Source organism: Emys orbicularis, chromosome 4 (genome assembly GCF_028017835.1).
Source record: "Emys orbicularis isolate rEmyOrb1 chromosome 4, rEmyOrb1.hap1, whole genome shotgun sequence".
NCBI classification, from domain to species: Eukaryota; Metazoa; Chordata; order Testudines; family Emydidae; genus Emys; species Emys orbicularis.
The window spans coordinates 148,335,903-148,405,800 of NC_088686.1; the positions used below are offsets into that span (position 1 = coordinate 148,335,903).

Below are 69,898 nucleotides of genomic sequence, written 5' to 3' on the forward strand. Positions count from 1 at the left end.
GTGAGTCCCTGCAGAGAACATTGCCCCAGCCTGGGCTCTGGGCTGAGCCCTGCCAAGCCCTTGCTCTCGCCCTGGGACTTTCTCAGAGTCTCATTCACTCTGCCTTGAAGAGGAGGCCCCTGAGCTCTCCCCCGCCCTTTGCAGCTGCTGCTAGAGGGGCTGGCTCCCAGGACCTGGGGGAGAAAGCCGGGTGCCGGCCCAGTGCTGTTCCCACCCCCAGCCCAGGCAGGGGCCTGGCTCCAGGATGCACACAGCCTCTTTCACTTTCGTTTCTGCCTGCTGAGAGTTTGCTATCATCCTCCCTCTTTGATAAGCACTTTGCTGGCAGATTTCACAAGCAGAGGCACTGGGCAGGAGCTGCTGAGCCAGGCCGCCCCACAGGACAGGAGAAGGTCTGGGGGCGAGCAGCGGAGCCAGAGGAGATGCCCAAGTTCAACTTTCGGGAGAGGAGGGAGTTTGGGGATCAGTTTGTGCAGCTCCTAAAAGACACAGGCAGAGAAGCAGTGAGCAGCCGGGAGGCACTGAGGACCATCTACAATGTGGAGTTCAGGACCAGGTAACAGGCAGCCCTACAGGGAGGGAGCGGGGTGCGGATGGCTGATCCCTCACCCCAAGAGCGCCCCATTGCCCAGGCCTGTTGCTAAGGAGAGCACCTTTCCTCGGCCACATTACCTGAGTCTGGGAGTAGCTGCAAGCCCCGATTTCTGCTTGGCACCCTGCGCGCAGGGGCTGGGGACAGCTGCAAGCCCCCCTGTATGGAGCATGGCCAGGGTGGGATGGGGCCGGCAGGGCTGTGGGAGGAAGTTTAACTTCAGGGCTGTGGCTGTCAGGAAGCCATCAAACTCCCAAGCAGGGAGAGGAGAGTCTGTGTCACCCCAGACCAGGAAGGAAACTCACCTAGATGTTGGGTGGATTCCTTCCCCACCCTGCTGGGGCTTGCCATTCTGTTAAGATCAAATCCAGGGCACCCCGCCTCTCCCCTGGCTGATGGGGTGCAGCTGGGGCACTGGCGCAGACCCCGACCCAAATCACTCGCTAAGTCAGGCCGGAGAGGTCAGCGCCTCCATCCTGGCTGGGTGGCAGGAAGCGGCGTTGGCCTGGGAAGCCGGGCTTCTAGGCTGGGTTTCTGCGCAGGCCCATGGCTGAACGGCTCCCTGCGTCCCGGGGTGAGATACTGGGCCATATCCTCACCTGGGGTAGATCAGCCCAGTGCTGCTGGCTTCGGCGCAGCTCCAGCCATTCACACAGGTGAGGCTCTGGCCCATGGCTGCACAGCTGACCCGCCAGCATCCCCTTTCGCAGGGCTGGCCAAGAGGGGCCCCCTGCTTTGGAGTGTTCCCCTGCCAGCACGACTAAGTCTGGCCCTGGGCACGTGACAGCCCCTGTTAATCATTGGCAGGGGCCAGTCTGCCAAATGGTCAGAAGGCAGCTAAAAATACATACCCGTAAATGAAATACCACCCTGACTTCCCCATCCCGAGCACTTGGGGAGCTGGGAGAGGATGTTTTCCTGAGAGATGGGCTCTATTCCAGCAGGAATGAACTCAGAGCTGTTCCTTGGCCGGTGTTCTACAGGTGCCAGAACAGATGTTCACCCCAGGCCCATCTGGCCTTGGATCTAGGACTCCAGGTCCTGGGGCTAAGTGCTGTGGGACGGCCCTGTCCTTGGGCCTTGGCTGGGAATGAAAGGAGCCCCTGCCAGCTCTCCTCTGCCTCCTCCCCTGCAAGCAGGCTGAGACACGCAGTGCTGGGGGCCCGGCTCCATTCGGATTCAGCGCCGGTTTCGACCCATCGCAGTAGTAGAGATGGGCCTTGGAACGGGACGGGGTGGGGCGGACACACAAACACCTCCCAGCCCCCAGGGCTTTGGGGTGAGCGTGGGCCTGTCCAGTGGGACTAGCACTAGCATTTGCGGTGACAAAGGGATGCCTCCGGCATCAGGGCACAGGCCTCTTGTGCCGTGGGCGGGCAGCAGGCTCAGGAGAGCTCATGGCTGTTGTGCAGCGACAGCCCTGCGCTGTCCAGGGCAGAGGGGCGTCTGCGGCAGGGCAGCAGAGTCTGGTGCACACCAAGGCCAGGCGGAGGCAGGCCCCAGGGTGCTCAGGCAGGAGCAGGTTGAAGTGTGGTTGCTGTCCCCGGCAAACACTCCCCTGCTCCCTCCAGGTAAGTGTTGGGCCTGCTGCCGGGGAGCTCTGCTCGGGCACCATCCCCGGCACGCCCAGGGCAGCAGGGCGCCTCTGTGGCCCTCATGTACTGGCCGGCAGCCTTTGCTCCAGCCCTTCAGACCCGACTTTGCAAACACTGAGCAAAGCTGCCAGGCCAGCAGCCTCATGGTCCCCTACCCAGGCCTGCGCACTATGGCAATTGGGGGCCCCCACCTTCCCTGTCCCCAGAGTGGGGTCCTGCCCCTGGGGGTTGGGTGTGGGGGGGTCGGTCTGTTGAGACTGAGTTCACCCCTCAGGGGAACCTATCCAACGGGGCTGGCCCAGCTCCCTGCTCCAGCCCATTGGTTCTCTCCACAACGTGTGGGCAGCAGGGCCCTACCCCTGCGACCCCCGCCACCATCCTGGCTGGAAAGTGTGTGCACACGCGCATGTGTACACGTGTCCCGCCCACTGGTCGGGGACCCCCTGAGATCCCCCCGTGCAAATGCACCTAGTGCACGTTGACGGTCCAGCCTGACCCCATCCCCCGGGCAGGGATTATGCCCTTTGCCCATGGTCACGGAGTGAATCGGTGTCATTGCTGGGGAGAGACCCCCCCAGGCTTTGCTCTAACCTCTAGCCAGGCTAAGGCACAGTCTGCCCCAAGTGCTGCCAGGCTCACCCGGCCACAGCACATTGAGGCTACCGCAGTCCCGCAGCACCAGCCCTGACCCCCAGGCCCTGGGCTTGTTTCCCACTGGAGTTCCTTGTGTGCAGCTGGCTTCATTGGCCAGCCCATCGCTGCATGAGCAGGGCCTGCTCCCAGGCGCGGCTGGATTTGCAGCTGCTACTAACTCCCGGCACTGTGAGCCCAGCCTGGGTTGCAATTGCTGGGGACAGTCGCCCCCCAGGGAAGATGGCAGAGCTTGGGGTGCCCATGCTGCATTCGAGCAATGCCTTGGGGCTCCTCGTGAGTTGCCCATGTGGCAGGCGGCGGCACAGGATTTGGTTGGAGACGATGAAGAGACCCCCCCACTCGCTGCAGCCGGGGCCCCTCTCCCCAGAGCAGAGCACTGCCCTGCTGCTTCCCGGGTGGCAGTGGTACAGAGCCAGGGCTCTCCCTAGCCCATTGCTCTCCTAACACAGGAGCAGGGGGAATGCCCCTCGCCCCAAACACTGGCATCGCCCTGCCCCTGCTCCTTTCCCCTCTGCGTCCTGTCAGCTCAGTCACTCCCTGGAGACGCGCCCCGGGCCCTGCGCCCAGGCTCTGGGCATCCCGCAGTCACAGACTCTCCCGCTCTGTCGTTTCTGCAGGAATGATACAAAGACGCCCAGCTTCTCCTCCATCCTGTTCACACTGGGCCAGAGCGGCCGGGCCGAGGTGCGGGGAGACTTTGTGCGCTTCGGGAAGGTAGGTGCTGCCCACGCGGCCCCCAGCTGCCTCTCGGCTCCCCGGGCAGACGAGGGCCTGGCTGCCCAGGTCTGTTCCCAACATCCCTGTGCCCTCGGGGAGCCCTGGGGCTCCTGTCTCCCTCGCTACGGGCAGGATTGTTCCCTGCAGGCCAGGCTCCAGGGCTGGGCTGGCTTGAAGTGGCTCAAGCAGTGGTGCTCCCTGTCCCTGGGCAGGCCGATGCATCTACAGCTCTCACTGCTGGAAAGGGGGGGTCCCAGACGCACTCTATTCCGGTTCAGCCCGTGGTCCCCTACTTCGTCCCACCCTGAGCCGGGCCTGGCTGCAAGGTGAATACGGGGGTGCGAGCTGCCGAGCCCGCCGCCATCAGCTGGTCCAGGGGGGTGGGGGGTGCTCCAGTGGGGCTGGTCCGACTGAGCCCAGGGACTTTGTGAGTCCTCCCTGCCCCAGCTTCTTAGGGGCTGGAAGCCCCCGCTCCCCTGCCTGCTACCACCCACCCGGACAATCGCTCTCCTTCCCCAGGTGAAAAAGAAAGTGAAGTTTAGAGATCAGTACTGGACACCCAGGCCAGAGGAGCCCCCCACGGACAACCAGCAGACGGGCACCGATCAGCCTCCCCGCAGAGGACGCGCCAAGGAGAGGTACCAAAGCCCAGCGGAGTGCAGCCTGGAGCCCCCCTCGCTGTAATAGGGGATGACGAGCTCCCGGACCGGGGTCGCCCAGAACATTGGCAGCTCACAGGCTATTCCTGGGCTCCCCTCCCAGTGGGACGGGGCAGCTGGGTGGGCGGGAAGGAAGCAGGAGTGCCTGCTCCACCAGCGCTCGGCCCGCTCTGCGGGCCTGAGCCAAATGCCTCTGAAAATGGACAGGAGTCTTTGCATCGAGGGCATTGGCCCAGCCCCAGAGCCCCGGCAGGGTCGGGACCCTGAGGGACTCCTGCCCAGATTCTCTGTTGTAACAAGGGGGAAGTGGCTCCTAGGGCAGCCCCGGCCGGCAGAGACGCGGGCCAGCTGGGACTGTACGCGCACATCCAACCCGCACCCTCTGCCCTCAGAGCGGAGTTCATCGGTGGGAAACATGGGGTGGAGATTCTCTCTGAGCACGACCGGGGGAACGGGCGCATCCGCTTCCCCGTCACGCCCAACGAGCCTGCAACAGTCAGCATTTGGGTTCAGAACAACGGCACAGAGGAAGTGACGCTGCTAGGGTACAGGGCGCTTCGGAAGCAGCGCGAGTTAACCTTCCACGATGAGAGCAAGGTGACCAGACAGCAGCCCCGGGTGTTGCAGCCAGGTAAGAGGGTCCAGCTTCCCCCAGGAGCAGAATTCTCCTTCACATCTGGTCCCACACTGACCTTCAGCAAAGCTGTGTGACTGGGAAACAGCTGCCGCTTTCAAGCCCAGAGGTGGCTGCATCACAATAGTGGGCAGTGTGTGGTCCGCCCTCTGTACCCCTTTCTCTGCACCGTCCTGGCTCCCCCATCTGGTGCACGCAGCTTTGGGGAAGCAAGCACGGCAGGTGTAGTTGCCAAGCCATCTGGGTATGTGGGCAAGGGTGGAGCGTAGGGGTGCGGAAGGAGGAACTGCAGGCCCTGCTCACATTCTGCCCTGCCAGCGAACACGGCAGCTATTCTCCCATTCCAGCCCCACATTCACAGACACTCACGGACAGGCGCCTTCCTGGGCATCTGAGTTAGTGCCAGAGACTTGGCAGAACGTTGCCATGGGGTGAAATGCCCAGGGCCCCCTGGGAGGGCGGGGAAGCATGTGGGGACCCCGGAAGGGGGAGCTCCCTGTTCACACATCCCCTTTGACTGCAGGAGACTCTTACTCGATCGAGGCGCGGTGCCTGACTCAGCACTATGGTTACTATCCTGTCACTGTGCTGTTCGAGTTCACCAAGGAGCAGGACGGGCCCTTCAGCATCGGGCGGTTCGTGTCGGCCGTAGCCAACAGCCGGCTGGCTGAGGAGCTGGGGCCCACTGCACCATACAGGCCTTACCAGGCCAACCTGAGGAAGACGGTCACATTCATCACAGAGGATGGCGTCCCTCCTGACAGGTACACAGGGGGAGAGTTGGGCCGGGCAGCTTGTGCCCAGCACCATTGGCTGAAGGGACGGATACGGGTGCAAAACTGGTTGGAAAACTGTTCCCAGAGAGTAGTTATCAGTGGTTCACAGTCATGCTGGAAGGGCATAATGAGTGGGGTTCCGCGGGGATCGGTTCTGTGTCCGGTTCTGTTCAATATCTTCATCAATGATTTAGATAATGGCATAGAGAGTACACTTATAACGTTTGTGGATGATACTAAACTGGGAGGGGTTGCAAGTGCTTTGGAGGATAGGATTAAAATTCAAAATTATCTGGATAAACTGGAGAATTGGTCTGAAGTAAATAGGATGAAATTCAATAAGGACAAATGCAAAGTACTCCACTTAGCAAGGAACAATCAGTTGCCCACATACAAAATGGGAAATGACTGCCTAGGAAGGAGTACTGCGAAAAGGGATCTGGGGGTCATAGTGGATCACAAGCTAAATATGAGGCAACAGTGTAAGACTGTTGCAAAAAAAGTGAAGATCTTTCTGGGATGTATTAGCAGGAGTATTGTAAGCAAGACAGGAGAAGTAATTATTCTGCTCTACTCCACGCAGATTAGGCCTCAACTGGAGTATTGTGTCCAGTTCCTGGTGCCACATTTCAGGAAAGATGTGGACAAATTGGAAAAAAGTCCAGAGAAAAGCAACAAAAATGATGAAAGGTTTAGAAAACATGATCTGTGAGGGAAGATTGAAAAAACTGGGTTTGTTTAGTCTGGAGAAGAGAAGATTGAGAGGGGACATGATAACAGTTTTCAAGTACATAAATGGTTGTTACAAGGAGGAGGGAGAAAAATTGTTTTTCTTAACCTCGGAGGATAGGACAAGAAGCAATGGGCTTAAATTGCAGCAAGGGCGGTTTAGGTTGAACATTAGGAAAAACTTCCTAACTGTCAGGGTGGTTAAGCACTGGAATAAATTGCCTAGGGAGGTTGTGGAATCACCGTCACCAGAGATTTTTAAGAGCAGGTTAGACAAAGACCTGTCAGGGAAGGTCTAGATAATACCTAGTCCTGGCTTGAGTGCAGGGGACTGGACTAGATGACCTCTCAAGGTCCCTTCCAGTCCTATGATTCTTTGTGCAGCTGGGATCCAACCCCATTCCCTAGCCAGGGCGAAAGCACCTACTGGGCTTTTATAGAGCCAAAGGGACCGTTGGCTCATCTAGTCTGAGCCCCTGGATAGCACAGGCTTGCCTCTGCCCCAGGACCCCCAGGCTGAGCCCAGTAACTTGTGTTTGGTTAAAGCATCTTCCAGTCAAGAGCTGGAGAATTCACCACGTCCAGTGGCTGATCCCCGGCTGTGTTACCCACTGGTGCCTTGTTTCCAGTTGGAATTTGCTTGGCATCAGCTTCCAGCCATCGGTTCTTGTTCTGTGCTAGATGAACGAGCCCTCTAGTTCCTGGTAGTTCCACCCCGGGGAGGTGACCCAGCCACCTCTCCATCTTCTGGGGGTGGAGACCCAACCACCTGGGTCCTGAGACCCAGTGTCCCCCTGCCTGAGCCCCCATGCTGGAGTCTGTCCCACCGGCTGGGCAGGGCGAGGAGCTCACTCCCGCAGAGCCCTGCAGTAACCCTGCATCTCGTCTGCCTAGCTCCCATCACCCCGAGCTTAAGCAGCTGATCCCGCTGGGCTTCTACAACTACCCGAAGGACCTGCAGGACATGGTCAACGCCGAGCGCAGCAGGCTGCGGTGAGTGCTCGGGGGGTGGGGTGGAGGAGGTTCACTGCACTGGTGGCCTCATTGACCTCCCAAGGAAGGGCGCCTTCTCCCGCGCAGCCATGGGGCCCAGCCCCCCCTTAGCCAGAAGCCCCCACCAGCCCTTAGCTGAGCTGCCCGGAAAGCAGGGCCTCAGGGTTCCTGGCGCTGGGGCCCGGCAGGGGTTTCTCCTCCTAGACACTAAGTCTCAGGGACACACGACAGCCTTTACTGGCCACTGCTCGCCCGGCCCCTTGCCTCTGAGGCCCAGACACGCCGCAGGGCACCTGGAGCTTGCTGCCTCGTCTCTTGTGCTGGCTAGCCCAGCCCCGCTGTGCCCGGCGAGGTCAGGATAACGTCTGGCTGGCACTGGCCCTGCAGGAAGTCCCTGGCGGCCGAGCTTCAGTTTGAGAACTACCAGGAGAAGTTCCAGCTGCTGCTGCACCTGGAGGAGCTCCAGATGGAGGTGGACATCCGGCGCTATGATATGCAGGACGTCCCGATGGTGAAGGACACTCAGAACAAGAGGCTGCTCATCCTGGAGGTGAGAGCCAAGGCCTGATGGCCGTGCCTGTCCCTTCAGCCCCCTCCTCTCATGTCTGGGCTGCCAGCAGGGAGGGTGGGGCCCGCAGGACAGTTGGCTGCCAGGGGAGCACAGCCAACCACACTCCCCACTGAACTGCCCCTTCTCTGCTCTGTCCCTAGGTCCCCGGCGTGGCAGAGAACCGCCCGTCCGTGCTGAGGGGCGATCACCTGTTTGTCACCCGGAGCGAGCAGCGCACCTTGTCCCAGCTCATCCAGTACAAGGGCTACGTGCACGCCGTGGAGCTGGAGAGGGTCAAGCTGGGCTTTTCCCCCAAGTGCGTCGCGCTCGGGTCCCTGGGGGGCTCGGGCCAGTGCCCGGGGTGGAGGGAGGGGAAGCTGGGCCCTGACTGGTGGCACCGAGGAGTCTGCGTGGAACAAGACTGGAGGGGCTGAGGCCAGGTCCAAGGCAGCTGCCTGATGCAAGCCAAGCAGCTCCTGCTGTTAGCGCTGACGGGTGACTACCTGGGGGAGTGCAGCAGAGGGGGAGGTGCTGTGCTGTGGGGCGCAGGATCGCCAGGCTGAGCAGGGCTGGGGGTGGGAACCACACAGAGTAGGGGGAAGAGTGGGCCTGGGCAGGACGGTGCCTGGGGAGGGGTGCCCAGCGCTCTGTCCAACCCTGTTCGCCCTTTTTCAGCCTGCTGGCGAGCTTCGTGAATAACCTGAAGTTCGATGTGATCTTTACCTTCAACCGGCTGCCGCTGCGGGTGCAGCACCGGGCCGTGGAGCTAGCCAAGAAGAGGAACCTGGGCGATGTCCTCTTCCCGTCCTTCTCGTACAGAGAGTCTCTCCTCCACGAGGGAGGCCGGCTCAAGTGAGTGCCTGGCTTCAGAGGAGAGGCACTCGGGGGGCTGGCTGTGTGGGGAGCGGGGTGGTCACACGCAGCAGGGCCTGGTCTTCCCCTCAGCACCTGCCCGGCTCCATTTCCCCTCAGGCTGTTTGACCGGAACCTGGAGACCAACCAGGAGCAGTACGATGCTGTGCAGCAGATCGTGACAGGGATGTCCAGGCCGGCACCATACATCATCTTCGGGCCGCCAGGGACCGGCAAGACCGTCACCATGGTGGAGGCCATCAAACAGGTGAGGGGTCCCCTGGCATCCCAGTCCAGAGCAATCACCTGGTCCAATTGCCAGAGGGGCCGAGCACTGGCACCCGGGTCTAGGCAGCTGGCCCACAGCCCCTCTCTCCCCTCCGCATCCATTTCCTCCTGCCTGGGCTGCTACGCTCTTCCTCTCCCGCTCAGGTGGTCACGTGCATCAAGGACTCCCATATCTTGGCCTGTGCGCCCTCCAACAGCGCCTCGGACCTGCTCTGCCAGCGCCTGCTGAAACACCTGGACAAGGGCAGCATCTATAGGATCAACGCCAGCAGCAGGGACTATCGCCAGGTGCCGGAGGAGATCAAGGTACGTGTGCACCCCTGGCACCCCAAGAGGCACCCAAAGAGACATCGCCCGTAGAGCTGGGCAGGAATTTCCTGTCTGAAGGATTTTATGAGGGCAGATGCCCTTTAGCACACTTCAAATTTTCCATGGGAAAATTGAAATTGGGGGTGGAAATCAGTTTTCCATTGGGAAAAATAGGACAGCCCGCCTGGAAGACTCCTGTCAGTTTCACTTTCTGCAGACAGGCACAGAGTGAAATTGACGACAGCTTCCCAGGCAGACCTCTCAAGCTGAAAAATGCCAAACGTTTTTTTCAAAACTCTCATTTCCTTATGGGAAGGGACTTCCATGTTCCAGCAGCTGTAGTCACCTCCCCAGGCTGCACGGTCGATAGGCGTCCCTGCCCTCCCTGCAGGACCCTCAGGTCACCCGCCAAGACGCACATGTCATTGCCAGTTGTCTCAGGGCTTCATGGAGGGAGAGGCGTCTGCCCCCAACTTCCCCAAGGGAAACACAGCTCCGATCCCAGACCTTGTCTAAATGCTCTTGGTGTTCGTAGCCCTGCTGTAACTGGGACGATGCCCAGCAGTGCCACGTGTACCCAAGCAAGGAGAAGCTGCAGCACTACCGGGTCATCATCACCACCCTGGTGACAGCAGGACGGTAGGAGGGGCCCGAGGCAAACCGCACCAGGGTGGGTCTGGGGGGCCCAAATCACTTCTGATGAATGCGACTGTGCTGGGGGAGCACAGTAGGGATGTGATTGGGGGGCACGTGGCTGTGCTGGGGGAAGAGAAGGGAATTCTTTGGGCAGGGTTTACCAGGGGAAGGGACGTAACAGAGAAATGTGGGCGGGGGCTGACCGGAGGGCACAGGAGGGGGGCACATCATCAGGTTGGATGTATTGGACACTTTCTGGTGTCTCCATTTGTAAAAGGGGAGGGTCAGCCCCTCAGATTCCGGGGGAGGAGTTCTCTCCCTGCCCAGTCCTGGGCATGGCCATGAAAGCCCCTGCTCAGGGAGGGGAGGGGGGCATCGCCGTGCTCAGGAGGGGGCCAGCGGCATGGGCAGGTCCCGCAGGAGGCCTCTGTGGAGCAGTCTGGCTATGCAGGTGGCAGGGCAGGGAGCCAGCATTGTACAGGCTTGTTCACTGCCTCTCCCTGTCCCCCGCAGGCTGGTAACGGCCCAGTTCCCTGACGGCCATTTCTCCCACGTCTTCATCGACGAGTGCGGCCACGCGGTGGAGCCGGAGTGCCTGGTTGCCATCGCAGGTGAGTAGGAGTCTGGGGATGGGAGCACTGCACCCCCAGGCATCGCCTCATCCACCCTACCCCACATGCCCGGGGCCTCGGACCCGGCTGTCTCACTCCTGCTCAGACAGGTGGCCAGCGCCTGCTCCTGGCGGTGGATTCCGGGCCCTGGATGCAGCCCCTTCTCTGCGCTGTAAGCTCGGGAGGAGCCCCCCCATGCTGCTCGGAGCAGATACAGCCGTGATGGGGCCCTTCGGCCGCTCCTCGCTGTGCAGGGATCAGTCAGTGACCTGCCTGGGCATGGATCTCCTACCCTGCTCAGCCACCTCAGCCGTCTCTCTGCCCCAGGAATTCTGACAACGATGGACCGGGAGACCAACACCAATGGGGGGCAGCTGGTGTTGGCGGGAGATCCCAAGCAGCTGGGTCCGATCCTGAGGTCCCCACTGGCCATCGAACACGGGTTAGGTGAGTGGAACAGAGGGCGAAGGCACCGGGTGGAGAGTGGGGAGTTCTCAGACACGCTGATTTGCCCCCAGCTCTCTGCCCCCCTCGTCTGGGCTCTGGGGCCACCTGGCTTTGCACAGCCACTGCAATAGCCCGTTAGTGACCCTGGGCACCTCTGGAGAGCAGGGAGAGGCCCGCTCCCTGATAAGCGGGTGAAAGTCTCCCCCAGGAGAGTCACTGAAGCTCCTGCCCCCTGCTCAGAGAGGCCCAGGCCAGGGTGTGACAGGCCGGACCCCGTGGGGCTGCTCGTAGGGGGCACGGTCCCAGGCCAGGGGGGTCGCTGGTAACCAGGGCATCACTCTCTCTTGCAGAGGTCTCGCTGCTGGAGAGGCTCATGAAGCACAACTCCCTGTACCAAAAGGGAGCCGAGAGCTACGACCCGCAGTTCGTCACCAAGTTACTGCGGAACTACAGGTGCCATATCCGCCCTGCCGGGACTGATGCTGCGGCGTGGGGGAGCCGTGGGGGCTGTCGGAGCTGGGCTGCCGGCGGCAAAGGCTTCCAGCCCCCGTTCTGCTGGCTCAGCCTGGGATGCTCGTGTCTGTCCATCTGTCTGATACCCACCTGCCTGGCGTGTGGCTCATTTAATAGTCACCCCAGGGCAAGAGGTGTTGGACGGAACAACCCGGATTCCTGGGTTCTGCCCTCCCTGTCCGGAAGCCTGGCCATGGCCGCTCTGTGCCCAGGGCAGAGGTCGCTGGGGCCCCTCCTGTTGCTGGTGAGGTGGGAGGGGGCCTCAGGGAAGCAAGGCTGCTGCAGCGCGGGTGAGTCTGAGGAGCAGCCGAGCACCCCTGGAAATGCTGTCGCTGCTCCTTCCCCAGGTCCCACGCCGCCCTCCTTGAGATCCCCAACCAGGAGTTCTACGACGGGGAGCTGCAGGAGTGTGCTGACCGCCTCATCAGCTATTCCTACTGCACCTGGGAGGAGCTGCCTACACAGGTGAGGACGGGGCGGGGAGCAGGCACCCAGCCTAGCCCCCATCCCGGGCGGGGCAGCACCATGGGGCTAGCTGCAGCCCTGACCGTGGCGCTCTCCCTCCAGGGCTTCCCGATCATCTTCCACGGAGTGTCCGGGGAGGACCAGCGAGAGGGTAACAGCCCCTCGTTCTTCAACACGTTGGAGGTCGAAGCCCTGGTCACCTACCTCAAGAAACTGCTGCAGAGTCAGGGCAAGCGGGGCCGCTCCAGGATCTCCCCCAAGGAGATCGGTATCATCTCCCCCTACAGGAAGCAGGTGAGATGCAGCCCGGCCCCCAGGGCTGCCTTCCCCACGCACCACGAGCCCTGCAGAGAGGCCGGCAGTCCAGCCCTGAGCTCTCCCATCCCAGGCTCCTCAGCCCCACACGCCATCTCCCTGCTGCACCCCATCAAGCCTCACTCTGCTGAGTATCTGGACAGAGTGTGCAGTGCCCCATGTGGGGGAACCCCCTTGGGGCGGGGGCCAGGAGCCCTGGGGAATTGCCCCAGACGGAGGGACCTGCCGGATGGGGCCGGGGAACCCCAGCAGTATTCTCTGGTCAGTCGCATGGGAACGACGCAGAGCAGAAGCCTGCCTGGCACTTGGCTGAGGGCGTTAGCTCAGTGAGATGGCGGAGACCGAACAGGAGGGTTAGGGCAGGACACGGCAGCCATCACAAGGGCCTACAGGCTGTGAGAGGAACGAGCACGGGGCTGGGAGCCAGGAGCTCCTGAGGGCAGCGGGAGTCACATCCACTCCTCCCTCGTCCCTCCCCAGGTAGAGAAGATCAGACAAGCCATCACCAAAAAGGACGGAGACCTGATGAAGCTCCCAGACATCAAGGAGCTGAAGGTAAGTCCCTCCCACCCCCCATCCCTCTGGCCACACCTGGAGTAATGGCTACGGCCCGGCAGCTACGCCAACAGCCACACCCAGCCTGAGGGCAGACTGTCCCTGCTCAGCGGTGGCACTCGCTTGGCGCTGGGCCGGGGGGCAGCTCTCCGCCAGGAGACACCAGGCCAGCCTGGAGCCCTCCATCCCTTGGGCTTGCAGGGCAGAGTGCTCCGGCCATGCGGAGAGGGCACCTGTGGCCTGCATCCCCTGGGGAGAAGAGGGGCCCTGCATCTCCTTTGTGAGCCCTGTAGCCAGAGCACCGGGGCGAGACAGGCTCCATCCAGCTCCCGCATCGGCCAGAGTCGCAAAAGCAGGGGAGGAGGTTGGGGGGACGCTCTGCCCCGCAGGGTCCCTGCACAGCTGGGTGTGCGACCGGCTCTGGGGGAGGCGGGGGTGTGCGAGGGAGGCTGCCGACGGGGGATGGAGATCCCTGCCCTCTGCTCCCTGCTAGGTGGGATCCGTGGAGGAGTTCCAGGGCCAGGAGCGGCGTGTGCTCCTCATCTCCACCGTGCGCAGCTGCACCGAGTACCTCAGCATGGACGAAGATTTCAAACTGGGCTTCCTCAAGAACCCCAAGGTAGGCGCCCGCCCCCGATGCCTCTCTGGCCCCAAGGAGACTGTGGAGCCCTGAGGGAAGTCGCGGGCTCTCAGCCGGGATGCAGAGCTGCCAGCCATCCCCAGTCCATCTCCCTCACTGCCCGCCCCCCACCGCTCCCCCTGGTTTCACAGGCCACGGCTGAGTCATGGTAGAAAATGAGCTCCGAGCTGCTTTGCAGCCGTGGACAGGAAGCGTGGGCTAGTGGGCAGAGCAGGGCCAGGACTCTGGGTCCCATTTCAGGCTCTGCTAGTGACCGGCTGCATGACCTCAGGTAGCAAATCCAAGCCCATAACCTCAAAGCCCTCCAAGGCCCCAGTCACACAGCCCTTCCCCCAGCGCGCAGAGCCTGCCCTGGGGACAGCACCTGGGAGACACGCCTGCCCTTGCTCCAGGGGCCACAGGCCACTAGCCCCAGGACAGGAGGGCAAGTGAGGCTGCGCTCGCAGTAGGGCCCGTTCCCCAGCTCCCGTGCGGCGGTCGGGGGCGCTAGAACCCCACGGCTCCGGCATTCCCCCCCTTGCATCCAAAGCCCGGGGCAGAGCCGGCTCCCACAGGGCCAGGCTGCCTAGCACCCAGGTCAGTCCCGCAGGCCTGGCCTCCCGCACAGACAAACCAGCTTGCTCCGCCGGGGAGCCAGGAATCCTCCCAGCCCACCAAGCTCTCTGCTCACCTTGGGGCAGCTGCAGCTGCTTGTCCAAGGGGCCGAACGTCCGGCAGAGCCTGGAGCACTTGCGCCAGCTGAAGCAGACTGTGCCTGGCCCGGGCAGCGCGCTCTGGCCCAGGACAGGGCAAGCCGTGTGGCTCGTCAGAACCACTCGCTCCAAACCCTCCCTCGCACCTGAGCCTCATCAGCGGTGACGAGCGCTGATCCCAGCAGAGCCCTTCCCCACACCACTTCCTGTGGGGGCGGGGGTGGTCTGTGGAAAGGAACACCCTTTAACTCCTTCCTGTCTGGGCAGGAGGCTGGGCATGTGCGGAGAGCCCTTCTGCCCCTGACACGGTTGTGTGCAGTTGTCTGGCCAAGCGGGAAGCAAAGCCTGTGACCAAACGTAGCAGAGCTGCACGCGGGCCAGGCCCTTCTCAGGACACAGCGTTCCCTGCAGGTGCAGTGCCAGTGGGATAGACAGGGCTCAGACTATCAGATAGCCCTGCTCAGAGCTAGTCTAGTCAGCCACAGTGAAACCCACGCGAGGCCAGCCAGCCATGGAGCTGCACCCTAGGGAATCACAGATCCTAGTCCGGACACTGCCCCACCCCTCCCCATTAGCCCACTGACAGCCAGAAAGTGCTGGGGCTACGGACCGGCACTAGAGCTGTGGGGTGGGGCAGTCTGGGCTGGCTCTCCTGCCATCCTTGGGGGGCGAGGGAGCTGTTTCCTGCAGGGCGAGTGGCCTCATCCTGCTCTCTCTGTTTAGAGGTTCAATGTGGCCATCACCAGAGCCAAGGCTCTGTTAATAATCGTGGGCAACCCGACCGTGCTCAGCAAGGATCCTCACTGGAACACGTAAGTTGCATCCTGCAACCTCCTCCTTCCCTGTCCTCTGCCTCTTCCCAGGGCCCAGTGGGCTCCCCCGTCCTGCAAAGCAAGTGGACCCCTCCTCTGGCCTGCAACGCAGCACCCCGTTCGCAGGGGTTAGCACAGCACCTGCTGTACCATGCCAGGGGCCTTTAGGTGGCTGCTCGGACGCCAGCCTGCAACCAGGCCCCCTGGCGGTGGGAGCTGCTCTGAGTTCACTAGCAGAGAGTAGGGCTTGCACTGGGCTGGGAAGGTTGGTAGATCTGGAGGGGGCGACACACTTCTCTTGGGATCAGGACGGAGCCAGTGACCCAGCAGCATGCTGGGTGGGGGTGGGGGTGGTACCATCTTTTGAATGAGACGTTTAAACCCTGTTCCAAGCCCTTGCCACTTGTGGTCGTTAAAGAGCCCAGGGCACTTTCTGTAAGCGAGGGATGAGTGCTGGGGCCTGGTGAAATCCCAGCCAAGGTGTCACCCTTCTGCCCCTGTAGTTAGGACAGAAAGGGTAGCGTTGCCCTGCACGGCTCAGTCGCTGCAATGCTGCACCCCAGAACTTTGGGACAACAGTGCCTGTGGAAATGCAAGATGCAGCTGGGCCCAGAATTGCAGTGGTCACCGCCTGCAGCACAGAGACAGGTCAGGCCCTTCATTCTCCATCGCTGTGAGCTGACACGCGCTGGCCCCAGGCTTGCTCTGGGCAGGACCTGCTGGCTCTGGCAGGGTGCTCTCAGGAGCGGGTGGATCGTGCCATTGGCGTTTCTCACACAGGGTTGCAAGCTCCCCTCCGAGGCGGTCCATGCCCCGCGCTCTCTCCCTGCGCTGAGGAGGAGGGCCATGCCTAGGGCTAATGGCCCCCTTTGGTTGTACCTGCAGGTTTCTCAGGTACTGTATAGCGAAGGGTGGCTACACGGGGTACCCCTACGCTGAAGAGAGCCCGGAAGAGGATGCTCTTCTGGAGGAGCTTAGCTCCCTTCGCTTGAGCACGCAGTCAGCAGGTGAGAGCAGCACAAGCTTGCACCCAGCCTGGGTCCAACAGGGCAGCCCTCGCCCCAGCTCTGCGGGGGGTGGGATATGGCCTGGCTGCAAGGGCATTTTGAGACCCAGTGGCATGACTTGTAGCTCAGTCATGCCCTCTGCTGGTGTCCCGCTGATAGGCTCAGCCTGTGTGGGGGGAGCAGTGGGGGCTGGGGGGCACAGGTGTACTTTATGCAAAGCAGACAAGCGTTGGCCAGGCGTTCACTTCCCAGAATCCCCCTTTAGCCTGGCACTAGCGCCCCCTTGTGGGCAGCCTCGGGAGAGCGTCCATGCCGCTGCCGCACCTCTTTGGGATCTCTCAGGGTGACTGCAGGCTCCTGCCCCTGCCACCAGCCCTGACCTCCTTCCGGAGAAAGGAGGGAGCTATGGGGGGGCTCTGCTCTCCCCCTCCTGTGCCCTACGCAGACGCTGCCCTGCTCCCCACCCCCAGCCTGCCTGGGCACTGCTCTGGTACCCCTCTCACAGCTGGCCGGCGTCTCTCTGCAGGGAACCAGCTTGGGGAGAGCCACATCCAGCAGCAAGTGGAGCCAGCGTGGAGACACGAGCACTGAGGCATCGCCTGCAGTTCATCCTACTGCCATGTCAGCACCAGCAGGGCATCTCCTCCCTTACTCAGCAACTGCCCTTTGCCCTCTGTCTGGTCCCCTCAGCCACCTCACTCGCTGCCGGGGGCTTTCCAAGCGCACAGGGGTGGGGCAGAGGAGGGGAACGGTGCAGCGACTGAACTGGGAGCATAGCTCCGACTCTACCCACTATCCCAACGCCCACCTCTCACATGGACCCAGCCCCGTCTCCTACCCATTAGCCTGGCACCCACCTCTGCCCTAGTCTGGTCTATGTAGGCTCCTCCCTGTAGGATCTGGGCCCAGCCCTGGGGCCCGCTCGCTAACCTGAGCCAGTGCGATTGTGTAACTCTTGGAAGCACAAGGGCAGCTCGAGACGGAAACTGCTCTGCTTGGCCGTGTGAGGGGTTTGTTTGCACCGTCTCTCCCCGTCCCCTCTCTGGCCACTGTGGGGAATGAGAGCCGCAGCAGGAAGCCCTGCCTGTTTGCCGGCATTGCCACACAATGGTTTAAACGATTTTACATCCAATTTTTGGGAAAAGACTCTTTTTAAAAAAAAAAAAAAAAAATTCCCACTGCGTGGCGAACCTGACCGGCCCAAACCGGCCCTGCAGAAACCAGCGACACTGCGACGGAGAGACAGCCTCCACCTTGGATCACGTTTTCCACACATGGAGACCGGCTTTTGAAAATCAAATCATTGTAATAAAATTCCCAGCTACTGGTCAACCGAACACTCTCCTCCGAACTAGAGCCGTTTCCAGAGCCCAGCGGCAGGGCCTGGAGCCGCTGCCAAGTGGCTGGCTACAGCCCTGCTCAGGTGTTGCTGTGATACTGACTAACTGCTGGTTAGCACATGGGGACCAGCTGGGCTGTAGCTCCCTGGCCAACAGGCCCCGTGCACTGCACTGCCCTGCCCTGCAGGCAAGCTGTTCGATGGTGCTCCAAAATAAAGGGTGAGGAAACCACTGGTGCTTGTCTGTACAGCTCTAAAGCAGTGTCTCAGCTGTCCCCGGGCGGCTGGGCACCGCTTCCAGGGGACGGGGGAGCCAGATTTGCATGTGGAGCACAATGCTGCCGGCAGAAGCCACGGCAGGGGGCAGCGCTGGGCATTGTTTACAGGGGAGGGATAATACGAAGCTGGGGAAGGGTCAAGTTGGGGGCCAGTATGTTCCCCCTTCCTGGAGTCTCAAGAGGCTTAGGAGATAAACCTGGGCTCATGGCAGGGGCAGAGGTAAGGTAGGCAAGAGTCACGTCACCGGGTGTGTTCAACTTTCCCTTCCCGGCCTTGTCTCTGCCTGAGAGAGAATCTCTCTGCCTCCCTCCCGCTCAGCTGCGGTTCATGCTCTGTCTGGGGCTGAGCGCGCTGCTCTTTGTGCCATTCACAGCCCCATAACTCAGCTAGTGAATGATGGGAGCAGCTGGTGCAGTGGTAGCCCGGGGTGCTGAATGAGGCACCACCAGCTGAGCCCAGCCTCTTCCCTTCCTGGTTGATTGCCTGCCAGGCAGACACAAAGTGGGCAGGGGGAGTGTTTTCCTTACGCAGGGCTGGGCTCTGGTGCATCTCCTGGCTTTTCTCATGGGCTGGAGCTATTCGTGTGAGGGAGTTCAGAGTCTGGTCAGGGATTCCCAGGCTGGCTGGCTACATCACTCCTCTGGGGCTCAGCTGGAACCCAAAGTCTTTGTCTCAAAGGGGGGGTTAGGAAGAAGGACTTGAAGAAGTGGCTGTAAGGGGAAGAGGCATGGGTTTTTCCACCTTGTGTGTAATGATGGGCTGGTCACAGCAGTTCCCTGTCTGCAACTAGAGAAGTCCCACTTGTTAAAGGACAAGCATGTTGACTACAGCACCATCTGTCAAGCATCAAGGCTCATCAGCTCTCCAATTCAGTGTCACTCTCATGACTAGCGCCAGTGACTTGTGAAAGGAGAAGGCACCTGAAAGGGGAAGGGCCTGTCTACGCTGCAATCTGGTGTAACTGCAGCACCTTTAGCCATAGCTGAACTAGCAGGGTTCCGACAGTAGGGACTTCAGCAGGGACCATACCAGCCCACCTTGGGTCCTCCCGCTGGCAGCGAGCCCCACTGCAGTGTGCTGTGACTGACTCCAGTTTGGTCACTGCTGCTCTCACAGCTCCAGTTCAGCAGTGTGGGGAGACCCTTGCTCGTAAGAGGCTGTGGCTCATGGGAGGTTTATGTTGAGAGCAGCAGTTATGGAGCACATGGTCTCTTTCCTTCGCTCACGGCCCTAGAGGAGCTGTGCATGGCCTGCCGAAGGCTAGGAAAGTGCTGCTCTGTGGGAACAGGCACCCAAACCAGAGAGGGGTGCGCAATCGGGCATCTCAGACAGTTCACAAATAATTAGCCCCCAAATGGGCAGGGGAGGCTATTTGAGAGTAACCCAGCACTGACAGGGCATTCACCAGTGCAGCAGACACGCAAAGCTATCAGGTTTGCCTTACTAGGCATTTGAATTGCTTTCTATCTCCACTCCTGCTGGCCACAAACAGGACAGGGCAACAGAAAGGGCTGTGCTGTTCCCCAAGGTGTTTTCTGGGCATGCTGCAATGTGGTATTTCTTCATTTCAAACATCCCCCTTCTCTCTGCTCAGAGGGAGGAGAGAGGAGACAAACTCCTAGTGCCCGAAAATCCCATCAAAGATCCCCTACTCTAAACCGAGAAGACAAACTCCTGGTGCCCGAAAATCCTGTCAAAGATCCCCTACTCTAAACCTGACCTCTTCCAAACATTCAGGCTCATGATGAAAGCAGGCGACAGCATCAGGATGCTCCAGGTCTATTTGCACAGCCTGAACGTACATGTGCATTTGCTCCCCCTCCTCAGTGTCGGGGAGCTAGGTAGCATTTCTAGAGTGTGTACAGAACATTCCCAGAGCGGGTTTCAATCAGAAAATGCCATTTCACAAAAACAAAACTGCCTGCGGGAATGCAGCTGCTGGTGAAATTTTATTTAGAAAACGTCAGAATGAAGTGTTGTGATGGTGCCAAAATGTCCCAACTGACATCAACACGGAACTGCTCTTTTTTTTTTTTTTTATAAAATCACTTTTTGAAACAAAGTCAAAATCATAACAAAATGTTTTGACTTTATCAAAATGTTTTTATCAGTCCAAAAGTCGGGTTTGGTTTTGTAGAAAGTTTCGAAGTGCAGAAAAGGGAAGAGATTTCAGTTTCCCTGTCATGTGAGCATTGGGTGAAATTCCACTGCAGAAACCCCTGGAGTACTGAGGGGAGTTCCCAGCGGAGAATCAGCATGAGGTTTTGCAGAAGAGAACTGCTGTTAGCTGTGCAGAACACACACCCACCCCTTCTTAGGGAAGAAAGTTGAGCCACCCCATTTCCTATGGCCAGCTTGGAACAGCATTCACAGGACTCTGACCAAACCACTCCTGACATTTCCTTTTGCCTTTCATCATTGTGGAATTCACCTCCCCAAAGCAGCTCAGTTTCCTTAACGTACCCAAAGTGCTCAACCCCATGCACTGGCAGGGGATGTATAATCCTCACGCATCCCTCCCTGGAAGTGTCACTCCCATCTTAGTTAGAGCTAGGCATCCTCTCCTTGTCCCAACAGGGCAGAGGTGGGGAATCTGCCTTGGTCAGTCAAGCAGGGCGATTAGAACTAGGGCTTGAAAGAAACTGAAAGATGCAATAGGCAGCCTTTGCCCCTCTCCAAGCCTTTTGCAAGGCGCTCAGAGTGTGTTAATGAAGCTTCGCACCATCTTGTGAAGCAAGTAGTTCTGACTCTTATTTTGCCAACAGGTGACCAAGGTAGGAGGCATAGTGCGTAAGGGCCACACAGCAAGTTATGGACAAAACCATGGAATTTCGTCCGCAAGAACCAAGAAGTCCTGACTGGCAACTCCCTGCTCTAGCCCCTCAACCCAGCTGCATGGCATGGGGATAAATGAAGGACATCCCCAGGAAGCTAGTGGAGAGGAGAGCAGGAGACCCGAGAGGTCTGCATGCATGGGGCAGAATAATGGTGCACAGGCGCTAAGTTACAGTTATTAAAATACCAATTTGCATTTATTCTCCCAACTATGCATTTTAATTTATAGGTGGACTCAAACGTCAAGGCAAACATCAGTGTGTAAGAAAAAGACCCAGCCAAGGGTTATTTTACAAGGCCTTACTTTATTGAAAGAGGATAAGAAGACACTACCACAGTGCAGGTCCAAGGTGAAAGCGCAGCAGAAGGCATTTCTGACAGTAGCAGAGCACAGCTCCTTGCAAAGCACTGGTGGAATAGGGCAAGGCCCTGAGTACAGACAGAACAGAGACTGCCTTGGTGAGTCTGTGTACAAAATGCTGGTGGGTGTGCTGTACACCTTAACCAGAGGGAGAATCCAAAACCCCCTGGAGCAGGAGCAGCTGAACATCTTGGCTTGGAGACAAAGCAAGAGTTCAAGAAAACACAACCAGGATGCCAGGACAGGAACACACACCCACAGGCAGACTGTGTCAGAGCTTCCTTATTTTGCTCTAATCGAACAGTATGAAAGTAGAGATTAAATATTGCAGAGAATCTGTACAGAGCTTCAGACAGGAACGGGATGAGGGATTAGTATAAAATGGGACTGAAGTACAACACCGAGAGCTACTCAAATGCACTGTATGGTGTATACAAAACAGAAGTGTCTGCCAAAGATGGTCCAAAGACATTTGGCCCTTCAGAGCCCAGGACCGGCTTAGGAGGACAGTCCACGCATGGCACAGAGAAGCACCACTAGACACCTCCCCATATGTGCTTCAGGTAGTGGGTTTTGGGCAGCGGGGTGCAGGCCACATTATATTCTCTAGACATCAGACCTAACAGCGCTCTTCCCATCCTGTACCCCATTCTCACACACGTGGGGGTGCAGGAAAAGACAGATACAGTACAGATGGCAGTCACATTCTTCACGGGCATTGCTGCTTTACAGGAGTGGGCAGCCTTTACGCTTCTTGTTTTTCCTGACTTGTAAGCCGGCCCGAGTGGCCATCTCAAAGACTTCCCGCACGCCATCCTTCGTCTTGGCGGAGCACTCGAGGTATCCAAAGGCGTTGATTCTGTTAGCCATGTCCCTCCCTTCCTCTGGCTTCACTGGCTCCTAAGAGTCATGAAAGAAAAAGCTTTTAGAACGCTGAGTTAAGCACCAGTGCAGCAGGCCAGACGTGCAGTCAGGGAGGCTCAGCATCTCTAGGTACTGATACAACCATGACTACTCCTATCTGAGTGCCTCCCTCTTCGGAAGAGAAGCTAGGATTGTCTCGGGAAATGCTTTAGTATCCGGCATCTCTCAGGGACTGGGATTCTCTGGAACATTAACAGGAACTGGAGGCAGCAGCAGCAGCCAGTAAACCTCTGCAGGAGTAATTGCACAGCAGGAAAAGGCATCAGCAGGTCAGTCTGGGCTGAGCTGAGGGACTGCCCTGTTACTGCATAGCAGGGATCTCCATTGCCTCGTGCAGAGGAAGCTGCTCTCAATGGGCGACCACCCTCTACCCCTGAATGCAGGAGAGGCTCCAGGGCTCTCTGTAATAGGAAGTTACAAATAGCTGCAGGCCTGACTTATCCCCACAGAACACGCCTGACCCCACGTGCACTGCGGTTGCCATGGGGATACGCAGCACAGCCGGAAGAGCACACGTGTCTGCACAGATGTGTTGCTTTCCTTTAAGGGATGCTGGCATCGCAGCTAGAGGTGATGTAGCCCCCTTACCTGCTTCATCTTTGCTAGCTCCCTCCGGGTGTGCTCATCATTCCGTAGGTCCTTCTTGTTTCCGACCAGGATGATAGGCACGTTGGGGCAGAAGTGTTTCACTTCCGGAGTCCACTTCTCAGGAATGTTCTCTGGGAAAGCCAAGAACAGTTAATGACTTTGCACTGAGCTGACAGGGCTTTTTAGTACACAGCAGCCCCCTTGCAGGCCAGGCTACCACTGCTGCCTTCCTACGATGTTCCCCGGATATTAAAAGAGGCAAATGTTTTAGGTTCTTTCCTGGAGAAATTGTATACCGCTGAGCTGCATAGGACGAAGATACAGTGAGAGCCTTATTTGCATGCCCTGACTGCTGTGTCATTGGCAGAGAGGCTGGGTCCTACACCCCTCCTCAGCTTCAAGTGGACACGGCTCAAAAAAGCATGAAGGAAAATCTCCACCCAAACCCCAGCAGCATTGCTGATGACACCCCTACAAACATGGCAAACAGAAGGGCCTTCAAAGAGCGAGACCATGCCAAGGAGCTGGGGAGAAGGGAACAAACACCCATGAGGTCTGATTGCCAAGGGTGTTGATTCCAGCTGGTAGAGGGACAGTATCATTTGCAATTAGCCACTATTTCCTTGTGAAAAGGAGCATTGTCATCCCTTTCTCCCTGATGGACAGTACTGAAGGGCACTTGAGGAGGATGTGGTACGATCATGCACGGGCCTGCAAGCCAAATGGGGTGGTTTAGCAAGAGCTGTAATCACAGCTGTGACAGACAATTGTTCACTCATGAGCATGGAGGAGGGGACTTCTCTTGCCAATGGCACCAAGGCAGCAAACTCCTCCTCGGTCCAGAGAGTCCCACTGGCAGCCCCCCTCCTCCCTCCCAAGCAACCGATGAGACTCTGTACCAAGCAGAGACCACTCTGGGGAACATCCTCATAACTATCTTCTCTCAAAGCCTCTGCCTAAACCTGCCGAGCACATCAACTCACTGAGATGGTAGCATGAAGATTTGGGCCTTATCTACGCTCATGAACAGCCTTGATCAGCAATGATGCAGGGACACCAGTTGCTGAATTGGAGCCATTCTTGAGTGCAGACAAGGCCTTAGCAGCGATTGAAGTTGACACAAACAAGTTACACAACAGTTTCTTTTTCTTTACTATGAAAAAGTGTCCAAGGAAGAAGATCATCTGCCGTGAAACATCCAGGGTCAGGGAGAGCCACAGCCAGCCAGGAACGGGGGTCAGAACTCCCCTCAACATACCCGCTTTAACGAAGGCATGGCCAGCATGTGAATTACACATTGCAAGTGCAGCAGGTAGGAGAGGAGCAGAATCGTGTCGTCTTCAGCACAGGAGATCATTGCTATGGAAGGAGAGATCCTCTTCAGCATGAACACCAGTTCTCCTAGCTCTCACTGGTTTGGACTAGATCTTTACAGTGTCAAGACAACCAGACTGGATACTCGATTTAGCAACGGAGTTCTGGTTTGCTGGCAAAACTGGGCTCCTGGCTCTGCTTTCCGACGGCCTTCTTGTGGGCTGTGAAAAGACACTACAATCCTGCCGAAAGCCAGGAATTTGTTGGGCAGGGAGGGCCTGAGAACAGAGCGGAAGTGCCACAAGGTATCTGCTCTTCTGCTCATGCAGGTTTCACTCTAATCACATAGGGCAGGCTGCAGAAGGGGCTGGTGGGAGTTCTGGGTTGACTGCAGGCCTCATCTTCTGGGTTCTCTTTCTGGCAGCGTAAGCAAACGCACTATGTATAAGAGCAGGGTAGGTTTTGGCTGAAGCCCAGAGCAGGACAGAGAGCGCATGATACGCCCTTTGGCTACAGGGGAGACCAGGCTGAAACCAAGACCTGACAAGCAACTAGTGCTAGCTCCGACACACTGCTCTCTTCAGGAGCCCCAGCCGTTGTCAAGAACGGCTAAAGCACATTGGCCACCAGGCCCTATCCCCGAAAGCCAGGGCAGCGTATCCGCTGGAATTTGCCCTGACTTTGCCGAACAATACCCGAATCCGTCAACACCTACGTTGTCAAGTGTAAGACTCCTCTCTACCCACTCAGGTTTGCACCAAGGTGCTGCAGAGGGAATGGACGCAGAAAGGGCATGGAGCTATTTTGACAGGGCTCTATTTATTTCCCAGCTGAGGAGGTTGTTGGAGAAGTGCACGAGGAAGGAGTTGACTTACAGAAGCCAGGCAGGAGTGATGCCGTGACATTCTAAGTCTATTGAGTGCTGAGTTTGTTTGCTAACAAGAACTTTTCTGTTCCTCTCAAGGCTATTCTAGGCTTTTGGCCAGACTCATCTCTGCAGACTGCAAGCAGAGTGCTCTCAATCCAAGCCTGTGCTTAACGGTTTTGGAAGAACAAGTTAATAGTCCTGTTTAGAGTGAACTTCACCCCTGTGCAGAGGGCCAGCAGCACAAGGCCCACCCACCTATCAAGTTGCCTTGTGCATAAGGGTGAAGTTCACTCTAGTTCCTAAACCCCACGTCTGTTACCCTGGCCCCAGAGATCCTACCTAGACTGTCTGGGCTGTCGATGGAAAAGCACATGAGGATAACATCCGTGTCTGGGTAGCTGAGGGGCCTCAGCCTGTCATAGTCTTCCTGCCCCGCCGTGTCCCAAAGGGCCAGTTCCACCTAGAGGAGGAGAGATTTAAAGAAGTCAGCAGCATAACAGATGACCCCCTACCCTCCCAAACTGCCTCATGCTATAATGATGGCAATTCTCTCCGGCAGGGAAGCAATTCATTTTTCTCAGTTAAGACAATTACGTTGCTTTGCTAATTCTGGTAGATTTAAAGGTGACCAGGCAACGCCCCCTCCCTAATCCACGTCCCTGGACCCAGTAATTGATAGTGTAGCTATGCAGGATATTTTATGGGGCTGCTGTACCACAATACCTTCAAGAACCCCACTGCGCTATATCACCAGCTGCAAAACGGCTTGGAAAGCCAAGTCTACTCCAAAGGAAGCAATGCTTCTCCATAGCCAGCCTGACTGGGGAGCTACGGGTGTCTGGGTTCGGGCAGGTGGGGAGCATGGTCTCCTTTGGAGGATTCTCCTAATCAGGGAGCAGGTCACTGAGTTCTCTGCTTACAGGTCAGGGGCTCCAGCAATCCCTGAGAGGGACAGGCACCCTGCTGAGCTTGCCACTGCATGCTGGGTTGCAGTTCACAGCAGAGGAGAGCATTGCTGGAAGCAGCCTGTCGGCCTTTGCTTCTCTCTTCCTCCCCCGCTGAAAGGCTTCCTCCTCTCGGAAGTACTGGAGAAAAACGGTCAATAGCCGAGACCTCGAATAGTCTCGACAGCAATGCCTGGCACAGGGCGTGAGGAGCCAGGCTGCCATGGCCAAAGCATCAGGACAGGTGGATGAGTGTAGTCGTTCGACAGACTAGGAAGCAGGGGATGGAGGGGAAGAGCGCACATGACAAACATTCCAGAGGGGGAAGTGAGCAGATCTGCCGAGCACACAGTCCCTCGTGCGGAGATTGTCCATGGCTTGGGAATACAGGCGCTAGACAAGCGCAGGTGGCCTGAGACCCCCAGGAAAGTTACCTGCTTTCCATCTACTTCGATATCAGCGATGTAGTTCTCAAAGACTGTCGGCACGTAGACCTCAGGGAACTGGTCCTTGCTGAACACGATCAGCAGGCAGGTCTTCCCGCAGGCGCCATCTCCCACAATCACCAGCTTCTTTCTGATGGCTGCCATTGCTGCAGAGACGAGAGCAAGGCTGCGGGTGAGCCACGACCCACAGGAAGGCCAACGGTACCACATATATTGCTCATTTTGTGCTGCCCTCTGACGGGCCAAGTGGCCATGGGCATTTAAGTGCAGCACCAAGGCTTGGGCTCCACCCTCAATGCCAGAACTCAGTGTTGGGGCTGGTTTGGGGGAGGAGGGTGCACTGCAGATCCCTTCTCCCCGATGGCACGTGACAGAGGTTACTGTGCCCCACCACTTGCAGAAGTCCTTACGGCACACTTCACTGCCAGTCAGGAGTGAGCCCAGGGGCCTAGCCAAATTCTGGTAGGCAAGTTAGTGCACTATACAGGACACCTGTCACGAGTCTGAGCATTCCCAGCATTGCACGTATCCACGTCGCTGCTTTTTAAACATGCTTTGGATCCTTCTGAGCATCAGTAGGGGTCAGAGTAGCAGGTCTCAAATTTTCAGGGTACAATTATCAGGATAGGCAAAGCAGCTTACTGCTAGTGTCCCATTATGAATTCTGGGTACAGCGTGGATTTTATAGAAATTCACATGAAAGAGCCCAGAGTCTGGGACATTCTATAAATCCGAACAGTCAATAAAAAGAGCAGACAGTGGACTGGTTTTTAAAATGCAGCTTCCTGGCTACATTCCAGCACACACCATCTTTCTGCGTCTTTTCGCAAGGTCAGTAATATAATTAGAGAAAGGGATTAGTGAAGTAATGAGATAAAACCCGACCAGCCTTTAAAACTGGTCTTGATTTAAAAGACCTTCAAGTAAAAGAGTGAAGTTATGAACTACTTCCATTTGCCAGGAGGGTGCAGCAAACGTGAGCTCTACAGGGTAAGGCAGCAAAAGCAGAATACCATTGGTCAATTCCCTGCTGGTGTAACTCCACTGAAATCAACATCAGCATGGCTCTGAATTCCTGTAAGTGAACCTGCTGAGTAGTGCTCAGTAACTACCCGCCTCCCCCATCATGAACAAAGATTCCTATGTGCACAAGAGGCAGGGAACATGAGGATTGGACCAGTTTAGATGGAGTCTCAGATATCACTTCCAATACATAACAGCTGGTTCCTGCTCAATACTGAGGACTCCAAGAATTCCAACTCTTAAAATTAGGTTCAGTGCCTACCCCAGAAGACGGATCAAATGCCTTACTTCAGTCAAGTGGCCAGCAGTAAATAGAGCGCCAAGGAAATGGCAAGTGACTACATCAGCAGTGCAGACAGAGGAAACAGGTCGGCGCTGAGTGATAAAGTGAGGTTTTATTCCTGGAACAGTTTTCCAGCCTCGCCTTTAAACCCAGAATTATCAATCCAGAGACAGCCACTCTAGACAAGGAAGGGCTAAGCAAGAGGCAGAGATAAAGTTCCAGTTTTATTGTCCTCTATTGAGGCCTGGTCTACACTAAAAGTTAGGTCACCCAGGGGTGTGAAGTTTTCACATGGTAGTTAAGCGGAGTTAACGGTGGAGTGAACCTCTCCAGGGGGTGTATTACCCACGCTGTAGCATTTCAAGTGTAGATAAGCTCTGGTGAAAGTAATGCATGAGAAAAGTGCCGCGGTGACACTTCAAGAGACAAACTCTCTTTTTCTTCGCCACAGGTATAACCTGGACAGTGGGACTGAAAGCTCCCCCCACACCACACCTTGCTGGCCTGGAGCACACCTCCCCCTTCCTGTTTTCCAAAGGTGACTGGCAGGGCCGCCCCAAGCAGCCAAAACAAAACAAAACCAAAAAAAGCCGCGATTGCGATCTGCGGCGGCAATTCGGCGGGAGGTCCTTCGCTCCCAGGCGGAGTGAGGGACCGTCCGCCGAATTGCCGCCGAATACCTGGACGTGCCGCCCCTCTCCGGAGCGGCCGCCCCAAGCACCTGCTTGACAAGCTGGTGCCTGGAGCCAGCCCTGGTGACTGGGTAATTCATTCTTTATCTCCATTCAATTCTTGTTGAGTCTACCCAGCTTGCTAGCAAGGGGGACAGCTACGCCACTGTGATGGCGGCCCACAAAGAACTGGACACGGAGCCCTGGGCACAATGAAAGCACGTGGATTATTAAAGTTAGGTGGAAAGAAGAGCACCTTGGAGAAGTCTGTTAGAGATGTACAGATGGCTGCTGCTACTCGAGAGAGCAAGTCAACAGTGCAGAGCTGGGCACCTAATACCACTATTCTGAAGGGAAATACTGTGCAACGTTCCTGCGAGGTGACTTTGCTCTCTGCCTAGACAGCAACCCTTGCATTAGCTGGAGAGGCGAGGCTTGCAGGGGCGGCTAGGAAACCCCTCCTGGAGTTCCGAGGGAGAGGAGGTTCCAATCTGTAGAGCCCATAAGCGTGACTGCTGTTTGCCTTGAAATGCAAAACTGCACCGGGCCATCTATTTTCACCAGCTGCCCCAGTCTGTGGCTAAATTTTGCACACCCTTATCTGGATTTGTATATGACAATGAGCACCCATCCCCAGCTCCGGTTCCTTCCCACAAACTTCACATTTACATAAGGGTACATAAGGATTTATATACGGTTCGTGCCTACCCTTGTAACGGCAATAACCCGGGAAGCTGAAAGCGCTTGCTCTAGTACCCCTGATACTCAGAAGTATACAAAGCATATTACAGGGCAATCTCTCACACCAGTCTGTCTAGAGATACCACTCTAGATCAGGCCCCATTGCAGTACATGTTGTGCCGCCATATTAAAAAAGACAAGATCCCTGCGCCCAAGAGCTCACAGTCTCAGACCTAAGGGCTGGTTTACACCGAGAACTTACATGGGCATCGCTACATCCCTCAGGGGTGTGAAAAATCCACATGTAGTTACGCTGACCTCGCCCCCCCCCCCCCCCCGGTGTAAATCAATGGCAGAATTCTTCTGTCAACCTAGCTACCGATGGAAGAACCCCAGCGTCTCCAGTGCAGCATTACAAAAGTGCTGCTATAGCAGTTTAAGTGTAGACATACCCTTCATAAATTTCGAGGATAGAGGTTTGACCTGGTGCCTTGTTACCTACCCAAAGGGTCTGAAGTGAGGAGAAACAGTATGTTCTGCTCATATTGCGGCATCTGCGTATGCATGTCATGTCAAGTCACTATCACTCAGAGAACCCGTCTGTTTTGCATCTTTTTGCACTCACGAGAACTTGTCACACAAAATGCCTATTATCTGCTGCATAGTGGCAGAAAGGGTTCAACAAGCTGAATCCATTTTAATATGATGAGCAAATTCTCCTCTTCCCCCCCTCTACCAATGAAAAAACAAATTAATGATTAAGGTAATTAACTGCCTTCCATTATGAGATTGTGTTTCTAACCTCCCACTAAAAATTCGCTTGGAACACAAGAATGGGCTGCCTTTCAAAATACATGTGTGATTAGCTAATCACATAAATGTCACCACATCACAGCCTCATCCTTACTAAGCAGTAATTATTTCAGTTACCACAAAATAAGCCTGCAGTGCCATGATGTAATAACTCAGGACGCAACACGAATAAGCATTTACACTTGAGGAATGCCCACCAATCAGCTGTACAAGCTGCCGGAGGGTGGGGGAAGGAGTTAATTCACACAAAAACCAGCTGATATTCCCAGAATTAGCTGAGAATCTCCAGATACAGACACATTTAGGGGTCTAATAAGCTCCTAGAGCAGAGTTTTCAGAGGACACCCAGCCTCGTTTGATGTGTTTCCTGCACCATATTCAGAGTCTGCAGGATGTAGAAAACCCACAGAGCGTGAAAGGAGTGTTACTTACGCAGGGCTGCTTTCAGGCCATCTGTGGACAACAACTGCGATGCTAGCGAGGAACCTACGCTTTAGCTCAATCAATCTAGCCCATTTTAAAGGCTGGAGCCTTGTCTAGACTAAGACTTTTCAAACATGTTACTGTGCTGTCATCATGCCTGAATATCTCTGGGGCCTTATCCAGACTAGGATGTAAACTGCGCTCCCACTCTGGCTGTTTCTGTCATTTCGTGCTTCCTTGTGCATGGAAAAGACCTTACAAACCCATTTCACCAGCCACTACCCTCTTCATTCAAATCCCTCCAGGATTCTTTCACAACACCCACCCACGAAAAAACAACTCGATCCCCTCCAAGTTACACACCCCTTGGGTTTGTTCTTCGGCTGTAAGGTTTTTGGAGCAGAGACTGCATTTTTGGGCCTGTTGCACGGCATATTTGTCAGCACTTAAGATCCATGTGCAAAAGTGTTCAGACAAGAGGAAGCAGAGGTCTGTGTGTGTAAGTGCCAGCTGCACTCCTGGCACAGGGCACCCCACTCAGAGCACATCTGGCATCATTTTACCCAGTGTCCATAACAACGCATCCTTTGCCACACAATCACTGTTTGAGTTAGCCCTGGTATGGAGCGTAGGCAGTGCTGCCAAATTGCACTCAGCGAAGAGCACTGAAATCCCTCGATAAAGTAGCGATTCTATTTTCAGCCTGAACTTAAAAAAGGGACAGGGTTTTTTAAAGGAATTATGCCTTCATGTCCTTGAGTCTCACAATATGGCAATTATAACTTAGCCACAGAGGGCTCAGTGATCAGGCACTGAATGCCTCCTGTGAAACAAGAGCTAGGTAGTTTAAAACTAGGTTGAACAAAGCAACAGAAAATAAATACTGGAGGGAACAAACATGCCTTGGCTGGGAAACGTACTATGACCTAACAGTTCTTTACCATCTCCGATTTACAGGATTCTTTGATCCTAAGAGTCTGACCCATTCTTTTATAATCTGCATAACATATCAAATTCCCTGTGCCCATAGAAGACTTGGGTCAGGACTTCAGTGATAGCTCACTGTCTAATCCCTTATTAATTACAATTCACTACACGGGGTGGGGAGGACGTGTTCTACAGAGCCAAAGCCTTCCAAAGCAGCACCAGCCCTGACCATTCTGAGCACTGTAGCCTGAAGTCAAACACTGACTTGCTGCATACCTGCCGAGATAAGGCTGTCCCCAAGGGATTAACCTACACAAATTTTGTAAGCACAACAGCCACAAGCTTTCTGTGTGGATCCTGCAGGAGGCAGGGTTTTGTTTGTTTTTCTATAAAGTCAGGCACGCCACCTTCACAGCTTAATTTGATTTTTTCCCTGCAAGGTAATAAGACAATTTTTCAAATTGTCTCTTGGAGACAATTCATCATTCCTGGGCTTTCTATCAGCATTTCTACTTTACCAAGTAACAGCTGCCCTGTGCATGGGACTCTTTTTCTCCCTCCTCTCGCAAAGATGTGTTCTGCAGGTCAATAAGAGTGAAGGCAGACTATTTCCTGAACATTTTAATTGTAAGATAGCATGAGGTTTCTCAAGGACAGTCCCATTTAAAGAAGTGCTTCCATATTTTTGCACCTTGTTCAGTGGTGTAAACTACAAGCCATTTTTCCTTTTTAAAGATGATTTTTCCCTGCTTTGGTGAATCAACACACGTGCCCACCCTCCCTCCTTTTAAGCGGCATGGCACAATAGATAGTAAACAATACAAGGCACTTTTCTAGCAGTATAACTATCTCCACACCATGAGGTCATACTGGTATAGCTACAGAAATAGTTATACCAGTACAAGAACGTGTGTCTAGACCAGGCCTTAGACTCATTTTACAGACAGGTTAACAGGAACTGAGAGTAGCTTACCTAAAGCTATACTGGAAATCTTTGTCAGAGCCAGGATTAGAACTTGAGGTTCCTGGCTCCCAGGCTGTGCTCAGACTGTATCCTTCTCCCGGAAGCAAACAGGGAGGGGGAGTACAGTGTATGATGTGGACAGAGGCATGTGGATTTGTCCTTATGCAGGTTCATGGCCCAGTCAAAAGGAAAACTGAGATTCCTTCAACTCACAGGAATAATTTAAGCCAGTCTGGTAAAATGTTCACAAAAGTTTACCAACATAAGTGCAAATGAAGATTTCCCCGACTTTCACCATGCCATGGGAAGAAACAGTAGTGATATTTCACTCACCTCTCTAAGGCTATGTCTACACTTGCAGAGTTTTTGTGCTGTTAGTTTCAATGGTGATAGGGAACCAGTGAAAGAAACACACTGGTTTGCGTTCTCACTTACTTCCACAGGTGTCAGAGAGTGTTCACATTTGCAGAACATCCATCACCGATGAGAGCAGTGCACTGAGGGCAGCTATCCCACAGTGCATCTCTCTGCATTTTGAGGATAGGTCTTGTGGGAAGAGGGGTGTGTGATTGCGGGGCATCCGGGGTCCCTGCACAGCCGCCTCTCCCCAAACACTGATCAGCTCCAGTAGCTCAGCCTTGCTCCAAGCAGGGGATCCTGTGGAGCAGCCATTGTCACCTGGCCAGATAAGTGAGCACTTGCCAAGAAAACAGGAAGAGGAGTTTCAAAGTTCCAGGGGCTTTACAGGGAGAGGCGTGGATGTCTGTTTACCTTGCATCAGAGCAGCTGAGCTGCTGGCCAGAGCGGTCACCTAGGCGCTGTGGGATATCCTGCAGAGGCTAAAAGCTATGTAAACAGGAAGAACGTGTCTTCACTTGCACATCACCGGTAAGAGCTGTACGCCTCTCATGGAGGTGGTTTTCTTTTTGCAGTGAAACTTCTGAGTTTCACCGCAAAAAGTCATTGGCAAGTGTAGACGCTCTTACGGTTTTTTCGCAAAAAAGGGACTTTTCCCACTTTAAATGGCAAGTGTAGACATACCCTAACACAAACAAGTTGGTTGCTCAGCCAGAATTTTGCAGGGTTGGCTTTAAAAACAAACCACGTCAAAGAAAGAGCAATAACTGTCCAGTCCCTTTAAAAATAAGGGCTTGTCTCCACTTACATTTTATAGTGCTCTAACTTGCTGGCTCAGGGGTGTGCAGCAAGTCTGAGCGCTTTAAAGCACTAGTGTAGACAGGCTCCCAGCGCATGGACCTAATCCCCTCGCTCACGGCGACTACACTCGCACTTCAAAGCGCAGCCGTGAGAGCGTTCCCGTGGCAGCGCTTTGAAGTTTCCAGTGTAGACATACCCTAAGAGTCCAAGGCCTAGTCTCCACAGGTTTTGTGCTGAGAGACCATTTCTGTTAGGGGTGTGATTTTTTTTAAAATCCTAAATAGTTATACCAGCACTAACCCGTAGTGTGGAGATAGTTATACCAGCACAAGGGTTTCTTAAACCATTATTCCCATTTTCACACAGGAAGGGAAATATCTATACCAGAATAATTGCAAATACACTCGGAGGGTGTACCACTTTAACTAGACTAGTATAGATCAAGTGATGCAATTTTCTAGTGTAGACAAGGTCCTAGGAGTGGGAAGCTTTTTAAGCAGAGAAAGGAACTAGTTAGTGGTACTGTGCTCTCTAGCACTAATGCAGGAGGACTTTGCTCTCACACTGACCTGCTTAATTTGAATTGGGGACAAAGCACCTTTGATTAGGTCAGCTTTTATGTGCCTGTCCTCAATGATAAAAATGAGTAGAGATCACACTGAGCTAGAGATTTCCATTTCATTTGTCTCTCGCTTAACAGGTTATTGGGCCAAGACAGATTAAAATAGGAATTTCTAAAACTCCAATCTTCTTCAGACAATGACAGGTTGAAAGTGCTCAGAGCCCTCCCAGCCCCCCCCTCAAAGGCCTAAGGCAGTCTAATTTAGATCTGCAAAAATGTAACTTTCCAGACAATTTTTTTGTAAACAGACTGGGCCAGCGTGTGAACGAATAATGCATTGTGCGAGCTCTAACTGTGTTTGTAGGGAACAGTCCCATTCCCAGTGCCTAGCTGTACAAGCAGGGCCTGAACGTGCAGTTGCATTGTGCCCAAATAGCAAAACTTTGTCAAGTCAAACTGAATTCCAGGAGAGGACAAAGAGGAGCAGCATGCAAAGACAAAAGGCGAAGATGTTCCCCCATTCTCCAGAGTGGGCACTGATACCCACACTGAAGAGAACATTGCTAATCTCCTTCCCTCCCCATAAAGCTTCTTAATCTCAGGCAATTTTGTGACAATGATGCACAGAAGGACGGGCAAAGTGGCTGGCTCTCCATACTGCGGATTCTTGCTTTGGCATAGCTACATTGGTGCAGAAAGTCACTCCCCCACTTCTGCTTACCTTTGTGCAAGCCTTGTGCAACATCGGTGCACTATGTCTACGGTAGTGGTCTCAACTGGTCCTCGGGATAGACAGGCTGTCAGGCCCTGCAATTCTAGAAGGCTCATAGCAAGGTGTCCACACAAGCCATTCATCAGTGTCAATTATTTAAAAAGAAAAAAAAAAAAATCTACATCTGACCAGAGAGAAAACTGATTGCAGGAAGTGAAGTCAGGTTTGCCCAGCTGTTTTTAGTCTGTACAGTGAACAGAAGTCAGACAGTTGCTGCAGTAAGTTAATGTTCTTGCTCATTTTGGACCCTCGTTTCCTTGGGCAAGAAGAACAAGAACAGAACATATGAAAATTCCGGGTCACACTAACCCAGGAATTTCACCTAGGAAGGATTCACATTCCCAAATGAGCTCACTAAACCACAAATGCGCAGATTAGCTCACAGTCAGGAGTCCTGGCTGGTAACAAGTATTTTATTTAAACAACACATTCGTATGCGAGGGTTAACAGAATGAAAAGCTACTGTTAGAGAACCCAGTCTGCTCCCAGAATGATTACACATGCATCCAGCTCTTACATTAAAGGAAATAAAGGAGCAAAACACGATTAAGGCTGCATCATAATTAACTGGAAGCAAAGGATTAAGAAATGAAATTCAGAGGCTGACTTGCATTTCAAACGCAAGCTGAAGAGTGTGCTTCTTATCTGCATATTTAGTTCTGCTCTCCCAGATGCTTTGTAGCAGGAGCTAAAGAATTCCATCGCGGAGGCTATCCCAAAGCTGCGCCACTCACAAAGGCGGCAGCCCTGCATTCACTGTACAAGTCACCTCTATAAATCAGGGGCAGTGGTCCAGCTTTTATAGCCTCTGAACAGCACACTAAAATCTGTCTACAAACATTTCTGGTGTGAAGGGGAGTGTGGAGACGTTTTATCAGGGTAAGGCCAAGTCTTGTAGTAGCCCCAGAACTTAACAGCTCAGTAGGCACCGCAGTCCACTAGCATAACATACGGAGCGTTTCCCGCACAATGCCTGTTATTGCCATAGAGCTAGTAATAAAAGCTAACCTGGAATTTACCAGATGGGTAGGATTAGAATGAAGGACTCAATTTAACAAGACCTGACAGCCCTAACCCAGGAGAAATTCAGGACTTTAAAATGAATTTAAATCCAATTAAAAGGAAAGAAGAGGTACAGTAATATTAAAACTGAAGGTAACTCTGCAGTGTAGTTCGTTACTGGTTAACTTTTTAGGACGAGGCCAGTTTTACACAACACACTAAGAGTTTACTTGACTGACCTTAACCCAAGTTGCCTGATACCTTTTGTCAACAATTGTTAGTATAGTCCCCGCAATTGTATTGAAAACAATCCTTTGCACATATGCATTGCCTCTCATCAAAAGGTCTGAAGCTCTTATACACATTAAGCATTACATTAATCCCCTTTAAACACACACATGGGAAGTAGAGAAGTATCAGGAGTTTAAGGCCAGAAGAGACAACCAAATCATCTGTCTGACCTCCTGCACATCACAAGCCACTAAACCCCCGCCAGTTACCCCTGCACTGAGCCCAGTAACCTGGATTCGACTGAAGTGTTACAGCCCACAGGACACTGCATTACTGTGTGCCACAGGTAGATAACAGAGATCGAGGTGCACTAATGACCGAGGCCCCTGCAAGTGACCCGGTGAGATATACCCAGGTGAACCTATCTAGCATGCTGCACGGATTTGTCCAATGGCAGTGCCAGGAATAAAACGACGGAGACTTGGCTTCCAGTCCCCACGAAAACTACATCCCCTTCCACCCCAACAACGTTCCCCGACATGAACAAGCAGCTTTGGTTTCCACAACTAACTTGCACCTCTCCTAATTAACACACTTAAATTGCACTCCATGATCCTTACTACAGAAACACAGACACACACACACACTCAGAAAGGATTCTGGGGGTTTCTTTGTTTGGTGACAGAATCCCAGAGGATTTCAGCCCAAACCTGGAAATAGCTCTTATGAGTGGATCACCACTACTCAGCTAGTAAATCTTTGGCACAAGCTTGCTTTTGTGCAGCTCTACATGAACAGTGGCTTTTTTGTAAGTGGCGTGGTAGATTTAAGATGGAAATATTTAGAAAATTAAAGGCACCCCATGCTAGAACAGCAAGTGGGAAACCTCATCAGGAATTTTGCAAAGGAGTTGCAATATTTTATGTTTTGGGGGAAGACAGTGAGTAGACAGACTTTAGACCCATATAGCCAAACTATGTGGCCACGTTGGGCCATTAACCTAACATGGACCCCCAACAAGCTGACATTAGGTGCAAGGTGACATTCCATGAGGAAAGCTTAAGAACTAAAAATAGCTGCAAGCAATTATCAGCTGAATGATGCAACGTGCAAGGGCAAATCCCCACCCACCCAGGCTTCAGCAGGCTGAGCTCACTTCAAATCACAGCGCTAGTCATCATGAACAGCTGTGGCATCACCGCTTCTGGGTCCAGAGCTTTGCAGGGTTACTTGCCGGGTTTTGAGGCTGCAACATTACTTGGTCAACTCCAAAAAGGGCCCATTGCCTCTGAGTTACTCTAAGGGCTTGGTAGGGTGACCAGACAGCAAATGTGAAAAATTGGGACAGGGGGCGGGGGAGTAATAGGAGCCTATACAAGAAAAAGACCCAAAAATCGGGATTGTCCCTATAAAATCGGGACATCTGGTCACCCTAGGCCTGAGTTTGAAGGGGAAGTCCTCCTAGGCTGGCTTCCTCTTCCTTGGTCTGGGAGCATCTCCCTCCCTTAGCACCATATGCAACAGTACGATGAGGGCCCTCCCCCCTGCCCCAGCTACAGGCCAGCCTGCTCCTGGACTGTGCTGCCAATCCCTCTTGGCTGCACTACTGGGGTGACCCTTCAACAGCAGAGGGAACGGATTCCTAATTGGTGGTCCAGGGACACCAGGGATCCCATATAACCCGCGATTCCTGCCCCACAAGGTACTCATGCCCAGCAGACACCCTCCTTGTTTAGGATTCTGTCCCTGCAGGCATATTACTGACTTACAGAACACCAACCCCAAGGCTGGGCAGACCTGCAGATGGCATCTTTCAGGGCAACGTGTGGTCAAGAGACACCCGTAGGCTGGCTGGGTCAGCTGGCAGGAGCTGTTCCTGGACAGTGACTTGTGAACCTGGGCATGTTCAGGAGTTTCTAACTGCTACAGATCGGGGCTCTCTCTGACAAACTGCTCTGACACCAAGGCTTGTGCAAAGGTGGATAGATCCGGGTCCCAAGTTCAACTCATGAAAATGCAAGATGTTGGCGCTACAGACAAAGTTAAAGGGTACGATCAGCTCTGATGCCCACATCTCTACAGAAAGCTTGTGGGGAACACTCATTCCTTCATCTGCTGGGATACGGTCACCTACATGTTAGTCCATCTTTATCTACCACAAGCAGCAGATCCGCTATGCAGGCATCATGCCATAGCTTCATGAAACAGGACAAGGTAAACCTGGGCCACTTACCGTATTTGCCTTGGGACACAAGAGTTCTTTGCCCACCACTAATCCCACTTTCCGCCTTATCTCTGTTATTCTATATCTGAAAGCCTTTAACTGAAGGGGACAAGGGTTGTGAAGGAGCCCTGATGTTTTTGGGAAGGGCCAGTCTGCAGGGTGATGAAAGGAGGAAGTTCAGGGAGACAAATGGCATGTTCCCAGAAGACAGGAAGAGAAAGGCAAGGAACGCGAGATTAGCCAGCACACAGCCCAGCAGGATTTCTATTAAAGCTGATGTTAAAACTATCTAATACACAGGTTAAAGGGTTTCTATACATCTGGGTAGAATGTTTAAATTATCCAAAAGTACACAGTTTGGTTTAAAAAGTCATAAAGTACAGCCGGTACATAATCTGCAATATCCCAAATTAAGGTTAATAAATTTAACAATACAGTTTAAATATTAGCATCCGAATATTCAGTAAAAGCAAATCCAGCCAGCAGTGTGCAGCTAACGTGGAAGAGCAATGCTAGCCACGATTAGAGCAAGGCAAAGGACTTTTTGGCAAATAATATATTATTTGGGACAGCAAATCTATTTGTGAATCAGGTCAAGTTCAATTAATAGTTTTGGCCACCAAAAAAAAAAAAAAAAAAAAAACCCTTAAAAAATTCAGACATTTCAGAACATTTCAATTAAACATTTTGTTTAGAAAATGTTGTTTTGAAATTAACATTCAAAATGCTGCATTTGACCCGAATGATTTTTTTTTCATTTTAGCAAGAAAAACCTGAAAAATTCAGTTTCAGTTCAAACCAAACAAGAACCAAAAACCTCCCATCGATTCTTCGCTCGTTTCTAGCCATGATACAACTCCATCTCCTTCTCCCCACCACTTCCTTACTCCCCTGGCTAAGCATGAATGCTGCTGGAAATAAGAGAGAGTGTTCTAACCAGATGCATTTAGAAGCGGCCAGGCTCATTGCAGAATAGCCAGGAGCTCACAGATTGTTGCCTTGCACTTTACAGACTGTCCATAAATTACATAACACGATTCTGTGTTACGTAATTTATGAACAGCCCCTTACAATATTCAGAGATGGAGGAATTCAAGATACTCCCAAAATCGTGGGGGTCATCAGGCCAAAAGGCGGCTTCTCCATACCCCGCCCTTGTCCCATTCTTTCTTCCTCTCTCCCCAAATGCTACCACAGAAGCCTTGATCTTACAGAGAAAGACACTACCCTCCCTGACCTGGAGTATCTCCTGCCCCATGTTCTCCATGCAGCTGCCTGAAACCTGCCTGAGGTTGAGCAGTCACAAGACAGATCCATGACTCATCCACCCAATAAACTGTTTTACCCCACCCATAACTTGAATACAGAGTTGAGACTCACATGTATTCACAAGGAAGGGTAGCAGCCAGAAATAGTCCTTCGAGCAGAGATTCCAAGATACTAAATGCAAGCTAGCGTCAGAGAACTTGTGACCAGCTGGATAAAGATCCCGCCCAGCCATTACAATTCCATTAGAAGAAATCCATGTCATGGGTCCATTTCCTCCTGCATCTCTTTATAACAACATCATACATGCAGTTAGTGCAGATATTTTGCTGTCATCCAAATGCAAAATGGCACTGACCATTGCCAGACACTAACTCAATGTTTGCTTTTATGCATCTTCATCTATGTAAAGCCACCAACCCATATCCCTCTAGTTTTGCTCATAACAAGTCAAAAGTTAGAATCTATTTTAACTCAAACAGGCAGGCATGATTAACATCTGATTAAATATTTCTGGTGAAATAAGTTTGAGATATTCACTTGTGCAAAGGCTACATCTCTTTAGGTCTCCCCAAGTGCATAATTCAAATGAAGACACCTACAATAACATTTCTTTTGCCGTCCAATATTTCCCCCTTTAGCTTTACCCTGAGCGCATTCATCTTCTTTTCCAACTTATTTTTGGAAAGTCACAGACACACATCCCTTAGGATCTGCCATCAACATTCATAAAATACCAGCCTGCATTCTTTTCATAAGGAGATTAGCTTATCTTTTCAGGCAGTGTTTGTGTCACTCAAGACTACAATGTCCTTCCTGGGGAGTAGGAGATGCATAATGCAAAAGGCTTTGTTTGTGTTTGAGATAACAGTCCCTAGATCACAAGAAGTTCACAGAGGAAATCATGGAGAAAATTTCAGGAGGTTAGTTTAAAGTTGCCAGCAGAAAATCTGAATGATTAAAGGGCATCAACATCAGACATGGAATGTCTCTACAGCCAATGTTTTCAAGAGGAACTAGCAGATTTTGGGTGTCCAACCTGACATCCTTTAAAGGGGTGTGAAGCTGGGTAATTCAGCTTGTTATGAAAAGCAGACTCCTTTAAGATGCTTCAAGTTGTGACTGGTGATTTCTGAGTCTTCTTTATGGGGGTCTCAGTCATCTCAGATTCAACTCCCATGAACATTAGAGGGGAGTAAGAAAGACAACATTTCTATCCTTATCAAATAGTTAACCTATTTCAACATTTCACAAATTATCCCTCCCTTCTTCTCTTTTCCAAACTGGAAATTTAAGTAAAGAGGACTGAACTACTGAAGAAAGGATGCCAGGTTTAAGAAAAAGTCTCGGTTGTGAAGATACCTCCCCTCCCACAAAAAGAGGTGAGTAGTCAGAAATGTCTAAGTAGGCTTTTGAAAGGTCTTTCCTATATCCTACGTTATGTTTGTTCTGAAAGGTTGTGCCCAGACTCTGACTCAGATGCCAACTTTCAGCATCGTCACTATCCACAAAGTGAATTTTAGGCCATTCTCTCCATGCTGTTCTGGGCAGGTATAGCCAACATGTTGGTAAGAACATTGGTGTCTAATCTACACTAATGCTGCCACTGTTGCCAGTACTGGTGCTGGAGCAACAGTGGAGGATTGCTCATCTCCCCCGGTTTGATGAGAGATTGCGAACTAGGAACATAGCAGCACTGTTCTATGCTCCAAGCAGCTACAACAAACTGAAGTCATCGCTGCAAAAAATAGCAACAATTCTGTCATAGCTATTATAATATAAGTCCCCCTTGGGTTTAATGACTCAGGATTGAAACTCCTACCAGATAGGAAATGGGGAATTTCTTTGGTAAAAAAATACATCTTTCATCCAGTTGCCACTGTGGGAGCTGGAGAGAATGGTAGAGAAAGGTGTTGACCCTTCAAGGGAAAAAATCAGAATCTTAGCATCAGAATTTAGAGATGAAGAGACCTATTAAAGCTTTTTACTGGCTGGCCCCTCCCCAAGCCAATGAAGTATAAAAGCTTTGATCTAACGTGTCATGTGGATGATCAACCTCTAAAGTTCAGACCGTTTCAATGGGCACAGATTTCTGAAGTACCTGTATCCTGACTACAAATGTACCAACTAAGCCCCAAATTCTGGCAGGTTCAAGATAATCCTGTACGCATGACGGTTATGGAGATAGAACTTAAATCCAAGTATATGAATAAGTGATTACGATAGGGAGGTTCACATCTTCAAATCAAGAATAAGTTGCACTATTAAAAGAAAATAGCACAGACACCAAGCAGGGGCAACATCCTGAATCACTGCTAGTTACCATCTTACCCAAATCCTATTACATACAGATGGGAAATATAGCCACATGTACCTGTTCGTCGTGTAAGAAAGGTTAGCTAGCTTGTAACGTTCAAAGCAATTAACAATATTGCAGAGAAAGCGACTGCCTTAGTCTTCACTGCCAAAAAAAGATGAATTTTTACCATGGGATAACTAAGACGTGTTCGGCTATCCCACTGTAAAATCCTAGAGGCCATCAGACATTGTCGTTTTTACTGTGAGGTAGCTAGCTAGGCAAGATGAACATTATGCCCCCGCCCATGGCTGACTTCATCTAGTTACCTCATAATAAAGAATGCCTGGTCCCCACTAGAATTTTGCAGTGAGATAGCTGAAGTGCGATGTAAAACCAAAAACAAACACACCTATTTTTATGCAGTAAAGACATACCCACTGTGCAAGCCCCAATACCATTCAGCTAGTTCTGTGAGCAGCACAACCAGCTTTACTCAAGCCCAACGGACAAACACTCAAGAAGAGGGCGGGGGAAATTAAAACAAAGTAAAGCAACCCAAGAAACTGTTTCTGAAATGACACTGCTGACAGGCTGGCTATAGATGGAACACGGCTGTCTGAACGCTTTGATGATTCCTTGAGATGAAATGGCCTTTGTTTGCATTTCACCTGTCAGTGCTTGATCCACTTTCCCCATCATCTCCACCTTGGGTATTGTGGAAGCCTTTCTAGCGTGTCAGAAAGTTCCCAGTATGCAACACTCAGTTAGCTGATTCAGTCATGATATGGTGGTCTATCCATCTAGTGTGCTGAGCACTAAACTGACCATGCGGTGACTAGAACACTCCCTACAATAGTTTCTGGCATGCAAGGAGCTGACTTTTCTCCAGGAGATGAGCATGGATCCTGGACCAATTTACTTCCCCATTTCACTATCATGCTGGGCTAGCTAATGCCACTGAGCTTTAGGGAGGATTTTTAAATTTAAAAAACTAAATTCACACATTTTTCTTCACTGTTTCAAGAAAGAAGTTACCAGGGTCTGGGTGAGTTTCCCACTAGAGATCTGTCATGTTAGTTTCAGGGCTTCCTCCTAAGCACATCTGTGCCAAAGAGCCAGCAGGCACACTGGACTGACGTGTCCCAACATCCTTTGCACTTCAACGGGCAGCACTGAGGAGCTATTGGCCATTGCAAACAGTCCAGAAAAGCAGGGACTGGTGCAAGTTGAGAGGGTCCAAATCTACTACTTTTGGCAAGGAAGCTGCAAGCCCAGCAAATCCGGCAACAGAAAAATCTGAGGCCAATACCACAGTGATTAGTACAGAATAAACGCCCAAAGAGACAGGATTAAACTGCTTCTATCAAAGTCATTGACTAAGCTAGAGAGACGTCAGAAGCAATAGTTCAGGCACAAAAGCCAAACGTCTGATTGAGGAAGGGGAAAACCCCCGCTTGTACCTAGTAGTGACCTACCGCTGTACTGTGGTTTGACACATGGACACACAGCTGCTACAGAAGGGCTGAGCAGTGCTGCCTAAGCACTGCACAAGGGGACCAGGTGCATTATTTCGGGATGAGCATTTCACTTTCTTCTAAGGCAGAGGTGGGCAAACTACGGCCCACAGGACTGTCCTGCCGGGGAGGCTAGCCCCCGGCACCTCCCCTCCTGTTTCCCCTCCCCTGCAGCCTCAGCTCGCTCGCTCGGCCGCCGACGCAATACTCTGGGCGGCGGGGCTGTGAGCTCCTGGGGCAGCACAGCTGCAGAGCCCCGCCTGACCCGGTCTCTGTGCTGCGTGGTGGTGGCGGCGGGGGCGTGGCCCAGCTCCAGATGGGCGGCACGGCTCCAGCGCCGCCAGCCACGGTAGCACAGTAAGGGGGCAGGGAGCAGGGGGGGTTGGATAGAGTCAGGGCCGGTTGGATAGAGGCAGGGCCGGATTCAGGCACCAGCCTGGCAAGCAGGTGCTTGGGGGGTGGCCGCTCCAGAGAGGGGCGGCGGCACGTCCAGGTATTCGTCGGCAATTCGGCGGACGGTCCCTCACTCCCGCTCGGAGCGAAGGACCTCCTGCCGAATTGCCGCCGCAGATCGCGATCACGGCTTTTTTTTGGCTGCTTGGGGCGGCCAAAACCCTGGAGCCGGCCCTGGATAGAGGGCAGGGGAGTTCAGGGGACTGGTCAGGGGGCGGGGGTGTGGATAGGGGTCAGGGGAAGAACAGGGAGTTGAATGGGGGCAGGGGTCCCGGGCAGTCAGAAAGGAAAGGGGGGGTTGGATGGGGCGGCAGGGGTTCCGGGGGCAGTCAGGGGACAGGGAGAAGGGGTGGTTGGATGGGGCAGGGGTTCCGGGGGGGGGGGCCGTCAGGAATGAGGGGAGGGTTGGATGGGGCGGCAGGGGACAGGGAGTGGGTGTGTGTGGATGGGGCAGGGGTCCCAGAGGGGCTGTCAGGGAACGGGGGAGGGGTTGGATGGGGCAGGAGTGGGGCGAGGGGCAGATAGGAGGTGGGGGCTGGGCCACGACCCCCTCCCCAACCGGCCCTCCATACAATTTACGAAACCCAATGCGGCCCTCTGGCCAAAAAGTTTGCCTGCCCCTGTTCTAAGGGGTGGTCACTGACGGAGGCAGCGAGATACTGCTCTGTATGGCCCAATCCTACAGAAGCATTCTTTGCTCAGGTACACTGATGAGGCTGTTGGCAAAACCAACCCAGTCTCTGAAAATCAAGCTATCATTTCTCCTGGCTTGTGCGTTTGTTGTCTCCAAGAGGAAGGAGCCTGGAGTCAGGCTTTTGATGGTAGTTATGCAAGAGGCCTAATAACAATTTAGTTTATTCTGCTACAACAGGGGCAGCTCTGTAGGGCTAACAGCAATAAAAACCTTGTTCTTGTCAGGAGATTGAAGGAACAAGACCAGGCAAAACTTATATGCCAGACCAGGTGCTGCTTTTATTGTTCCCTTCAGGTAAGTTTGGTCAGTAACTCTATCCCCTCCCCCTCCCTCCAAAAAATAGAAAGAAACCAGCTCCTTTTAGCTGTACTGTACCTCATGGAGACAAGGGAGCTGGGGAAGGAGAGGGAACAACTGTTCTAGTGCAGCAGGCAACTGAACTCTTCACAAAGAGGCGATCTGGAAACCAGAGACAGATGATTACACAAGGGAGACAAAACCTAGGCGCCCTCCAGCCGGCCTCCCCAAATCACCATTTGCAGTGGCAGCCAATTCCAAACCACTTGAATCAATATTTACTATTTTAAAATCCCCGTGGTACCAGCTGCCAGGGGTGTAAGTCCTGTACTCGCTAGTCCACGTGGTACCATGTAGGGTCAATCCTGAAGCCCTGGTGGAAGAGGTGGTAGGCAAGCTGGTGCTATGGAGCGCCGGCTAAAGTCATAATTCACTTGTCTTTGCCTCCACAATACCAGCCACATTCCCTGTTTTAAACCTTTCTGGTTTCAGCACAGCTTGCCATATACAGTGACCACTAACAGAACATGCTGCTTTTGTCTGAAATAATTATGTGGTCACAGACTGCTTGATTCCAACTGCAACCAGACTCCTGAGCTGGTAAAGAGCTTGTTTCCCTGCAAAGATCCCTTGCAATAAAGGCTGATGGAAAAGAGTAAAGAAGATACATCAACATCTTAAGTTACAATCCCCTCTTCCCAACACATGATTCCAGGAGCAGAGAGGTGTCTGAATCCCTATCTTTTTGCAATGGTTGGACAGGTTAAGCATGAAGACTTTGATGCTCTTCCATCTGTAATCAAGCCTCAAAATGTTTACCTAGATAAACTCTCTGAGATTAGAAGCCCTGGCTAAAATAAAGTCATGGGCCAGTAATTTACATAACTAAACAGGCTTTCATCAAGACAGAGAACCTACGGGCTTGTCTACACATGGAGTTGTTCCCGATTAATTCCATGTGTGAAAACTTACTCTGAAATAAGAGTGCCTTGGTCCTGTTCAGATTATTCCAAAACAACGTCTACTCATGGAGTTAATGAGGAACACCTCCATGCATGGACAAGTCCTATCTCAGAAGAGATGCAGTCAGTTCCAGAGACTGCTGGCTATCCTGAAAGCAGTCAAAGTTATTGTGGAAGGGTTATCCAAAAGAGCCTTTGGGTCATGCAGTATGCCCCTGGTGATTTCAGAAGACTGTTCACTTATGCTGCACCAATGGAAGGGCAAGGTATCAGATTTCATTTCCTTTTATGCCACTTGGTCCTAGTCTGGATTCCAGCAGACTTTTTTTTAAATCTACATGATTCTAAATTGCTGTGTGACTGTCTCTTTTAGGTCCGCAGCAGGCAACATGAGCCAACACTTACGTACACAGAGAAAGCTGCTTCCATTCAACTTAAGTAGATTTAAAACCAATTTAGCGACGACAATACCTACCCCTGCCTGGGTGCACTTATCAGTTTAAACCTGTTTAATGAGTTCCTACACACAAGGCTGCAATACTTCAACCATCACATCTTTAGTTAAACTGGTGCAACTATGTTTTTAAATCAGGCCTTCGATACTAGGCTCATAGGGCATCAGAAACTCCCTGGGTAGATATAAACCTGTCTTGTTTCTTCAAGCACTTGGTTCCACACTCTGAAAACAGCCTTGCAAAATTCTATACACCCAAGTAAGTAAAGATCCCCAGTGTCTCCTTAGCAATCACCTTAATAAAGGACAGGCAAGTACATTTTGGACCGGGACTCATACATTTCCATGATAGTTTTGCACAGAGGCTATGGAGTGTTCCATCATGGGCTTCTTGAGGGGTTATTAAAAAAGAGTTGCACATTTAGAAGTTCTCTACATCCTGGATATTGATTAAGAAATGCTTCAACACCACCGTTTTTTTAAAATCAAAGTGAAGCATGTCTCCAGAGCCATTTCACAGAGATCAGTTTGGGGGTCAATGAGGGACGGAGAGATGGGGTTGTTTGTTTGAACACAAAAGGTGGCAAAAGTCAAGCGAATGCTGAAAAATCTGCTTCCTAAAATATAACACAGGAGCCTACACAGGAATTAACAAGTCTATATGCTGCTAAACGACAGTCTCCTGTGTCTAGCTTCCATGGCAGTGGCATATACACCTCTACCCCGATATAACGCGGCCCGATATAACATGAATTCGGATATAACGCGGTAAAGCAGCGCTCCGGGGGGGGGGGGGGGCTGCGCACTCCGGCGGATCAAAGCAAGTTCAATATAACGCGGTTTCACCTATAACGCAGTAAGATTTTTTGGCTCCCGAGGACAGCGTTATATCGGGGTAGAGGTGTATCTATTAGCATCTGTAAACTCAACGAGGAGTCCTTGTGGCACCTTAGAGACTAACAAATTTATTTGGGCGTAAGCTTTCTTAAAAGGCACCACTATCCAAGCAACAGCGCAACCACTTACCCTGCAGGGGTTTTCCACCCCACAACCAACATTAAAAAGGCATGTCTACAGTTGTCCTACACCAGTGGAGAGGAGGAAAAGAGGACTTGAAGGGAGCAGCTGTCCCTTGTTCCACAAGCGACAGAAAGCAGTGTATCCTTTGCCACCCCTTCAGTCGCAAGGTATCAGAACCTTTGGCCTTGTCTACACTGGACTTAAAAAACTTTCCCAGTTCCACCACCACTCGGGGGAGTGCTAGCATAGCCAGTGCACTGGCATTCAATAGTGTCTTCTACTCTCAGCAGTGTGATCAAAATGCTGTTGCCATGTCTACGTCTACACTAGTCCTTTCACCATTGTCACTGACAGAGCTGCACCAGTGGTAGTGAGAGTCAGAGATTCCCTATAAAAGTCTAGGGAAGACTGTCTGGCTAGGCTCTTAGCACTGTTGACTACCCTGTAGATAACATTTTCACCCTCTCCCCCCCCCCCCCCATCCCTCCCCAGCCAGTACTATGCAGAAACAGAAGGGGAAAAACTTTGTACAGATTAAAGCATAAGCCACCTTAGGCCTTGACTGCATTATACATTGCACTAGTTTAAGTCAATTTACTTAGCTTGTTTTGAGCAGTTTAAGTTAATTCATTACCAAATTAAGTCAAGTCAATATAAGCCTATTTTAAATCAATGTAAGGGTATCCACCCAGGGCTTTAACTAAATAGTTTTAAAAAACCCAAGTCCCCACCCCTCCTTTAAACCAATGCAACTTGTAATACAGGCCTTGGCTACAGTGGCGCTGTACAGCGCTGCAACTTGCTGCGCTCAGGGGTGTGAAAACGCCCCCCCCCCCGAGCGCAGCGAGTGCAGCGCTGTAAAGCGCCAGTGTAATCAGCGCCTGCAGCGCTGCACGCTCCCTCGCAGCGCTGCAAGCTACTCCCCTCGGAGAGGTGGAGTACTTGCAGCGCTGCGAGAGAGCTCTCGCAGCGCTGGCGGCGCGACTATACTCGCACTTCACATTGCCAAGTGTAGCCAAGGCCACAGACATGGACTAAGTGAGATCATAGCATTTAAACACTGGTGGAAAACAGAATCAAACACGAGATGGGAGCACAAGGAAATGCCTTTCACCAGCACAGCCAAGGACAAACTGACTCCACATCTAAGCATGGTTGTGTGCTTAGATGTGGATGCCACACAGCCCAAAAGTGCACAAGCCCCGCAGTACAGAGGACAGGAGCTACCAGGGGTGTGATTAACTCATAACTGAACTAACATGAGTTTGCCACAGGCAGGAGCGCCGCCAGCTTTTCTGCCACCCTAGGCGGCAGAAGGTCCCGCCGCCGAAATACCGCCGCGGTCGCCACCCCCCAAATGGTAGCGCCCTAGGGGACCACCTAGGTCACCTAATGGGTTGTGCCGGCCCTGGCCACAGGCCAGCCACAAAGTCAATGCCCGAACCACCAACCTCTGAACCCGAAACAGACAAGTGGAAATAAGCAGAGCTCTTTGAGAAACCCACCAAGAAATTTAAATGAAGAAACTCTCCTTCTTAGGCTCCCCCATCAAAACTGATCACTCCTCTGAAATATCAGAAACAAACACCACATCATTGCAACCTGAAAGCCCATGCTTCATGGGAATGACAGAACACATCAAGAATGAGACAAGACAACTCAGCTGGGGGGGGGGACTCAAAGTATTTGGTCAGACAGGATGGCAAAAGCAAAGGCACACACACAAAACTCACAGGAACAGGCCCAAAGAAATAATCCCTTAGAATTGCTTGTTTCACAAGATGAAATAAAACCCTCAACGAAGAGGAAGCAGAATGGTCCTAGCAACGAATCCATCTCTCTGACCAGTTATGGCTGTCAAAAGAAAATCAAGTTTCCACAATCAAGCTTAAAAAGTACCCCATCGGGAGAAACAATGTCCACTGAGCTATCTAAATTAGAAGAGCCAGGATATCGTACTGTACTCTATCTAATGCCTCAGGTATGAAAATTCTGAAAAAGAATCTGAGACCAGAGACTATATTTTGCCTTCAGTTTCTGGAATGATCCCAGCTTTCAGATATCTGATCAAAGTGACATGGTTTGGCAAAACAAGGGACCACAATTTCACATCCATACAGTTTGTAGGCAGCACAGTCTGTGTAACTATACATAAAGAAAAGGGCCTAAGTCTACAGCCCTTATTCATGCAAATAATCATTACTCACAATTAACACAATTAGACTTGTGACTACAAGCATGAGCCTCCCAAATGAACAATCCAACTCCCACGTAAACTTACACTGCTCCCACAACCCTCCCCAGAAGCACTTGTTTGTATTCCTTTATCTAATCATATCAGTTTAGAGTATTTTCAGTGGGGGGTTGTTGGTGTCAGACAGAGGCAGTTACCCTTTCTTTATGACCGGTGAACTCCTCTATGCTGCCCCTCTAAGCTCCCCATGGCCACTTACAGGATTTTATTAGACTAAACTAAGGACTGTGTCTTAGAGGGGGCTAATCTCAAAATTTATGTTTAAATTTAAAGATTTTACAAATCCTCATACTAGAAATAGTTTCATTACATATGTAAGTGTAGAATCATAGAATATCAGGGTTGGAAGGGACCTCAGGAGGTCATCTAGTCCAATCCCCTCTCAAAGCGGGACCAACACCAACTAAATCATTCCAGCCAGGGCTTTGTCAAGCTGGGCCTTAAAAACCTCTGAGGATGGAGATTCCACCACCTCCCTAGGGAACCCATTCCAGTGCTTCACCACCCTTCTAGTGAAATTAAAGACATCTTGGATTTAAACATTTCCTTTGCAATGTTTGCAGCATGGTGCATGAAAAGGAGAAAGTGAAACTGTCTAGAAACCAACCATAAATGGAAGTGAAATTGACGCCTCTGTTTTCATTATCAAAGCTCAGAAAAATGAAAAAGCAAACAGCATAAATGGTGAGAGGTAGTTTGGATTTTAAAGATTCTTTCAGTTCTAACATTGCCTGAAGCGTGTATGCCTGCATGCTGTGGGACATCATTGCCTATTTCTCACTGCAGCTAGATGAAAGAAGGCAGAGAGTTGGAACCATCACTTCATTCCTTAGTTCATCAAATCTGAGTACAGTGTTTTACTAATCAACAGTGTTTAATCCTAATTGGGGCCTCTGGGCACTCTTGTTGTTTATTTGTTGTTTAATAATGGTACATATTAAATTTTTTAGATATTCAAAATACCATGCAAACATTAACATAAACATAAATTTATAATATAATTTTTTAAAAAGGGACTTTGGGTTAAAGTTCAAGATTATATGCATGGGAGAATGCCTAATGAGCTAGGCCCATTCATAAAGTCTCAGCTCAGTAATGAATAGTCATGTGGCAATAGGTATTAATAAATCTCACATGCATTAAACATATCCTTTACCTAATGCTGAGCTCAATACTCTTTCTTCAGAATTGTAGCTTTGAACTTTGATATTTTATGTCACAACACTGAAGTGCAAAAGCTAACTTTTTTATAGTTGCTAAACCAGTCAGCCTGCTTTGAGTTCAGGATCTTATTTTAATAGAACTCAGACTGAAAATCTTTTAGAGCTAAAGGAGTGTGTGGCAACCGACGAGCAAACTGCTAGGTGCTAAAAACAGCCGCCTTTCTTCCATTTTTTGACTCCATCTGGAGTCTACATTATTTTTGTCCTCTCATCCAAGAAAGGATACCACCCGCACTCATTCCTTTCCCCAAAGGCAATACCCTCAGAGTATTTCACCTACTGTATGGATTTATTTATTTATTGTATGGCTTGCCAATTACAAGACTCTTCATTATACAAACGGCAGATCGAGAGCACCTTGTAAAAAAATTAACGCTCAGCAGCATCCAGGAATCAGTTGCCTACTGAGCCTGATTTCATCTGATGCATGACCCCTTTAGAAAGCACAGAATTTGGGTTTATATACCACCTTTCCTGCTTTGTGTATCCCCTGTGCCTTGCACAGTAGTGCGTCAGATTCCTGCTGGCTAAAGTGGCTGCCATTTTACACTTGGCATTCACACAAGGATTTGTTTATAACAGGTTTCAGAGTAGCAGACGTGTTATGTTAGTCTGTATCCGCAAAAAGAACAGGAGTACTTGTGGCACCTTAGAGACGAACAAATTTATTTGAGCATAAGCTTTCGTGGGCTACAGCCCACTTCTTCGCATCCGAAGAAGTGGGCTGTAGCCCAGGAAAGCTTATGCTCAAATAAATTTGCTAGTCTTTAAGGTGCCACAAGTACTCCTGTTCTTTTTGTTTATAACAGTGTTTTGGGAGGGATGCTGGGCAGGACGTGAGGATTATTCCATGTTCTGAGAAATGCTGCAAGATCTTAACTTCCTTAGGAAGTTATTGCTGCAAACCACCTCTGAATTCAGATGAATGTGGCTCTACTTTTGGAAGTTTACTGTTCCACAGAATTTCTTTTCAAAATAGGGAAACAAAGGCTCAACCTCCAAAGGCTCGACATCTCAATTTTCAAGGAGAGGAGTCACTTGAAGTGCATCTTACATAAAAAATTCTTACAACCCACCACACCTTGAATCTAGAGACACCATCTCTCCACCCCCCCCCCCACACACACACACCCATATTAAGCTATCTAGTCCATCTTCATTCTAAGGCAGCATAGGTTTCTTATTACACATTTATTAATAAAAGGGATTCCGCCAACGTTTATACTGAAGAATAAGTGACATGTTATTAGCTTCCAACAATATACCACAGTCTCAGGAACTGTTTCTACCTGGTGTAGTGTTGTGCTGCTTTTGCCCTGGGGCCAATCAATATTTGTCTAACACATTCCATACATTTCATAGCTCTAACACACACAAACACAAACAGAAGATTACAATGTATATTTTGTTTACACAAACTTCTGATAACCTGTTAGGTGTGGGTCAGCTCTGTGCATTTTCCATTTAGATACAACGTCTCAAAGCAAATATCTTCTACTAGGTACATGACTCCAGTTTAAGGCCCCAACGCTCTCACACATAGCTAACGAAGGGAAACTGACCATAAATTACGGCTGTTTGGAGGCCAGAAGACACTCGGCACAATGAAAGTAAAGTGTGACTGACAGTGGAATATAAATGGGAATGCACAAGTAAAGCCCTTAAGCAGTTCGTTGCCTATGTTTTAAACACAATTTTAAACCCTTTTCACAATTTGCTTAAAATGTGACATTTTCCTTTATCCATGACCCAGTTAGTTTCAATCAGCTTGAGGTCTCAGCACACAACATGTCTTCCAGTCACAGATTGCACACTATAAACTGACTCGACAACTTAGTTACTGTTTTATGCTCGGGTTGTCTCGAGGCTGAGGCTGGATTTAGGGGGTTTGGCTGCTGCTGAAAAGACTTGGCTGCCAGACTGTTAGTGCTGGAGAGAGCCGCTCAGTCATGGTTTTGGAATGCATACTTACTCCTGACACTACAAAGCTATTCCTCCTCCCCACCCCCTAATATCAATGTTTAAAAACCACCTCAGTAGTAAGCCAGGAGCACTTTTTAGAACACAGAGTTGCTGTTCAGTTAACACGGAAATGCAGTTTGTTAGCACCAGGAAACTGCTCTTTTAACATGAAAATGACCAGAGAAGCATGCACACACCCAGAAAGGCAAATAGTGGGTGCATGGGGGAACCACCACAATTTCAGTCAGCTTGGTTCAAACAAACTTCCTATGGCGTCAGTTGTAGGCGTTCTCCAGTTGACAGTGACACAAGAGACCAAGCAGCGAGCACTCACTCCTATGCTGAGTAACAAGGCAAAGGAGAGAGTCACACTCTCTACACTCAGACAGCAGTGGCCTCTGCACGCAGCTCCTCGGGGGAAGTGGGTGGACATGTGCAAGAGATGGTCACGGAAAGGCTAGCTGGGATGTTTGCTCTGCTCAGCTGGATGTTCCCCCTCCTCCCCCAGTTTTTCAGTGTAGCCCAGGCCCCCACCCATCCCCAGTTACTCAGCACACTCCCAAAGGAAGGGAAGAACCAGCCACGGAAGTGTTTCCTAACCGCCCTCCCTGCATCAGCTGCTGGGCTGAGACAAAGCTCAACCCACGCGGGGCTTTATCCAGTTCAGCAGGGCGGGGGGGGGGATGACTCCCAAGAGAAGGGGAGACAAAGGGGTAAGAAGAACCCCTCCCTCCAAAAGAGGCTAGGGGAGAGAAGGCCATTCCCCCACACCTCACTGCTAGAGCCCCACTACAGCCACCCCACCCATCCCTGTTCACCCCGCTGCTAACCCCACTGACCCCCACACACCCCAGAGCAGCCCTGCCACTCCCAACTCCCTAAGGCCCTATCTCACCCCTGAAGCCCCCATAACCAAGTCATGCCCCAACTCCCCACTGTGTTCCCACCTAGCCCCCAACCCCCACACATTCCCACAACCTCCTCGCACCCCAATGCCCATCGTAACACAGCCTCACACACAGCCCCCACCCTGACTGCTCCCCCCACCACCTCTACCCATATACCCCCCCGACCCCAGCCCCCCATAGCCCCACCCTGACTGCTCCCCCCACCTCTACCCATATACCCCCCCGACCGCAGCCCCCCATAGCCCCCCATAGCCCCACCCTGACCCCAGCCAGCTTCTACCCATATACCCCACCCTGACCCCAGCCCCCACCCTGACTGCTCCCCCCTCTACCCATATACCCCCCCGACCGCAGCCCCCCATAGCCCCACCCTGACCCCAGCCAGCTTCTACCCATATACCCCACCCTGACCCCAGCCCCCACCCTGACTGCTCCCCACTCTACCCATATACCCCCCCGACCGCAGCCCCCCATAGCCCCACCCTGACTGCTCCCCCCCACCTCTACCCATATACCCCCCCGACCGCAGCCCCCCATAGCCCCACCCTGACCCCAGCCAGCTTCTACCCATATACCCCACCCTGACCCCAGCCCCCACCCTGACTGCTCCCCCCTCTACCCATATACCCCCCCACCGCAGCCCCCCATAGCCAGCCCCCACCCTGACTGCTCCCCCCTCTACCCATATACCCCCCCGACCGCAGCCCCCCATAGCCAGCCCCCACCCTGACTGCTCCCCCCTCTACCCATATACCCCCCCACCGCAGCCCCCCATAGCCAGCCCCCACCCTGACTGCTCCCCCCTCTACCCATATACCCCCCCGACCGCAGCCCCCTATAGCCAGCTTCTACCCATATACCCACCCTGACCCCAGCCCCCACCCTGACTGCTCCCCCCACCGCCTCTACCCATATACCCCCCCGACCCCAGTCCCCCATAGCCACACTCTGACCCCAGCCCCCCCACTCACTGACTCCCTGGCGAGCCCCGCCCCACCGCCCGGTACCTCGGCCGCGGGTCGCGCTGGCTCCGGCTGCTCGGGCTCCGCGGCGAGCGGGACTGAGCCTGGCAGGGCGGGGCCGCGCGGGGACTGACAGCGCCGGGCCGCCCACCCCGCCGGGCCTGCTGCGGCCGCCACCGCCCCGGGGGCGGGGCTGGGAGCCGGGGCGGGGTAGCACGGGGTGTATGGGGGGAGGGGAGCTGGCACAGGAAGGGGGTGGCACGGGGTGTATGGGGGGAGGGGAGCTGGCACAGGGAGGGGGTGGCACTGGGTGTATGGGAAGATGGCACGGGGTGTATGGGGGTGGGGTGGCACGGGGGGGAGGGGGTGTATGGGAGTGGGGGGATAGCACAGGGAGGGGGGATGGCATAGAGGGGATGGGGGGTGGAGGTGGCACGGGGAGGGGGGATGGCACAGGGTGTATGGGGGGTTGGGGATGGCACCGGGAGGGGGGTAGGGGGATGGCACAGGGTGTATGGAGGGTGGGGGATGGGGATGACATGAGGCGAGGGTGATGGGGAGGAGGTGCAGGGGCAGGCTGATACAGGGTGTTGGCAGTGGGAGCTGGGAGATTGGGCACAGGCCTGGAAATGGGGAGAGGGGCTGGAGGTAGAGACTGGGACCTGGGACCTGGCACAGGGTCAGAGGGGAAGGCCAAAGCGAGCTGAAGTAAAGGAAAGGGCAGCAGCTATAGGAACAAGACTCCCCAAACACACACACACTGGTGCTCACTCCTGTCACGTCCCCCGACCCCCACAGCTCTAGGGGATCTCTGGGGACCAACCTGTGCATGGGGAATTGTCAATGAAGCTTTAACTCCCCAATTCCAACCCCAGAGCCTGGCACCTCGTGTGGTGCACTGCTGCCCTGCTCATCTGGGAGTGTGTCTCTCCCCCTTTACCCAAGTGTTAGTGACTGTACCATTTGCCAGCCAGGGGAGAATCGTTAAAATACCCTTTGAACTGGAGGCAGGTGAACTGGAGGAGGACTGGTCCAGGTTTGTAAAACCCCGTGGGTTGGGTTTTCATTCTGCAGACCCTCGGGGTTTGGGATCCCTGTCCCAATTGCACATCTGGAGAGTTCCAATAAGGGGCTCGGGCTGCACCCAGCTCCTGGAGGACAGAGGATTTCCCCTATCTGTGGATTGCACCAGCAGGAAAATACCCCTCCTCTGTAATTGGGTACTCAGAAATTAGAGCTAGGATCTCACTTAATGAGACAGGGTTGGGATTAGCATCTCGCTGACCATTTCCTCTGTTCCCAGAGACTGCACTTGCTGTTACTTCCCTTCAAAGTGAACTTTTCCCTTTTCCTAAATTATTATTTAATTGCCAGTCTTAATAACAGGCCTCCGAAAACCAAAAGCCTTCCAAAAAGCATATCTGGTCCAACACTTTTCAATAGGAGTGAAAGATGCAGCTCTGTTCCTTTCTCCTTAACCCCCCACCCCCCGGCACACATACCTCCTCATTAATACTTTCAAGCCTTGGTATTTTGGCAAAGTATAGCAGCAGGCTAGACACAGGAAGACACAGGGATAGATGTGGGTTTGGTAGAGGCTCGTGTAAATCGCTGCAACTCCTCAGCCCCAAACAGCTGCTCTGTTCTCCAGTTTCAATTCACAGTGCCCAATGCCCATCTTGGAAAGGGTTTTTCTAAGGCCTGGTCTACACTAAGAGTTTATGTCGAATTTAGCACCGTTACATCGAATTAACTCTGCACCCGTCCACACAACGAAGCTATTTAGTTCGACATAGAGGTCTCTTAAATTTGACTTCTGTACTCCTCCCCAACGAGGGGAGTAGCGCTAAATTCGACATGGCCATGTCAAATTAGGCTAGGTGTGGATGGAAATCGACGGTAATAGCTCCGGGAGCTATCCCACAGTGCACCACTCTGTTGACGCTCTGGACAGCAGTCCGAGCTCGGATGCTCTGACCAGCCACACAGGAAAAGCCCCGGGAAAATTTGAATTCCTTTTCCTGTCTGGGCAGTTTGAATCTCATTTCCTGTTTGGACATCGTGGCGAGCTCAGCAGCACTGGCAACGATGCAGAGCTCTCCAGCAGAGATGGCCGTGCAATCCCAGAATAGAAAGAGGGCCCCAGCATGGACTGATCGGGAAGTCTTGGATCTGATCGCTGTGTGGGGCGATGAGTCCGTGCTTTCCGAGCTGCGATCGAAAAGACGGAATGCAAAGATCTATGAGAAGATCTCTAAAGCCATGGCAGAGAGAGGATACAGCCGGGATGCAACGCAGTGCCGCGTGAAAATCAAGGAGCTGAGACAAGGCTACCAGAAGACCAAAGAGGCAAATGGACGCTCCGGATCCCAGCCCCAGACATCCCGTTTCTACAAGGCACTGCATTCCATCCTAGGTGCGGCCGCCACCACTACCCCACCACTGACCGTGGACTCTGAGGATGGGATATTGTCGACGGCCGGTTCCTCGGAGATGTTAGCGGACGGGGAAGATGAGGAAGGAGATGAGGAGGACGAGGCAGTCGACGGCGCTTACAACGCTGATTTCCCCAACAGCCAGGATCTCTTCATCACCCTTACAGAGATCCCCTACCAACCGTCCCCAGGCGTTAACCCGGACACAGAATCAGGGGAAGGATCAGTCAGTAAGTGTTTTAAACATGTAAACATTTATTTTTAACAGAACAGGAATATTAACAATATTAACAATGGGTTTTTCATGATTAGTTTGCCCTAGGCGCTTAACGTTTCAGTCCTTGGCAGTGCAACTACAGAAAAAAAATCTAACAATGTCCGGTTTAGCATGATTGTTTTGCCCTAGGCGCTCTACTGTTTAGTCCCTGCCAGTGCAGCTACAGTAAAATCCGGTCTATATGTCCGGGGATAGAGCAGAAATCCTCCATGGACATCTCCACGAAGCTCTCCTGGAGGTAATTGGAAAGCCTTTGCATCAGGTTCCTGGGGAGAGTGGCCTTATTGGGTCCTCCGTGGTAGGAAACATTTCCGCGCCAGGAGACAATCAAGTACTCGGGGATCATTGCCTTGCAGAGCATGGCGGCATACGGCCCTGGTCTTTGCAGGCTTTCCCGAAGCATCCGTTCTTTCTCCGTCTCTGAAATCCTCATCAGAGTGATGTCGCTCATGGTGACCTGCTTTGAATTAGGTAGGGGAATGTTAGTATTGGGACTGCTTGCCTGTTCCTTTACAGAACTGTAACCGGCGGTTTACAGCCACGCGGTGGAGGCGGGAGAGGAGCAGCATACAGGGATCTTTCCCTGGGACAGCCGCGAGGGGGTGGGACAGGGGCAGAGCTCATGCTTGCCGGATTGCTGGCAGCAGGGACTGGCATTGCTTTGAACGTGAAAGGAGGCCAGTGCTATTATTAAAGTTTTAAGCAGCCACAAGTCTACGGCTTACCATGTCGGCCTGTTACCCAAATTCCGCTGTCCTGCCCCGCTTGTCTGATCTGCACTGCAAGACCCCAGGCACTGAATGCGAAGGCCGAAAATTCGACCTTGTCCTGAGTGCGCATGTGATAGGTGCTGTGCATGGTCTTGTTCACAGAGAAAGACTATGTTCTTTGTTCACCAAAAAATTTATCTTTCTGAGGAATTCACTCCCTTTTTCCCATCCCACAGCTGCGACTGTCTCCCGACCTACCCTGGCATCACACTCCCAGAGGCTAGCGCAGATTAGGCGTAGGAAGAAGAGGACACGGGAGGACATGTTCTCGGAACTTATGGGCTGCTCCTGAGCCCAGGCAGCCCAGCAGACCCAGTGGAGGGAGAACTTGTCCCAAATCCACCGATCACACATGGAACGGGAGGAGAGGTGGCGGCGGCAGGAAGACCAGCAGGCGACTCAAACGCTGCTTGGACTACTGAGGGAGCAAACGGACACGCTCCGGCGCCTTGTGGATGTTCTGCAGGATCGGAGGCAGGAGGACAGAGCCCCGCTGCAGTCTCTCTCTAACCGCCCTCCCCCCGCCACAAAGTCCCATACCCCCCTCACCCAAAGTCCCAAGAAGGAGGGGCGGCAGAGTCCGTGAAAACTCTCACTCCACCCTTGCAGACTGCTCAAGTACCAGAAGGCTCTCATTCCCCAAAATTTGATAAGTCCTTTCCTTCCCGCCTCACCCAAGCCCCCGTCCCAGTTTCATCCCCCAGTTTCATGTGTAGTTGCTAATAAAAAATACATTTCTGTTAATTACTGTTTCCATCATGTTCTTTTAGAGGAGAGTCTGTTTGAAGGGGGGGAAGGGGGTTGGTAATTGGACAGGACAGTCACCTTTACCAGGGTACAGATGCGGGGGCAGGTTCAGCAGCAGGACACACACACATTGCAGTCACTAGTTACCCTGGTCAGTCTGGGAGGTGGTTTTCATGTTCTGTGTGTGGGGGGGGCTATGTGACTTTGTGGCGGGGGAGGGCGGTTAGAGATCATATGCAGCGGTCCTTATCCTGGATCACAGAGCCACGCAGCAGGGGATCTGTAACCGTCCTCCCCCTGCCCCCCCACACAGAGTCCCGAACAGGAGGGGTGGCAGGCTCCGTTGAAACAACCAGTCCACCAGTGCGGAGCCTGTCATTCCTCGAGTTTAGAAGCGTCCTTTGCATCACTACACTACACCCGCTCCCCACCACAGTCTGCGTCCCAGGTTCAACACTGTACCGCGAAAACAGTAATAAAGAAAACGGTGTTCATTAACAAATTTCAAGTGATTTTATTTTTAAACGTGTGTTGGAAGGGGGTGAACGGGGTATGTAACTGGAGAGGATAGTGAACATTTACTGGGTAAAGAAACGGGGCCAGGTTCAGCTTCTCTGTAAACAAACTTAATAGTCACAGGTTACCCTGCTCACTCAGGAACCTAGCTTTCAAAGCCTCCCGGATGCACAGCGCGTCCCGCTGGGCTCTTCTAATCGCACGGCTGTCTGGCTGGGCGTAATCAGCAGCCAGGCTATTTGCCTCAACCTCCCACCCCGCCATAAAGGTCTCCCCCTTGCTCTCACACAGATTGTGGAGCACACAGCAAGCTGCAATAACAATGGGGATATTGGTTTCGCTGAGATCAGAGCGAGTCAGTAAGCTTCTCCATCTCCCCTTGAGACGTCCAAAAGCACACTCCACCACCATTCTGCACTTGCTCAGCCGGTAGTTGAAGAGTTCTTTTTCACTGTCCAGGGCGCCTGTATAGGGCTTCATGAGCCAGGGCATTAGCGGGTAGGCTGGGTCCCCGAGGATCACTATAGGCATCTCCACATCCCCAAGAGTTATTTTGTGGTCCGGGAAGTAAATACCTTCCTGCAGCCGTCTAAACAGACCAGAGTTCCTGAAAACACGAGCGTCATGAACCTTGCCCGGCCATCCGACGTTGATGTTTGTAAAACGTCCCCTATGGTCCACCAGTGCTTGCAGCACCATTGAAAAGTAGCCCTTTCGGTTAATGTACTGGCTGGCCTGGTGGTCCGGTCCCAGGATAGGGATGTGAGTTCCATCTATAGCCCCACTGCAGTTTGGGAATCCCATCGCGGCGAAGCCATCTATGATGACCTCCACGTTTCCCAGGGTCACTACCTTTGTAGCTCAACGATTGCGTTGGCTACTTGCATCACAACAACCCCCACGGTAGATTTGCCCACGCCAAAGTGGTTCGCGACTGACCGGTAGCTGTCTGGCGTTGCAAGCTTCCAGAGGGCTATGGCCACTCGCTTCTGGACAGTCAGGGCTGCTCGCATCCGGGTGTCCTTGCGCTTCAGGGCAGGGGACAGCAACTCACAAAGTTCCAGGAAAGTCCCCTTCCGCATGCGAAAGTTTCGCAGCCACTGTGATTCATCCCAAACCTGCAGAACTATGCGGTCCCACCAGTCCGTGCTTGTTTCCCGGGCCCAGAATCACCGTTCCACAACATCAACATGACCCATTGCCACCATGATGTCCTCGGCGCGGGGTCCCGTGCTTTGTGACAGGTCTGTGCCACTCTCAGACTTCAGGTCCTCTCCGCGCTGCCGTAGCCTCCTCGCCCGATTTCTCAGCATCTGCCTCTGGGAAAGGTGGATGATAAGGTGCGAGGTGTTGACAACGGCCATAACTGCAGCGATGGTCGCAGCGGGCTCCATGCTCGCAGTGCTGTGGCGTCCGCGCTGTCACTGACCAGAAAAATGCGCGAACTGATTTCCCGCCGGCGCTTTCAGGGAGGGAGGGCGGGAGTGACGGTTGGATGACGACAGTTACCCAAAACCACCCTCGACACATTTTTTCCCCCAGAAGGCATTGGGGGGCTCGACCCAGAATTCCAATGGGCAGCGGGGACTGCGGGAACTGTGGGATAGCTGCCCACAGTGCACCGCTTCCAATGTCGACGCTTGCCCCGTTAGTGTGGACTCACAAAGTCGAATTACTGTCCTTAGTGTGGATACACACGTTCGACTTTGTAATATCGATTCCACATATTCGATTTAAGTAAAATCGAACTACTCTCGTAGTGTAGACATACCCTAAGTAGGCAACATTAGCTGCAGCAACTTCCCAAAGCCAGGATGGCAAATGCCTGATTTCTAGCCTGACAGAAATCCCACGGTGACCTTATCATCCTCTGCAAATGGGCATATTGTTTGGTATGTAAGAATTGTGCCAAAGTAGCTGAGCAAGACTCACAATCAGAATTGTTACTGGAGCATTTAGTGCACTATGCGGGTGAAACCAGACAATCACTATGCTCTTGAATGAACTCACACAGGAAAATGATAAAAGACAAAAACACCCTATCCCCTGGGGGGGAACACTTTTCAGAATGCGATCACTCTATGTCTGTCAGCCCTCATCCTCAAAGGAAACCTGTGTAACGCTGTCAAAAAGGAGCTTGGGAGTTTAAATTCATAACTTTGCTAGACACTAAAAATCATGGTCTTAATAAAGACAATGGATTTATGGTTTATTACAACAATCTGTAACTCACTACCCCTCTTTTTGTCCCAGGACTGCAGAGGTGTTAACGGGCCATTCTACCTTGAATGGTCCCTTGCAATATATGCTAACAACTGGTGCTAAACAATCTGTTCCACCTCCCATTTAGCTGGGATGCGGGAAGTACCTTTTCCAGGCCTGAAGAGCTCTGTGGCAAGGTCTACACTGGCAATTGAACGACAAAACTTTTGTCTTTCAGAGGTGTTATCCCCTCCCGTGCCAAAGACAAAAAGTTTTGCCGGGACAAGTGCCAGTGTGAAACCCCACTCGTTGGGGGTGGAAGTTTTTTGTGGCCACACAACCATATCGCTAAAAGCTGTGTAGTGTAGACATAGCCTGTGTGGCTCAAAAGCTCATCTCTCACCAACAGAAATGGTCCTTAGCCTCCTCATCTAACTAATATATCAGCCATTGTGTTAGGTCCTAGACAAACAGTAAATGACACCACCTGCCCTAAAGGTCTTACGCTAGCCAGTCTGTATAGTATGGTCAGTAGCCAGTTGTGCCTAGTAGTCTGTCACATGTCTATTGGCCAGCCTGTGTCATGCTGCTAGTAGCCAGGCTATCTGATACTGTGCATCTAATAGCTACCTTCTGTATGGCTAGTAGCTAGAATATATTGTGTCTAGGAGCCAGTCTGCTGTGGCCGCTAGCCAGTTGACCTGAGATTTAAGGCTTTGGTGAAACAGAAACACAAAAAACATAATTGTCAAATTTATTCCTTGATGAGAAAACCTTGAGCAAGTCACGTTTCGTTCATGGGACAAAGGCAAACACACACAGAGACAGAGTCACATGAACCTCACACACACACTCGTGTGTGCACACACCCCTCCCCAACCCTCCCCTATGAAGCTAACACCGCCATCCTTAGCCACAGGAGACAGCAAGCATTCCTGCAGCTGTGCAACAGGCAAGAAGTGTCGTTTATAAACATAAATATGAACCCCAAGGCAGGAATCAGGAAACAGACAATGTCAGGCTCTGTTGGCTGTGGCATTTCCTGTCTTTATAGCTCTCCACAGCAGCAAGAAGACTATAAAGCCTGATTTTATGCTATTTATTTCTTTGTGAGGGTAGGAGTTTCGTGCTGCATCAAATGATAAGGGACTGGAAGAAGTGGGAGCAGAAGGTGATGTAAGCCCCCGCAAGGCGGATACAGCGCAGACTGAACCTGGCTGATCTTCCTTAGCAATCATTTCAGCTTTCAGCAAGGGCTTCGTCTCAAGGGAGAGGAAGAATTCTTATTGATTAAAAGAAAGGATTAGACATTTACTGTAAGCGAATAAGAATAGTGTTCTCCCCTACAGTCACTAGGGCCATCAATTGTGAGGGCAGAAGCTAATCTCCACCTGGGTGGTGTGCAGCAACCATGGGATAGTGTTGCAGGAGCAATCAGCTATATTGGTCATTGCTGGGGTCAGGATAGGAGACTGGCTGGCCCACTGGTCTCTTCTAGCACAACAGGAAATGGGACATTGTAATGGAGGTACAGTGACGGAGGCACTGAACTGGGAATCTAGAGTACTGGGCATTGTTCCAACCTCAGCCTTCTGCTCCATGTGCAATCACTACTCTGTGCCTCAGTTTCTTCATCTGTAAACTGGAGGCGACGCTGCTGACACACCTTTGTCAACTACTTTGCGTGTGGTGGGTAAAAACGTTCTACAAATACAAAGCTCTGGATTTAAATGGTTGTGGCCGCTTCCATGGTTTTGTGATACCAGATTTCAGGGCTGACGATAACTAGAGCCTGCAGTTACATCGGGCAGTGCTGAGAGCAAAGCTGGTCAGATCATTTCCATCAGTGGTGAGCAGAGGAAAACAACGTGGGGACATTTTCACGATTTCTTTTTTCTCACCACCTATAGAACCACTCCAGGCATTTTCATCAGCATCCAGCACATTGGATCTAACTCCAGGGCTCAGTTATGATTTCCCGTCACACAGGGATTTGTCAAGAAAGGAAGGGTAAGGCAACGCATATCCATCCTCCTCCTTGAAAGTCCCAGCTTCAGGCGGCTGTGACTCAGTGAGGAGGGAAAGCCAGCCCCGGACTCTGGCTCAGACCCAGCAGTCTATAAAACATTTGCTATTTTAAAGGGGTTTGGCCTCAGAGACAATTTTTCTTAATTTACTGGGCTTCAGATTTGGAGTTGGCTCTAAAGGAAACATTTCCATATAAAGAAAGGGAACCAAGGAGGAAGTTTTAACTTCAACTCCTTCCTGGGTTTCCTTTCCTTTATACAGCCCCCAGCCTGGGCTCCAGAAAAACAAGTGTCCTGTTCTCGTCAGCAGCTAGCATCTAATCTCATGCCTTTTCCCCTGCAAACAATGAGAGCGTTTGTGTGCCTGGGTAACACTTGGATACAGGAGAGGGAGAAAGTGAACACAGGAGGGCCACAGGAAAGGAACCAAACAGGGATGATTTCAGCAGTCACCCGGATCTATACAAATTCCCTGGAATGGCTCATAATTTCCGGCTTGTGGCTTCTGCTTCTTCCTGCCACCTGGGAAGTACAAACACTGCTGGGAAGAGGGAGTTCTGCTCCCAGGACTGGGGTCTGAGATCACCTGGGGCCTCCTGCAAACAGATAGAGAAGCCCTGGCATCTCCAGTGAAAATGACACCATGCATAAGCCTCGTTTCCATTGAGTGGCTCCTGGGAATTGGGTGCCCAAGTGCCATGCACCCATCGAGGTGCTATGTCCACATACCACCCAACAGAAAATCCACTTCTCCCCGTCTAGGATGTCTTCAGAGCGATGGGAGTCAATATTAAACCCCTCTCCTTCCCACCTCCTGCTGACACATGGTCTGTGCCTCCAGTATCTCATCTTCAAGACAAAAGAGGGATGGGGTTGGGCAGGGATGGCTCCCAAGCTTCTCCGCTCTACAATGTCTTTTTCCGGAAGATGAGATCCCGGAGGCAGAAATCAAGCATGTGCTTCCCTGCTGCTTTCCATTGTCCCTTGCTCCCAGAGGGACTCACATTCTCTCCACCAACCAGAGATCTATGGAGCTTAATGTTCTGCTGATGTCTTTGTACCAGCTGAGTGGGTCTTGCACTCTGCAGATTAGTCACTGCATAATTAAAGTGTTTCCTTCTTTCTGCACAGTCACACTTGTGATTACTCTAATCTTGCTATTTAGACTATTTAGGCTTTGCTCACCCTGTCACCCTGACCAGGAAGGAGCAGAGGTAGCTGTTTACACAAAGGAACTGAGGCCACCAAGAATTTTCTGAGGGCCAGCTTCACATCACTGCCAAATGCATTGCAAAGTGATGCCATAGTGTGGCTGGGGAGGGGCTGTTGTCCTGTTGATACTGATACCTGTGCCCAGCAGTTTTCTTCCTCCGGGGGGATCATCTCTACCAGTGATCCCAAGGCTGTGGCTTCCACAGGCTCATGCCAATGGCAAGGTTTACTTGCTAGTACGCAGTGTTGTTTGTGCCAGCCATTAATCCTGCCCCTCTGCCAGGCAGCATTGATAGTGCACAATGCTCCCGTCTCCGGCTCGCTCTCCAGTGGCAGCCCGGGATGGACGTGCTGCTAACACCCACACATCAGGTTGTACCTGTTGCCTGTGAATTTGGTGCTGCTGAAAAGTGCTGGATCAATGGAGGTGTCTATTAGTCTCCAGAACTGAGAGAGCCCTGGCAGAGCAGGGCAAGCTTCCTTCCCTCACACTGCTCTCCGCACTGTGCCTCGCAGCCCTGGACGAGAAAGGAGCGATCTTGAACTTTGCTGGGTAGGCCAGGCGGCTAGTGCCCCTCACACTGGTGGCTGCTGTAATGTGCACACCTGGCCACAGGGTACCATGCTCAAGTCCAGCAACTCACTTCCCAAAGGCGGCAGCTGGCCATCCAATAGCCCAGGCTGTCATTCACCCCGCCCTGTTCTGAGGGGGATGCCTTTGCATGTGAAGTCCGGCAGGAATTAGCAGCGATCTCCGGGAGGTATCGCCTTGTCTTTGGAAAGCGGAGAGAGCAGAATAAAGTCCAGCGTCCAGCACAGTGCAGGGCGAGGGTGGGAGCAGCGAGTGAAAAACAACGCGATAGGACCTTTCCTTTCCACTTCCATCCTCTGAACTTCTTGAACCCTGGGGGATATCTTTCCGCATTTTCATGAGAGTCGATTGACTGGAATGGCGCTGCTCCCCAGACAAATGGGGCAGCATGAGGAATCTCACGCTGTGGGCTGTGAGATTTGCTCAAACTCTGTTAAATAACTGAGGGTCCAATTTATAGTGGGGGTAAAAATAAAATGAAATCCAAATGTCTGCAACATTCACTGCAGCAATCTCAGCTAAGGGCTTCTCTACACAGACAAGCTGAACTGCTTTAACTATACCTGTAGAGTTGACACGGCACCACTCCCCTAGTGTGGATGCAGTTAAGCTGGTACAGAGGTGCTTCCTGTACAGGAAAGGGAATAACTATACCAATATAAGGCAGCTTGATACTAGAATAACTGCATCCACACAAGGTCTTGTGCCACTAACTATTTTGGCAAAAAATCACCCCCTTACTGAAAGAGTTCTATCAATCCAACAACTGGGTGCAAGCCAGGCCTTTCGCCCTCACTCAGCATCCCCATTCACCTGGCTGCAGTAGGAAGCCAGGCTCTTTCTCATTAAATGTTTGGCCTTGGTGTTGCATTAGACACAGAAGCCAGGTTGCTGCTCCCACCATGCATCATTCCCACTGCGTCGCCTAGGTGGAGTGTTTTGTTGTCAGTTTCTGCAGTTCAGGGTGTGCTTTAATGTAGACAATACATGCGCTGGGGCTGAACTAATATTGCTCTGGGAACCTTTAACTTCTGAATGTCCTGACTTGTGGGTGTTTCCCTGCCCTGCCTTAGCCATGCATTCATTTATTATAAGAGTCTGAACAGTAGTTCTTCTCAGGGCCAACACAATTCAGGCTGTTCCACGCCGCTGCCAGCTGCTAACAGAGCCTGTCCCCACTTCCTCTGCCTAGCATCTGCCCCTGCCCTGGCTTTGGAGAGGTGAATCCCTGCAGATGAGTCCACAAGAAGCTGTGCCTTTCCATTGGCAGCAGGCCTGATTTCCCACTGCTCTCCACCTTGTGTTGGCATTTGTACCTGTGCAAAATCCTGGCATTCTGATTCAGCAGCGTTTTACACCCTTTGCACTGGTGCAAAGGACAATGCCTGGTGCTGGGCTATAGTGAATTAGGCCCAGTGCATCTAGTGGTTGGAGCCAGGGACTCCTGAGCTTTATTGCCAGCTTTGTGGCAGAGCAGCTGTGCAATCCCGGGAGAATCAGCACCTCTGTTTCAGTTTCCCCATTTATTTAATGGGGTAAGACCTGCCTCATGCTGGGCTGTTGCAAGACCTGTTTGTAAAGTAAGCTGCAATTCATCTCACACTCACCCTTCCCCAACCTTTTGCTGAGGGCTTGTCTACAAGCAGTTTAACTAAAGGTGTGATTTTAAACCAGTTTCATTAAACCAGTGCAAAGGCTGTGTGGACTCTATTATTTTCAGTTTAAATCAGGCTTGGCTTATTGTGGTTTAGTTTAAATCCATTAGGGACAGGCTTAAGCTAAAAGAAAATAAGCCACTCAAACCTAATAAGAGGGTCCACACAGGGTTTGCAACAATTTAACCAAACTGCTTCAAATAAATCAGTGCAGGTTTGTGTGTAGACAAGGCAGGAGGCGGATGGAGCTCAGCTCCCTCTGGTGCCCACGCGATTCCAATTGTTTGATGATTTTTGGGGGGACATTTTCAGTTGATTTCTGGTTTCGAAACCCACTCCCCCCACCCCTCAATCCCTGTTTGAAAATGAAAAAGAAACTTAAAAATCCATGTTATAAAGTGGCCCAAACCCAACTGTAATGTTTTTAGACCAGGGGAGGAGCCGAGGAGGTGGAGCCAACATGGGGTGACCAGACAGCACTCAGCAGCCTGCCAGCAAGGGGGTGCGGAGCACTGTGTGGGAGCCAGGGCGCTAGCACATGGCAGGGGCCGCGTCCCTGCAGTGGAAGTGTACAGTCCGGGCTGGGAAAGCAGGCTCGGGAGTGCCCCGAGAGATGAATACATTTTCCTTGTAAAGACTCTTCTGATCATAATGAATAGCCCATTAGCTTGGCCGTCAATCAGAGCCTGCCTGAAGGCTGGACTCCATCTAGGCCATTGATTTTGACCGCGGGCTCTCGTTCAGAAAGTTCTTCTGAGTCAGATTTAGAGGCAGTGCGGGTGAGGGCGTTGTACTAAACACCGCTGCTGCCCTCTAGTGCCCGCTGCACACCACACGGAGCTGCACTCCTGGTTACCTTACCTGGCACCTACCCGTTATGTTCTAGCTAATACAAGGTGGGCGAAGCTCCAGGCTGACTGTGCAGTCGTGACCGCGCATTCAGCACAGAGGCGCTCTGGAGCTATGTAGAATGAAGACGCACAGCCCTGGTAGGTCTGAGGAAGAATGAGGAGACCCCATTAAAGCCCGAGGCAAGTCTCAGAGGGCACGTCTGCATGGCAGCCGGGACACACAGACTCAGGCTGGTTCTGCTCAAGCCAGCATGCTAACAATAGCAGTGTGGACGTTATGGCTCACGTGAGCTGCTTGAGTCAAGCCCATCTGAACACATGGGTCCAAACTCAGGGGGCCAGCCCCAGCCGCAACGTCACACTGCTATTTTTAGCGCGCTTGCTCGAGTGGAGCTAGCACGAATCTGCCTCCCCAGGCTCGGAGGCTGCTCCCAGCTGCAGTGTAGCCAGGGGGTAACAAGAAAAATCATAGAATCATAGAATATCAGGGTTGGAAGGGACCTCAGGAGATCATCTAGTCCAACCCCCTGCTCAAAGCAGGACCAATCCCTAGACAGATTTTTTTATCCCAGTTCCCTAAATGGCCCCCTCAAGGATTGAACTCACAACCCTGGGTTTAGCAGACCAATGCTCAAACCACTGAGCTATCCCTCCCCCCAGATAGTCCTGCAAGAGCCATTACCGCTATAAGCCTTTTGAGATTGAAGCTCAACTCTTTATGGGTAAAGATCACAGGCCAGAATTTGACCGGGGCACTCAGCAGCTCTGAAAATTAGGCCATTAGACCTATGGCTTCAGGCAGACCAGCTGGAAAATGCTGGCAAGAATCTGCACCTTTCTCCTTGGGCGTGTTAGGTGAGCCTAGCGTATGCTGTGACAGGCCCAGAGACAATCCCAGACACAGAACTTAGTTGGCTCGCCCATCACACATTTAAAGAGACTCTACTATTTTTCATTACTTGAGGTCAGCACTGCCCGTCTTGTCGGTGGCCCCACTAGGCACATGATGGGAGGCACCAATCTCACTCCACACTGCCCTCTGAGAAGGGCTGTATGGCACGAATACCCTAGACAGCATTCGAACCAGGCATGCCAACACGGCAAGCTCTCAGGACCTGGATCCAAAGCCCACTGAAGTCAGAGAAGCTATCCATTGACTTAAGAGCTTTGGATCGGGCCCTGGGTCCCAATTCCCTCTTCCAGCCAGGCCCCAGATTGTTTTAGAATTCACCTGCTCTTTAGTTCTAACCTGAGCCATCATCGGCAGAGAGCCCAGCAAGCAGTTGCCAAGACATTTCTCAGCCCAGGAGGGGCGTGAGTAGCAGATGGAACACTAACCAAGAGAGTTCCTGTTCTCTTTGGGGTTTTTTGCAAATATTCCACACAACAATAAAAAGGAAGCCCGTGCCCACTTACAAATGAATCAGAAAAAAAACCCAACTCCCTTAGGAGGCATGAGCAGTTTTCTGGACTCTGCCTGCTGGGAATTTAGTGGGAAAGGTGCAACCAAGCACCAAAGGAACAACCACAAGATTAAATTTCCAGAAAAATATACTTTGTCTTTACAAGCGCCAGGCCACGTGCTATGGAGCAACACAGACTCAATCTCCCCATGATCACACATGTAACATACTGTCTCAGATGGCAGCTGTTACCCAGTATTCTGTTTGCTAGCCAAGGGCATCTAAGATACTACACCGGACCCTCACTAGAACACGGGATTTAGGATCCATGTGCAGTACCGCGTTAACGCGGGGACCGCGTTAAAATGAATTGCAATTAAAGTAATTAAATTTGGGATCCATGGCCGCGACCGCATTATATGCAAATTCGTGCTATATAGACGTGCGTTCTAGCGAGGGTCCGGTGTATTATCATATTTTGGGTTAATAAAAAACAAAACCAAATAAGAGGCTCTCAGAGCATCAGTAATTTGTTCTCTCTCCAGCTCCTGGATACACAAGAAAGTCAACTCCACTCCTCGGGTGTCATCTTGCCCACTTGAGGTGAGTCAGTGGTTACTAAGACTAACTGGGTAACTTTCACTTAGTTGGCACTAAAGAACAACACCTGGCAATGGCAGTCAGTTGAAAATATGCACAAATTGCTTGGCATCAGGGAAGGCAACGTTCCACTCTTAGCATATTTGGAGTGGGGGAGATTTTGCATGATCTGATCTTTGTGAATGTTGAGGAAGATACTGGCTCATAGAGGTCTGTCTGGGTATATTTGCTGGCAACCCTGTAAACTACTCATAAGTGACTGGCTTTCAGGCAAGTCTCCTTCACAGAAGGCTCTGCAAATAAAGACTTGGCAGTGGGATTCCTGGGGGCATTCTTTATTTCAAAACCCAGGTACACACAGGGCGATCTAACGATCTCCTTACAGCACAGAAATGTCAATAGATTAAACACTCCCTGGATGCCTTTTAGTTCCAACGAGGTGTACCCAGTTTATTTACATCTCACAAATTACGAGTTACAAACAACATTCACCAGAAGGTGACACATCATGACAGTGCTTGGTGCTCCTGGCAGCAGCAGGACACGAGAAATAGTCAAAGCCAAAGTGTTGTTTCAGAAACGGAGGGAATTTGCTACCCTGGGACAGCATTTTATAGCTAACCCTTCATCACACTCTGCAGAGACCCAGAAAATTCATGTCCCAGATCAG

At 52.1% G+C, this 69,898-nt stretch overlaps 2 protein-coding genes across 2 annotated transcripts; one reads left to right on the forward strand and one right to left on the reverse strand.

Annotated features, from left to right (window-relative positions):
• The first annotated feature begins 402 nt into the window (after positions 1-402).
• On the forward strand, positions 403-17,612 carry MOV10 (Mov10 RNA helicase). The gene is made up of 22 exons (XM_065403770.1): positions 403-556; positions 3,459-3,555; positions 4,078-4,196; positions 4,610-4,848; positions 5,375-5,615; positions 7,251-7,323; positions 7,702-7,899; positions 8,061-8,215; positions 8,575-8,751; positions 8,872-9,019; positions 9,184-9,345; positions 9,884-9,987; positions 10,498-10,595; positions 10,923-11,042; positions 11,393-11,495; positions 11,903-12,020; positions 12,123-12,314; positions 12,816-12,890; positions 13,384-13,509; positions 14,946-15,034; positions 15,920-16,041; positions 16,568-17,612. Exons 1-22 carry the CDS (start codon positions 423-425, stop codon positions 16,630-16,632), a joined length of 2,955 nt encoding a protein of 984 aa, XP_065259842.1. The 5' UTR covers positions 403-422; the 3' UTR covers positions 16,633-17,612.
• A 3,167-nt stretch (positions 17,613-20,779) lies between these two features.
• RHOC (ras homolog family member C) lies at positions 20,780-54,041 on the reverse strand. The gene is made up of 5 exons (XM_065403976.1): positions 53,987-54,041; positions 25,928-26,085; positions 24,889-25,009; positions 22,368-22,498; positions 20,780-21,755 (listed from the first exon to the last, which is right to left on the reverse strand). The coding sequence occupies exons 2-5, from the start codon at positions 26,081-26,083 to the stop codon at positions 21,582-21,584; spliced, it is 582 nt and encodes a 193-aa protein (XP_065260048.1). The 5' UTR covers positions 26,084-26,085; positions 53,987-54,041; the 3' UTR covers positions 20,780-21,581.
• Between the last annotated feature and the right edge of the window lie 15,857 nt (positions 54,042-69,898).

Excerpts from the sequence above, each read along its gene's own strand:
- MOV10 (XM_065403770.1), top strand. The coding sequence starts at position 423 with ATGCCCAAGTTCAACTTTCGGGAGAGGAGGGAGTTTGGGGATCAGTTT. Across the intron at positions 13,510-14,945 it reads GCTTCCTCAAGAACCCCAAG|AGGTTCAATGTGGCCATCAC; the intron begins GTAGGCGCCCGC and ends CTCTCTGTTTAG. Across the intron at positions 16,042-16,567 it reads CTTGAGCACGCAGTCAGCAG|GGAACCAGCTTGGGGAGAGC; the intron begins GTGAGAGCAGCA and ends GTCTCTCTGCAG.
- RHOC (XM_065403976.1), bottom strand. The coding sequence starts at position 26,083 with ATGGCAGCCATCAGAAAGAAGCTGGTGATTGTGGGAGATGGCGCCTGC. Across the intron at positions 22,499-24,888 it reads CGACAGCCCAGACAGTCTAG|AGAACATTCCTGAGAAGTGG; the intron begins GTAGGATCTCTG and ends TGGCTTTCCCAG. Across the intron at positions 21,756-22,367 it reads AGCTAGCAAAGATGAAGCAG|GAGCCAGTGAAGCCAGAGGA; the intron begins GTAAGGGGGCTA and ends CATGACTCTTAG.